Source organism: Neolamprologus multifasciatus, chromosome 15, assembly GCF_963576455.1.
Source record: "Neolamprologus multifasciatus chromosome 15, fNeoMul1.2, whole genome shotgun sequence".
Classification (NCBI taxonomy): domain Eukaryota; kingdom Metazoa; phylum Chordata; class Actinopteri; order Cichliformes; family Cichlidae; genus Neolamprologus; species Neolamprologus multifasciatus.
This window is the reverse complement of record NC_140453.1, coordinates 965,416-1,037,504: the sequence shown is the minus strand read 5'-3', so window position 1 is coordinate 1,037,504 and position 72,089 is coordinate 965,416. Positions and strand designations below refer to the sequence as shown.

The 72,089-nt window shown below is 43.6% G+C and overlaps 1 protein-coding gene and 1 pseudogene across 1 annotated transcript; one reads left to right on the top strand and one right to left on the bottom strand.

Moving 5' to 3' along the window:
* Positions 1-16,425: 16,425 nt before the first annotated feature.
* LOC146501245 (5S ribosomal RNA) lies at positions 16,426-16,543 on the top strand (annotated as a pseudogene).
* Positions 16,544-42,965: 26,422 nt separating this feature from the next.
* LOC146501244 (uncharacterized) lies at positions 42,966-45,714 on the bottom strand. The gene has a single exon (XM_085132256.1). It carries the CDS (start codon positions 44,106-44,108, stop codon positions 43,017-43,019), a length of 1,092 nt encoding a protein of 363 aa, XP_084988382.1. The 5' UTR covers positions 44,109-45,714; the 3' UTR covers positions 42,966-43,016.
* Between the last annotated feature and the right edge of the window lie 26,375 nt (positions 45,715-72,089).

Here is a 72,089-nt window from a genome sequence, read left to right as displayed (position 1 = left end):
AATCATGAAACAAATGTGGAATTTGGATTTCACAAAGTCCATCGTTGTTGCACTTTGACCCAGTTTTACTGGTTGTGGCGTGATCGGTGTTGGTCAAGTTACTTGAAAAAAGTAATCAGTAACTAATTACTGATTACTTCCCCAAAAAAGTAATCCTGTTACTTTAGTGATTACTTATTTTCAAAAGTAATTAATTACTTAGTTACTTTTTAAAAACACGATTTACAACCTGAATAGGTGATAAAGTGATAGATCTTTCAGCCCAATTCTACTTTTTCTGCATAATCCACAACATACATCCATCCATTCGCTTCCGCTTCTCCTTTTCAGGGTTGTGGGGGGCGCTGGAGCCTATCCCAGCTGTCATAGGGCGAGAGGCGGGGTACACCCTGGACAGGTCACCAGTCTGTCGCAGGGCCAACACACAGGGACAGACAACCATTCGCACTCACATTCATTCGCACATTCACACCTAGTGACAATTTGGATTTTCCAATTAACCTATCCCCACAAGCTGCATGTCTTTGGACGGTGGGAGGAAGCCGGAGTACCCGGAGGGAACCCACACAAACACGGGGAGAACATGCAAACTCCACACAGAAAGACCTGATGGTGGAATTGAACTCAGGACCTTCTTGCTGTGCGGCAACAGTGCTAACCACCGTGCTGCCCGGTGCATAATCCATCATACAAAATGTAATCAAATGGAAAAGTCTCTTTTTAAAACTTGTTTTATTAGTTTTAATCTTTTAACTTTATGCATCAAGCAAACATTTAATTATCTGCAACATTCTCTGACTGGAAGAAATTAGTTTAACATTTAAACCTATTTTCTGCACATTCCAGCACATAAAATAAAATATTTTGTGTGTTTACACTCAGTCTTTCAAATAGATGCAAGTAAAACACAGCAGAAAATAAATAAAGTCAAAGACTAGCGGTCCTGTTGCTCTATTTTCACCTGTAAAGCAGGAGTGGGGTAGGCGGAGGGTTACCCTGGTGCAGGTGTGCAGCGGTCAGTGGAAGAATCCGCGAGTTTCTCTGTGAGTTTCCCATTACGTCGTAGCTACTCGGTGCTTGTTTGGAAGTTTAGGGGTTTTTTCGCTGTAAAAAGAAGTTTTCTTCCCACGCACAACGGACACTAATGTTTTTGTCACTTTTTATGGAATCAAACTCAAAGTAAGGTCAGTACTTCCACGCTTTAAACGCTGCACGCTCATACTCTCTCTGCACTCGATATATGATCCATTGTTGATCTGCACACAGCTGTTGTCACGAACGTCGCACTCACTTACGTCACTGTCATGAGACATTCTCGCAAAAAATCACGGTTTTAGTAACGCAGTAACGCAGCGTTCCTACGGGAAAGTAACGGTAATCTGATTACCGTTTTTGCAATAGTAATCCCTTACTTTACTCGTTACTTGAAAAAAGTAATCGGATTACAGTAACGCATTACAAGTAACGCGTTACTGCCCATCTCTGCTCCTGGAGTACGTCATACGTGTGTGACCATCCCACTTACATGTGTTTTGTGGTGTTGGAGAAGTCCCAGCAGGGCGATCATAACGAGCCATCAGTTCATCGGCTGCATCTACATCCTTTGCACAAAGTCAAGCATCATCATCTTCAAAGGGGGTGTTGGACTTTTCCAAGGTCGTCCCTCGTCTCCAGTTCTCTTTATGATATCCATGCATAAGATATCAAAGCATAGCTGGACATCAAGAGCTGGATAATAAAGGGTTTGTGATGTGGGAACCTCAGAAGTGCATCCCTGCTTATTGCAGATATGTTGTTCTGTTGGCTTCTCTGAAACATGACCTGTGGCTGTGGTGCGAATCAGCACGTCCAAGGCTGAGGCCATGGTTTCCTGGATATGGTGGACCGCTCCCAGAAGGAGAATGATGGGAAAGCAGAGCAAGACTTTGGAGATTTTTTTTGCGTATATGCAGCTGGGAGGAATCCCTTTGTAAAACCCATTGAAGAGGTGAAGTGGAAAATGTCACTAGGGAAAATGACGAATCCCAATAAACCCATGTTTGATACTGTGGTTGTGCAGGGACACTGTGCACTGGGTACGTGAGGCCGTGCGTTTAATCAGAGCTCAAATGATATGATCAAATGCTTTAGTGGCTTGGTGGTTTAGTGCAAAGCCAAAATCAAGCATGTTAACCTGTAAACCCTGGAAGAGCAGTGGGAAAAACTTCCTTCCTGGTGCAGTTTGTGTTCACTGCTGCCAAAGAAGCCATCATTATGTCATTAAAAGCAGCTCTCCTCTCCGTCTACTGACGACACAAAATGCTGTGAAATTGCAGTTAGAGGCAGAAAGTTTCTGTCAGCAAAAAGAGCAAAAACCCCCAAATGATGGCAAATGTACGAAAACACACAAGTGTAAGAAACTCTAAACCTGACGGGACACGCATCAGTCGAAATGTCTGAGCCTCAGCTATTAAAATGGCATGGGAGCAGGATTTGGGGTGTGTGATTCAGGATGACTCTTGGGATAAAATTCTTTACCGGGTCCATGGCTCCTCATTATGTGCCAAACACGGGTTGGTTCAATGTAAGATTCCTCACCGCGTACACTGGACTAAAGCCAGACTAGCTCAAATATACCCCAACCTTAGCCCTGATTGTGACCGCTGTCATCAAACACCTGCCTCTCTAATACATATGTTTTGGTCATGTCCATCCCTCAAACAATACTGGATTAATATTTTTCTGACTTTATCAAAGATCATCCAGCTAACCCTCCAACCTGTGCCCTTAACTGCTTTGTTTGGGGTTCTTCCTGATACAGTTGTCTTGCCGACGCCCCAAGCGGATCTGGAAGCATTTCTCACCTTATTGGCAAGACGCAGATTATTGTTATGTTGGAAGTCCCCTTCTCCCCCATCCTGGGAAATCTGGATCAGAGACGCTTTGCATTTTAGCAAACTCGAAAAGATTAAATTCACCCTGCGTGGGTCTATGGCCAAATTTTTTAAGATCTGGCAACCCTTTTTTGACCTTGTTCAGACTTTGCAGTCCCGTAACGCTCCCAATTAGCCAGCTCAGACTTTATTCTATTTTATTTTATCTTATGTTTAAGTATATGGACTCTATTGTGCCTGCGCCTTATGATGGCATTTACTTACCTGCTTTCTACACATTTCTTTTCTCTTACAGATTTGACTCATCTCTACAACTAAGCTGACCACTCACTATGTTTGTGTTTGTGTTTTTTGGTTTGTTTGTTTTGTTTTTTCTGTGCCTGTGTGGGGGTGTGGGCTCTGAAACTCTCCACATCTCTCTTGTACACTCAGGAACTGTTATCTTGTACTCCAGGGTTTACTATTCGTATTATTAGATTGGACCCTTTCTTTTTTTCTTTTTGTACCCACTGGTACTCCTATAATTATGAGGTGGGAGTGTATGTTTCATATTGTTTTATGTTCTTCAGAAAGAAAACGGCATATTGTTCAATTTGTCTTTTGTAAAAATGGATGCAGAAAATTTTATAAAAATATCTGAGGAAAAAAAAGAAAATGTCTGAGTCTAAATGGGGCGACTGACTGCAAGTGTTTCATAATGTCTCCAGAAGATGACGGACACGCTGCTCGTTAACAGCAGAAGCTGACGACACTTCTCACTGACATCAGTCTGAGTTACAGAATAGTTGTTTTCAGTAACAGCAGCCTTATGCAGAGGTGCTGAGGTGAATGCACGAAAGAGACGCAGCGGCACATCTGATCTTCTGCATCTGTTGCTCTGTTTTGCTGTGTGCGGTCTCGATGCAGCGTTCTTCTTCGATACTTAATAAGGTGTATTTATCTCAGCTGGCAGTGAAACTGTTTATAGTGCATCGATCGAATTCTCATTCCACACAAAGCCCCTGATTCACTGCTTCACTGCACCGATCATTGATCTCCGGGGCGCTGTTGCACAGCAGCCATGACCGAACACCGCTGGACTCTGCTGCTCGATGAATGTACGGGACGCTGCAATGCTTCAGAGTAAACTGTCAGGTGATTGTTGGCAGAGACAGATGAGGCGGTACGGAGAGGTGGAAATGACTGATGGGAGAACAGGAACATCGCTGCTGTGTCACCGCGTCAGTCGAGGCGCTCTGATGATGCCAGTGAGATATTTTCATGGGCCTCCAAGGATAAATCTATGCAGACTGGAGGATTTGACATTTGTACTTCACGATTTATATCTGAAGTGTTATCACTGGCTTCTGCAGAAACCGATTTAGCCTTTTATTTGGGGGACAAACTCTTCTTCTCTTGGGCAAAGCCACTGGGAAATACTCCCCTGCTATACAGCCAGGCTATTTCATGATAGCCCCAAAGGGTCTGAGCTGCTCTAACTGGCAGCGTGTTGAGTCCAACTTAATGACAGGGCGCTCTGCTGCATCACGACGACTGTTTCAGAAAGTGTTGAGTGGTTTTGATCTTTTTTCTGCTGCTGCGTTTGTATCGTCCTCTTTTGATGTGTACAAAGTACAAACTGATCCCTCCTGTGGTTCAACATGAAGCTGAATCCAATGGGTTGGTACAGTTTAAGTACAGAACTGTAGGTGAATTAACTATTTTTGGGTCAACTAGGAGACAGTCTGGCATCTTACAGGATAAATAGTCTGGTTCTGCTGGAGGTTTCTTCCTGTTAAAAGGGAGTTTTTCCTTCCCACTGTCGCCAAAGTGCTGCTCATAGGGGGTCATATGATTGTTGGGTTTTTCTCTGTATCTATGAAGCGCCTTGAGGCGACTTTTGTTGTGATTTGGCGCTATATAAATAAAATTGAATTGAATTGAATTGAAATACCATCCTGACGTCTGTGATTATTAGAGGTGGGAATCACCAAACATCCCACGATACGATATTATTGCAATTTTTTAAAATATTTTGTGATATTCAGATTCTGTACATAAAGGTAAACTTTATCAATCATCATTTTCTCTAATATCAAAGTCTCACACTCAGTCTTTCTCTCATTTCAGTTTGATTGTTGACAAACTGAACGGTTTGTATTACAGTCTAGTCCAACTTAACTGAATCAACCATCTGGTACAATTATAGCTATTCTGAACTATGCAGTTTATGAAAACTATGCAGCCCCTTCAGCAACTGAAGAATTTGAAAGTAAATTAAAACAAAATATAATTTTACATTAAATAAAAAAGTTTTAAACTTAATTAAATAAAACATGTCTTAAATTAAAATAAGTAAACTGTCATGTTTATTGCTGCCAAAAACAAGTTAAACACATTTGGACAGTGAAGGAATGTCAGGATTCTTGCTCAGAAAAAGGATCAACATGCTCTGAAGTCAGAGCACAAAAACCTTTTTTGTAACAAAGTATCGATTTCTGCTGTCCCTGTATCCATACATTATTAGCAAACAAAATATCACCATGCTACACAGTATCCATTTTTTCCCACCCCTAGTGATTATGGAGCTGAAGAGAAATTAAGTAGCCGTGATGCTACCATGCTAACAACAATACTGTGGAAAGTCTCAAAAGCCCCTCACGTCTGATGTGCAAACAAGCACAGAAATACAACACATATAAGGGAAAAACACAGTTTGAATAACCACATATTACCAAACAAATGACTTCATGTAGTCTTTTTCAATCGAGGTACGACTTTACTGCACCGCTCGTGTGTTTGAGATCAGTGTCATGAAACATGAAGACGGCATCGCAGAGCGAATCAAATCTGATGGTGTGTTTCTGCTTTCATGTTTCCATCAGTTTTAAGATCTCCAACATTTAGCTGAGCTCCGACACGTCGGCCTTTTCTCCTCGTGGTCCTTTCCTGAGAATGGCTTCTTGACAGACACCTTCCACTAACAGCGTTTCTGATGAGGCTTCAGCAAAGTGTGGACGAATCAACTAAAAGCCAAATGCATCCCTCAAGTCCTCTGACGGGGGGGTGGGGGGTTGAGATGTGACACGGTTTTCAAGTTTACATTTTCGTCTAACGGCTTGTTGGTACAACAATGCTGTTTTTCACACTCATCTTTGGCTTTTTGTAGCTTTGACAGAAACAACAGGCTGCTGGTAACAAAGTGGTTAAAGATACAATTTAAAACAACACAATCGCTTCTTTGACAAGTTATCTGTTATTCGTTCTCCTTGAATGATTCATAACTCAGCGATAAGTCGCCTAACAAATAAAAAAACATTCCTTTGGAAATGTTTGGATACAAGGACTGACTGAAATGCTTGAAGAAGCAGCCAAGTCACAAGACGTATTCCTGAAGACCTCTTTAACAAAAGTCCAAGAAAATCTGGCTCCTTGGAAGCAGAAACAAAGAAAATCATGTTCATCCAGCCCAGTCTGCACAGCTATTCATTAAAACATCATTTTGTCCACTGGCCTTAAAAATATAATAAAGAGCTCTGCTTTATTTTTCACCCCCTCCCTCTCTTTGCCATCAACACAGCCTCCTGCAAAGTGCCCCATCATCACAGCTGCACTGCTGTGCGAAAAGGTTTTACCTCTGCTGGACTGTTTGTCAATACTGTGAGCCAGCATCGCACCTCTTCACTCAGCTGTCTCGCACATCTCTGTGGAGATGAGCCGATTGACCACAGAGAAAAACAGAAGATTGGCAAATCTGTCCGAAGCCTCACGAGGCAGGCAGCACCTCTCACAGTATGATATTGATGTTTTTGGAACGGATGTCTGTGTTGGCACAGAGGCTAATAAATAGCTTTGATCTGGTCAGAGAAACTGGAACGCCTCGGAAAATAACGCCATTAATGTTCCGAATGAAAAGATGGAGAGATTGGAGGAATTTCAAAGTATTATGGATTCGACAGACGGATCTTAAAAAGATACGAGGACATCATAGAGAGCCGGAGCAAGACACAAACAAAACAAGTCCTGGATCTTCTCAACATTCACAGTGAGAACAACAGGTTATAAAACAGTGCGTCACGCTTTAAGTCCAGGACGTGAAGTGAGCTTTAGACAGCTGAGGAGTTTGTTCAACTCTCCCTCCTATTCGGAGAGGGAACCACTGCTGCAATGCAGCAAAGCAAATCGCAAGAATCTATGAAGAGTTTGTTACTGTGAAACCCAGCCTTCTCCTCACACACACACACACACACACACACACACACAACCCTGAAAACTGCAACTGTCATCCAAATAAAGCGTATTTGCAACATTTCATACAGATTGCATCAGATAAGAACACAGATTATATAATATTGCATCAACTTTCTCACAGAGTTACAGTCATTCCACGTTTGGTGCCTTTGGTGATCTCATTTTTTGGGTGCGATTGTGGCTCAAGAGTTGGGAGTTCGCCTTGTAATCGGAAGGTTGCCGGTTCGAGCCCCGGCTTGGACAGTCTCGTCGTTGTGTCCTTGGGCGAGACACTTCACCCGTTGCCTACTGGTGGTGGTCAGAGGGGCCAGTGGCGGCAGCCTCGCCTCTGTCAGTGCGCCCCAGGGCAGCTGTGGCTACAATGTAGCTGCATCACCAGTGTGTGAATGGGTGGATGACTGGGTGTGTAAAGCGCTTTGGGGTCCTTAGGGACTAGTAAAGCGCTTTACAAACACAGGCCATTTACCATTTTGGTTTTCCATCGAAGGACGAGCGAAGGCTGCTGGGCCTCGAATACGGTGATACTAATGGAAATAAGCTCAATCAGCTGTTTGAATTTATAGAAGGAATATTGTTTGATGTGCATGGATATCAAATTTTATGCATATACATACATGTAATGCATGTTTGTTTGCTTGTTTTACTCAATTTGTGCTTTTTATTTGTTTTTGTTTCTAATGTCTCTAAAGCACTTTGAATAACCTTGTTGTTGAATTGTGCTATACAAATAAACTTGCCTTGTATTACACACTCACCGGCCACTTTCACCTCCCGATGCTGCAGAACTGCCTTAATTCTTCTGAGCATGGATTCATTGATTCGTGGATTCATGGATTCGTGGATTCATGAATTCATGGGTTCATTGATTCATGAATTCATTGATTCGTGGATTCATGGGTTCATGAATTCATGGGTTCATTGATTCATGAATTCATTGATTCATGGACTCATTGATTCGTGGATTCGTGGATTCATGGGTTCATGAATTCATTGATTCATGGACTCATTGATTCGTGGATTCGTGGATTCATGGGTTCATGAATTCATTGATTCATGGACTCATTGATTCGTGGACTCATTGATTCATGGATTCGTGGATTCATGGGTTCATGAATTCATGGATTCGTGGATTCATGGGTTCATGAATTCATGGGTTCATTGATTCGTGGATTCGTGGATTCATTGATTCATGGACTCATTGATTCGTGGATTCATGAATTCATGGGTTCATTGATTCATGAATTCATTGATTCATGGACTCATTGATTCGTGGATTCGTGGATTCATGGGTTCATGAATTCATGGGTTCATGAATTCATTGATTCATGGACTCATTGATTCGTGGATTCATGGGTTCATGAATTCATTGATTCATGGACTCATTGATTCGTGGATTCATGGGTTCATGAATTCATGGGTTCATGAATTCATTGATTCATGGACTCATTGATTCATGGATTTGTGGATTCATGAATTCATGGGTTCATTGATTCATGGATTCGTGGATTCATGGGTTCATGAATTCATTGATTCATGGACTCATTGATTCGTGGATTCATGGGTTCATGAATTCATGGGTTCATGAATTCATTGATTCGTGGACTCATTGATTCGTGGACTCATTGATTCATGGATTCGTGGATTCATGGGTTGATGAATTCATGGGTTCATTGATTCGTGGATTCGTGGATTCGTGGATTCATGGGTTCATGGGTATGATAGCATCAGCCAAATCTCCCACTCCACCAGATGCCAAAGCGGCTCTGTTGGACTGAAATCTGGTGACTGTGTCTGTAAAACACTGTAATGTTCAAGAATCCAGTTTGAGATGATTGGAGCTTTGCTGACATGGCTCATGGTGACTTCAGCAGGTCGTCTGTACCATGTCTGCAAGCTTTGAGTCGCTGCCATGTGATTGGCTGATTAGATGTGTGCATTAAGCAGCAGGTCCATCCGTGATTGAACAAAGTACTTTTCCTTCTCCGTCCTGCAGTTTTCACTTTCAGAGTTGCTGGAGCTGCTCTCCACTGTGGAACACAGATTTATGAAAAATCTAATTTTACTGGCAAGTTTGATCGTTTTTAAATTCTATGTATTTAAATACCAAAGGTTAGTTTCTATAACGTTTACAGTTTAATATGTCCAACCCCTTCTACTGTATATCTACATAATTATATTAGATTTTAGAAGCGTGCTGGTGTGGCAGTTAACATGTAAGCAGACATAGAGGCCTTTATTCAGTTATTGATTCTACGCTGATCAGCAGCAACATTAAAACAGGCGAAGGAAACAAACTGATCGTGTCAGCAAAGAGCGACCTTGGATCCTGGCGTTACTTTGACCAGCCCACTAGAAGGAAAGGTGATGACATTCAGCATCTCAGGACACAAACCACTGAATTCAATTCAATTTTATTCCTATAGCACCAAATCACAACAGAAGTCGTCTCAGGTGCTTCATGAATCTGATCTGCAGCTTTTGGAGGCAGAGAAATGAAAGAGTCTGCGAGGCTGAGTCGAGCTGAGCTTAGCGGCGGTGAAAGGACCCGTGAATTAAATGTTGGCTTTCAGGTCGCTTTTACGTTCTTGTTCTGTTCGTCCTCGTGAGTGTTAGTGTGCAGGCTGGTCTCCTCTGGTTGTTTTACTCTGTAGCTTCGTCTTCTGCCGTCTCCACGTCAGCTTTACTTCTTGTCCCTGATCCTCGATCGTCTTCCCCGTGTTCCTCTCCTTCCTGTTTCTCATCTGTAATCACTGCCTCAGCCTTCGTCCTTCCTGTGTTTGTTGGTTTCTCCTGTTCTTGTAAAAGCTTGTTTCATGTTAACTTTGCAGTCCCGTTTGTTATGTCTCCACTTAGACAGTTATGATCATTGTTTCCATCGCTGCCCTGAGTCTCGAGCAGGGCCAGTGGATGGCAAAGCATTAAAAGATGGAAACTGTTTCATTTTTGATGTTTATGTTTTCCAGACTTCAGTCATCGTCTGTAAAGGATATTTTTCCGAGGATGATTAAAAACAACAGCATGTATAAACGTCCCTGAGGGCGTTCTGAGTAAACGACTGTAACTCACTGTTTCAGGGAATATTTTCCCTCAAAACCGCACTAATCCACTAAAACCCAAATATATGTGCTGTAATATTCTTGCTTTTATAGCCTCACTCACCACTCAGTCACACAGTCGGTGACCCCATGGCAACCTCTGGTATCCAGGGAAAAAGGTGTTGCCTGAGCAGCTGGGAGGTGGTTGTTGGAGGCTGCTGGTCTCCAGCAGATTACCTTATGACCACACTGCTGTGGGGCTCGCTGCCAACTCGAAATGCTGAACGCCGAGCCGCCACAGCTAACAGCTGGATCTCACTCAACTCCCAGCTGCTTCCCAACTTCTCTCGGTGTTCCCGCGAGGACTGGGCTGCTTCCTGTCACAGCATCTGAGTCTCCTGCGTGGCTTCTCCACGACAGCCGCCTATTAAAATCCGTTACCATCCATTATCTCAGCATCTCTGCTGTTCCACATTAAACACCTTCAGCCCCCCAGCAGCATGTTCCTGCTCTGCTGTGGGCAGGATGCTCTTATTACCTCGACTAAGGCAGCATAAACTCAACATGCTGCTTATTTAACATTTTGCATGAAGACTTTCTAAAAAGGACGACTTCCAAAATTCCCAATTCTTCCTAATTCCTCCTGGATGGCAAATACACGCTTGTTATTTGTGACAGCTGGTTGTAGCTGAGGTCTTAGACTACAAGTCACATTTCAGCTCTTTCTCATCATCAGTGTTGGGGAGTAACGGAATACATGTACCGCCGTTACGTATTTAAAATACAAAATATGAGTAACTGTATTCCGTTACAGTTACCGTTTAAAAAGGTGGTATTTAGAATACAGTTACTTTGTTGAAATAAATGGATTACACGGCGGTACTTCCCTGTTTCATATTGTGGCGGGTCAGGACTGTTTGGGTTTTGTTTGACAGCTACGTTCTGTTGTTCCAGGCAGCGTTACGGTTGCCATGGTTACAGGGTGACGCTCTCTCTGCGTGTTTCCTGGGTGAGAGAGGCCTTTTTGTTGTTGTTGTGCTAAGCTAACAGGCAGAATGCTACAGGTATAGCTCTAAAGAATGTAGCATCATGGGCAGTGTAGTCCGTGCTGCAGGGAGAATGGACTGCCATACACGTTATGTGTCTGTGAGCGAGGGAGGGAGAAAAAGGAAAAGTACGAGCTGTCATCGAGCAGAAACGGGAGCTGGAAGCATGTAAATATAATAATAACCACTGCAGCCAAGAAGAGAGCCTGACGAGCCCAGTTGTAAGTAAGCTATTAAGACTCGACTGTACACCGTGTTCGTGTTTTCCTCTGAAACAATAAGTTCTGTTGGAGCAGCCTTTCAACGCCTCTCTCTGTCTCTGCTAGCAAAGTTGACCCAGACAACAAAGTAAAGCTAGTTTTCAGCTACGAGCCGACACGAACCCACCGTATTAGTCAGAGGTCCCTTTACTACGGTTCGGAGCCGCGGACCTTCAGTAACAGTAATAAATCACAGCAATAGTACATTCATGTAGTTGTAAACAGCATGATAATATATTAAGTAATCCAAAGTATTCAGAATACGTTACTCTCATTGAGTAACGTATTCTGAATACGTTACAGAATACATTTTGGGGCATGTAATCTGTAATCTGTAATGGAATACATTTTAGAAGTAACCTTCCCAACACTGCTCATCATTAACCACAACCGATTAGGAATTAACTGGACACACGTGCCTTTGCAGTTGGGGGGGAAGCCCGGCTACCTGGAGAGAAACCACAGGACCCACGGAGATCACGAATCTCCCCAGACTTTGTTATCCAGACCAGCTGATGTCATTGCCTCAGAGAACATTATTAGATTTCATGCTGCTGATCAATAGCTCTGTTAAAGCTAACGGTTGCCAGGAGGGTCAGTGTGATGTAACAAATCCATGACTGACCCATGACCCTTGGAATGTGAGGCCGAGCATCACAAACATCCTGAACTCATATGTGCTAAAAATAAAACCGGACGCTTGTTTAATCAAACTGCATCCCTGTCACCTCGTTCTCGTTGCTTCCATGTGGGGAAGCAGCAGCGTTTCAACAAGCAGCACTAGTTTTATTTTATAAATAGAAATTATTTCTCTCTATACGTGTTCACTGCTGCGCGTCCTGATGAACAGTTTCAGCACAGTGACAGAAGCTGACATGACTGAAGAGTACGAGGCTGTTTCCACAGCGTGTGCCTCGCTCTCCTCTGCACACCTGCGGTACTCTTTCATCTACTAAACATCAGCATCAATTTCTCACCGCCATAAATCACAGCCGTCCTCAGCGTGCGTGCGTGCGCGCGTGTCAGACACATCAAGGCGCGTTACGCAACGGACGTCGTGTCAGCACGTTCCACACAAAAACCTCTCCTCTCCAAACGGATCCTGCTTTGTGTCTCTGAGCATAAGTTCCAGCAGCATGAATATAAATGAGCGTTGTGACTAAGCGTTCTGCGACCGTCGGGGTAAACAGCAGATCTCTGCTGCAGAATAACTCCGCCTTCCCAAAGTGGCTGAGAGCATCGCAAAGTTTTTTAAATGAAAGGAGGAGAAACGAAAGAAATAAAAAAATCATTGATGTTCTGCAGGTTGACTTGAGACTCATCGCTATGGTAACAGGCCACGTGCCTCGCCTCCCACAGGAAGATGACACTGGCTCCTTCTGCGTGTCACCGCCACTGCCTGAGAAATCGCTCGTTTGGATGTTGAATAACCACGAGGTGACAGATCTCCACAAGATCCACCCACCGCCACATCACACCCTTTAAATAACGGCCTTCTATTTATCGCTCCTGTCCATCTCCCGCGGTATTACTCTCCTGCTCACCTGCTTTCAGTGAAAACAAACACAGAAGTTAGCTCGATGCTCATTCCCCTCCTAATAATCCAAACGATCTCGCTGCGGTTTGTTGCTCGTTTGTCTCTGAAGTCGAAACTTCCCGTGGGACCGTCTTTAATTTCAGATGAATGAATTTAATAGGCTGTGGTTCACAGAAACACTCCAGCTAATGAGGGCTCAGGATAATCACGTGTAATTATAATCATTTTCATATTTTGGTGACCAGAGTAAACAGGAGTTTATGGACTGAGCTTCTAATGAACTGTGGGACTCCAGGAAGCCCCGTTGGCCTTGTTGTGTCTTCTTCAGAGGTGCAGCTCGATGTATTCGACTACCATATCAATCATGTGATTAAACAACACGTTTCCTCCCTCAGAGCCTCCTGTTAAGGCTCAGCTTTGGTTTCTATTGGTCACTTCTGCTGCTGTTCGTCACATTATCGTCTCCCAATAACACTTCTGTTGTGTTTTTTGTGCTTTCTATTCATGTTTTCTTAAACTGTGGCACACTCGCCCCCTCAGGAGCGCCGTACACTGGAGCTGTTGGATGGAGCGCTTAATTTAAAGCGACATCCTTAGAATGAACAAATCAGCTTCCTAACGATGTCAGAACCTTTAAAATAGTCAAAAATAATGCAGCAGATTCCCGGATGTCTTGACTTGAAAGGAGAAACAGGCTTTTTGTTTGTCTGTGACAAATTAAATCAGCAATCAATACGATCAATAATGTTAATCTCCAAACGTGTAGGCAGAGCTAGCAGACGATTCTGACACATGATGAAGCTGATGTCATCTGTGACAGGACAGGAGTGTGCATGAGGGTGAAGCATGCTCCACCTGTATTCTGCACGGTCACAGGAGACACTCTGCGTTTTTCCAAAAAGAAATATTTGTGGATATTTACGGCATTTTAAAGCATTTATAGCAGAAAACCCCCGAGAACAATATTGGAGTTTTTGTGTCTGAGCTTTAAAAAGCCCTCGTGGGGTTTACGTGGCCTAAACATGAACCATGTGACGTGAATGAGATTGTCACGGTCTGGCTGGCAGACCGTGGGGATATGGGGGAATGAGGACCCAAAACGCATGGTTCTGCGATGCAAACAGTGCACTTTATTTACAGTGAAGGTAACGGATGCACAATAAATCCCCTTTGCTCCCTAGACTCCCATGTGTGTGTTCCCCTCCGACGTCCGTGCTCCCGGCAGTTGTGTTTCTGCACACCCTGTGCGTGCTGCCCTTTTGGTCCCTCGTTCCACCTGCAGGACAATAACAGAAGCAGCCGTTAAACACTGAACCCGCGCGCACACATGATCCGCACTTCCTAATACTACACACACTGACTTGGAGTCTTAGCTTAATGATCCCGCACCAGTGGGAGCTCCAACACTCTCCTAAGTAGCTCCCCCGACGAGCCCTGATCACCAACAGGTGTGTGGCAGGAACTTCAGGTGTGGCCAGTCCTCCTGCAGGGCCACACCCATCAGGCCTGCATGTGGCTGTTCTCCATCCTCCAGCCACACATGTACACACCCACACCCTGCATCTTTATATAATGAGTGGAACACAGAACAACACAGCATAGTGCAGAGAAACACACATCCCCAAATAACAACAATATTAATAATAATGATAATAACGGTCATCCTGCTCACGGACCCCCGAGTCCTCCAGAGCTGGGTCCGTGACAGAGATTCCCTTTAGTGTTAAGTAAAGGATTGAGCCAACGCTGACATGTGCATGTCTGTTTGTACTTCATCACTACATTTTTAACCTCTGAGTTACCATTAAGATAACTTTTACCAGAACCCTGTGGTCTCCAGTCAAGTGGCTTTATTGTCATTCCAGCCATGTGCAGAGGGACAGTACACAGTGAGACGAGACGACGGTCCTCCAGGACCACGGTGTGTCACGGCTGTGTGCAGGCAAGAGTAGGACCCAAACGCAAACTCGCAGAGACAAAAAGTAAACTCAAAAACAGCTTTATTGCTGGCGTGGGACATGAAAAACAATACAAAACTAAACTGGGAAACTAAAGCACAAGGAGCCACAGGGAAAAATCACACAGCTATGAGGGAGGACGCAACACTGACAAAGAGAAACACGGGGCTTAAATACACTGAGCGATAACGAGGAGAGCCACAGGAGGAGAGCACAGCTGGGAGTAATTAGGCAGGACGAGACAAGGGAAGCAAAACTAGGCTGTATCCCAATTCAGGGTCTGCAGCCTCAACGATCCTCGAGGGCCGCGTACTCAAAGACCGCTAAGGCCGGAAGTGCGAGGCTTGTGAAATGGGACGGTCTAACCTCCGTCGCGCTGCCCAGGTTGCCTAGCAACCATGATACTAACAGCTGGAAACATTTCATACGGCTTTGTTTGACAGAAATGAAGGAGAAAATCTTTTGTTCATTTGTTTGTTTCTACATGAGCTTTGATCATTCTCTGATTAAGCTCAGCTATTGAACGGCGTATATTTTAAAGTAAAGGCTTTAAAACCAAGTTAGTACAAACGTCACTAATGTCACATGACTTTGCTGACATGTGGCCAACAGTAATGTTTTAATGATCTTCGTTATTAAACATTTGCACATAAATAAGTGACATAATATTCAGTACTTACTTAAAGTTTACTCTTCGGGTGCCCCTCATCCGCCGTTTTTTTCCGGCAAAATTATCCACACCCACCGCCACGCTATGCATTCTGGGATATGTTGGGCCACGAAGTCTACACCGCCACGTCCTTAAAATTCAGGGAAATGAAGGACGCATTTGAGGGACGCATTTCGAGCAGACTTTGAATTGGGACAGCCTTCGTCGCGTCGCTGTGACGTAATCGGCCTTAAAATGCGGCCTTTAAGGCTGCAGACCCTGAATTGGGATACAGCCCTAGAAACATTAACATAGGACAGACTGTGAAAGTAAAACAGGAAACACATCTGTTAAGTTTACTCAAGACATGTAAACTTAACAGACTGGGGAGACAGAACATAGGGACCTGAAACATGGGACAGAAAGACACAGTAGACACAACATGAACATAACAACGCCACAGAGGAAGAGTAAAACAAAACGCAGGAACACAGGACCTTTCAAAATAAAATGGGAAACATAAGAAACACAGACATTAAGCACATGAAGGACAAGGGAGACTTAACAGGGGTTGGATACACAAGGGGAATCTAATAAACAAATAACTTAGATAACCTAATGAACAAAATAAACTCAAACTTAAAACGCTGGGTCAAAAGACCCGGGATCATGACACGGTGCTACAGGTAACAATCAACACAGGACTGCATGAAGTACAAAGTGTGTGAAAAACCAGTGCAACACCAGAAAGAACCGAACGATACGACACGAGACAACAGACGTGTTTTGATTGCTCAGGTCTGGCGTTAGGTCATCACCAAGAGTTCAGAGGGTTAAACTTACGGCCATACCACCCTGAGCACGCCTGACCTCGTCTGATCTCGGAAGCTAGTAGGGCTGGGCTTGGTTAGCACTTGGATGGGAGACTGCCTGGGAATACAAGGTGCTGTAGGTAAATGGTAAATGGCCTGTATTTGTATAGCGCTTTTACTAGTCCCTAAGAACCCCAAAGCGCGTTACACAATCAGTCATCCACCCATTCACGCACTGGTGATGGCAGCTACGTTGTAACCACAGCCACCCTGGGGCGCACTGACAGAGGCGAGGCTGCCGGACACTGGCGCCACCGGGCCCTCTGACCACCACCAGTAGGCAACGGGTGAAGTGTCTTGCCCAAGGACACAACGACCGAGACTGTCCAAGCCGGGGCTCGAACCGGCAACCTTCCGATTACAAGACAAACTCCCAACTCTTGAGCCACGATCGCCCCTGTAGGCCTTGGGGTGGCTGTAGCTCAGGAGGTAGAGCAGGTCACCTACTGATCAGAAGGTTGGAGGTTTGATCCCAGGCTCCTCCAGTCTGCATGCCAAGTATCCTTGGGCAAGATACTAACCCCAAGTTGCTCTCCAATGCATCCATCGGAGTGTGAATGTGTGTGAGTGTAGTTAGAAAGCACTTAGTATAGAGGTGGGTGAATGTGGCGTGTTGTATAGAGCGCTTTGACTCCGGGAGAGTAGAAAAGCGCTCTATAAGAATCAGTCCATTTACCATTTAAACGTTCAAAAATGGAAAAATTTATTGTTTTGCCAGTTTTTCAGAAATGTCTTTATTTTAGTTTGTGTTATAAATACCATATTTGAAAAAACAAAACAAATGAAAATGTGTTTTTTCATCAATAAATAAAGTAAAACTAGTTCGTTCCAGCAAACATGTCGGTTAAACTAATCAAACACATCTAATATTCTGCAGACAGGTGAAGTATATGCAGTGAGCTCCTGCACAGTCAGAAATAGAGCAGAGTCTCTTGATCCACGACTTACTGCAGCTTAAGAAGCACGAAGCAAGTCAAACAAAAACACTCAGCTGGGAAAAACACCGACACCTGGTTCAGAACTTCTGCAAACAATAAACATGATTTCATAAAACTGTTTGCTGAAATATGGCTGGGCTAGGATGCCCTTCTGCTTTGAGCCGAAAATCTGCCGCGAGCTGCTGTTGACTCGGGATATTCTGCAGCGGAAACAAAGGCAAACACAGACAGAGCAGCTTCATGAATCCTGTGATACAAACCCAACCACAAGCAAGTCCAATTGATTCCAGATTGCATTTACCGAAGGATCCTTTCAAGTCCATCGACAGATCGATCGAGTGCTGGGAAGCAAAAGAAGCTGCAGGTAGTCATGCACTCAGTGAAAGTCGCTGTAAATAGAAGCTTCAGATAAATGCAATAAGACAGAAATAAAGACAAAAAAGGGCTCAGCACATATGCTCTCTCAGCATGCAACGGCCTGCCTCATGCACTCGTTACAGAGTCTCCTGAGTCTCAGTGGCAGCTGAAAAACCAGGACAGACAGCTATAAGTGAGTCAGGGATTCTTCTGGCCCGTCCGCTCAACAACAGGCTTATCAGCAAATCTCGAGGGGCCCTCGTGTTATTTAACAAGCGCTCAGCCTGACCAGCGAAGAAGTGAGGAAGGAGGAAGCGAGGATCTGAGGGCGAGAAGAGAGTGGAACGCTTGTTCTTGAAGTCAGCGGTGGCACGCAGACGGGCAGCTTAGAGCTCCCGTCAAGCTTGCTCCAAGACACAATGAAACTTTAATGCAGTTATGCTGCTGCAGCACAGCGATGTGCAGGCTCAGCCGCCTCGGAGATAAGGATTGGCTGGAGCCCTGAGGTGCATGTTTCAGCTGTCACTCAGGTAAACGTGGAGAAACAGCAAAGCAGTGATCCCTGGTCATCAGTCGTCCACGTGAGGGTCTAGATTTCATTTTCTGTGGAGGTCAAAGATGAGCGAGTGTGTTGTGTCAGATTTCACCGATGAGCTTGTCGAGTGCTGGTTAAATTATTTAGCGATGGAGGGGGAGGACGGGCAGCGTGCTGTTAACCTCTGAAAAGCTCCTTGAGTGCTGAGCAGGAACCTTTTAAACAGAGTCACAGAGATGAGTGAGAGAGCTTAGGAGTCACAGAGAAAAGGAGAGAGAGGGTTATTCGTTTGCATCAACCACGAGGGGAAATGTGCCGTCCAAACGTCAGGAGATGTTTGCACATGAGACGAGCTCAAACGTGTCTTCGTTTCTCTTCTGTGAGGAAATATCAACATATTAAAGTGCTGACCTGGAGAAACTGCTGAGGTTGTGGCTCAGGGAGGGAAGCAGGTTGGAAGGTTGGGGGTTTGATCCCGGGCTCAATGCCAAAGCGTCCTTGGGCAACAACTTTGCTCCTGATGCATTCGTCAGAGCGAGCATGTTCGATAGAAACAGAGTATGAACATATATGTGTTATATAAAGCACAACGAGTGCTCAAGTGCTGCATAAGAACCAGCCCATTATGTCCAGCAGACAAACCCCCCCTTGTCTCACTTGTAGCTACAGGTTCTTGACGGGTTGCCAATCTGTTGTAGGGATACCACAAAGAGACACACAATCATGCGCACCTACGGCCAATTTATAAGGTGTTTTTCTAAAAGTATTCAGCCCCTTGAACTTTCCCACATTTTGTCCCATTACAGCCACAAACATGAATCAGTTTTATTGGACTTCCAGGTGAAAGACCAACACAAAGTGGTGAACACGTGAGAAGTGGAACGACAATCAGACATGATTCAAACATCTTTTACAAATAAATAACTGCAAAGTGGGGTGTTTGTAAGTATTCAGCCCCTTTGGTCTGAGTGCAGTCAGTTGCACATAGACGTTGCCTGATGAGTGCTAATGACTAAACAGAGAGCACCTGTGTGTAATCTAATGTCAGTACAAACACAGCTGCTCTGTGACGCCTCAGAGGTTGTCTAAGAGAATAATGGGAGCAACAACAGCATGAAGTCCAAAGAACACAGCAGACAGGTCAGGGATAAAGTTACTGAGAAATTTAAAGCAGGCTTAGGCTACACAAAGATTTCCCAAGCCTTGAACATCCCACGGAGCTCTGTTCACAACTGTAAACCTACCAAGACAAGGCCGTCCACCTAAACTCACAGCAGAACAAGGAGCTGATCAGAAATGCAGCCAAGAGGCCCATGGTGACTCTGGACGAGCTGCAGAGATCTACAGCTCAGGTGGGGGAATCTGTCCACAGGACAACTATTAGTCGTGCACTGCACAAAGTTGGCCTTTATGGAAGAGTGGCAAGAAGAAAGCCATTGTTAACAGAAACCATAAGAAGTCCCGTTTGCAGTTTGCCACAAGCCATGTGGGGACACAGCAAACATGTGGGGGACACGGCAAACATGTGGGGGACGCAGCAAACGTGTGGGGGACGCAGCAAACGTGGGGGACACAGCAAACATGTGGGGGACACGGCAAACATGTGGGGGACACGGCAAACATGTGGGGGACACGGCAAACATGTGGGGGACACAGCAAACATGTGGGGGACACGGCAAACATGTGGGGGACGCAGCAAACGTGTGGGGGACGCAGCAAACGTGGGGGACACGGCAAACATGTGGGGGACGCGGCAAACATGTGGGGGACGCGGCAAACATGTGGGGGACACGGCAAACATGTGGGGGACGCAGCAAACGTGGGGGACACGGCAAACATGTGGGGGACACAGCAAACATGTGGGGGACACGGCAAACATGTGGGGGACGCAGCAAACGTGGGGGACACGGCAAACATGTGGGGGACGCGGCAAACATGTGGGGGACGCAGCAAACATGTGGGGGACACGGCAAACATGTGGGGGACGCAGCAAACGTGGGGGACACGGCAAACATGTGGGGGACACAGCAAACATGTGGAAGAAGCTGCTCTGGTCAGATGAGACCAACATGCAAAACGCTGTGTGTGGAAAACTAACACTGCACATGACTCTGAACACACCATCCCCACTGTCAGATATGGTGGTGGCAGCATCATGCTCTGGGGGGGCTTCTCTTCAGCAGGGACAGGGAAGCTGGTCAGATTTGATGGGAAGATGGATGGAGCCAAATACAGGACAACCTTGGAAGAAAACCTCTTGGAGTCTGCAGAAGACTTGAGACTGGGGCGGAGGTTCAGCTTCCAGCAGGACAACGACCCTGAACATAAAGCCAGGACAACAATGGTTTAAAACCAAACATATCCATGTGTTAGAACGGCCCAGTCAAAGTCCAGATCTAAATCCAAGAGAATCTGTGGCAAGATCTGAAAACTGCTGTTCACAAACACTGTCCATCTAATCTGACTGAGCTGGAGCTGTTTCAAAGAAGAATGAGCAAAGATTTCAGTCTGTAGATGTGCAAAGCTGGTAGAGACAGACCCTAAAAGACTGGCAGCTGCAACTGCAGCAAAAGGTGGTTCTACAAGTATTGACTCAGGAGCTGAATAATTACACACACCCCACTTTGTAGTTATTTATTTGTAACAAATGTTTGGAATCATGAATGATTGTCGTTCCACTTCTCACGTGTTCACCACTTTGTGTTGGTCTTTCACCTGGAAGTCCAATAAAACTGATTCATGTTTGTGGCTGTAATGGGACAAAATGTGGGAAAGTTCAAGGGGGCTGAATACTTTTACAAACCACTGTAATGACTAATCAACCTGAGACGTAGGTCTTTGGATCATAGCTGGTTTGGGGATTGAAACCCAGGACAGTGACAGTGCGAACCCTCCTAAAAAATGTTGAAAATATTCTGTAATGGTTTAAATAAATATTGCTTCACTACCTTCATATCCCTGTCAGTCTTTGTTTCGATTATTTTGCATGTTTCTATGATATGAAAGGTTAGAGCACAGATTTTACACAGAGAACTTGCATATTAATCTAAATTGCTAAAAGATAACCTATAAACAGGTCCTGATCAAGTACTTTAAATTTCAACCTCATCACTTGTTAATCAAACAGGTGGAAAATTGGAAAACTTCCAGCCAATGAGATCTTTTGAAACGTGTAGGAGACGTACTGACTGTGCTGTGACGTCTTCTTCCATCACATTTAATGAAATCATTATAAAAGGAACTAGAACATAGAAGTGTTTCCCCTTTAGCCCACGGCACCTCTGCGGTGTCTGCAGGGCTTTGTCAGCCTTTTCCTCTCACTCCTGCTTCACTCTTGTTCTGCCCAGATAGTCGTCTTGTACTCAGAGGTCAGCCCTTGATCTTTTTGTCAGGGTCGACTAAGCATTGATCTGTCCCTCTGCTGCTTCCTCTCTCCTCCTCACTCTCTCCCATCATCCCCTTTGGACCTGAAAAGACTTGTCAGTCAGCTCAGAGCTAAAGAAACACAATCACCTGGAATCTTTAGGGTTTGACCTTCGGCCAGAAGTCGAGGCAAAAGAGTTTTTCTGTCCACACAGAAATGCACTTTAAGTCAGTAAAAACAAAACTCTGAGAAGTGTGACCCTTTCACCCGACTGTGCACCATGTGGTTGTTTGCAGGCTTCTGATTGGCTGACATCTCTATATGGTTATAATGTGGATGGAGACATTTTAGAAATGAAAGCTGAAGTTTTGTTTACACTGCACATATACAGAGCAAAGATCCAGCTTGACTGCAGTGACTACTTTAGTCTTTGGAGCAAAGACTGTCCTGATAACACGACAGGAACAGCCTTTACTTTCTGAATATGAGGTAACATGAAGTATAGCCGTGCATAAAGAGGTAAGAGTCCCTTTGTAACGGTCACAGTGTGGCTGAGGCTGACTGTGTGGAAACACGCAAAACAAAACTATGATTTAAAGGACGAGCTGTTTATTTAAACAGGAGAAAACTAAAAGGGTAAAGGCAAAACTAAAAAACTTCAACCCTGAACGTGTAGTCCTGACATGGATACATGTCAAACCTAGAAACATGACGTGAATGTAGCAGACAACCGGACAGCTGATTAGAATGAACATAACGATGAACATGGAACAGCAGACCTCTTCAAAATAAAACAGGAAGCATAATGAGACGCGAACATGACAATATGTGAAGGGTGAGGGAGACAAACACAGGGGTGAAGATACAAGGAGCATCTAAGAAACAATGAACTAGAACAGCAACCTAGAAATGAACTCAGGTAACCCAAAACATCAAAGTATATAAAAATGCTATAAGGCGTGGGGTCAAACGACCCAGGATGGAGACAGTAACACTGTAACCATCTTTGTATTTTTCCAGGAAAAGGAATAATGCTTTTCTTTGGAATAATTGTTTGGAGTTATATTCACACTCAACCATTTAAATCATGTGACCCGAGGTCGGGAACATGGCAGCCGTGTGGCAGCCGTGTGACTGGACAGAATGCATTTCATTTTGTTTAAGCTTGATTAGAACAAAACAGCAGAAAGACGGAGCCCAGATGAGTAACTCAAAACACAACAACGCTTTAAAAGGCGGTGGAGCGGTTGCCATGGATCCCACAGCCCATCTGGGCAACGCAGCCATTCATCTTGGCTGACAGTTAATTTATTCCTGAGGCTGTTGAGGATGCACCGTGCAGGCAGAAACATTTACAAATGTGCAGTTTGACTGTATTTATGATCTGTGTGGGCTTTTGTTCTGATCTGTGCTTTGTGAGGAACCACATGCTCAGTGGTTCTAGTCGAGGATCAATGAGTTGTGGATCAGTCTCAGGGCAACACTGTTGATCACAGGATGGACTTTCTCTTATTTAGTAACTGGGCAGCGAGCAGCTGCAGTGCAGAATGATGATGTTTGGAAAATCAGGGACTTTGAAGCATTGACATTTTTGTATTTTACATTTACTCACAGCCGACTGTATTAGGGGTGCAACGATACACAAAATTCACGGTTCAGTTCGGTTCGATACTTTGGTGTCACGGTTCGATATTTTTTCGATAGAAAAAAATGACCATGCTTTAATTTGTCATTTATTAAAATTATAAATATATATTTTAACTCAAACGTACAGTTTTTAATTTAATGTTGCTGAAACAACAAAGTAATAAAAAATAAATCTATCTGATGGAGAAATCACTCATCTTTGGAAAACAGAGTTTATTACAGAGAAATGTCTCTTTCCAAAATAAAAGCTATACTATACGCTTCTTCTGGGCTATATTCTCAGCAGCATATTAAACATATCAGGTTCCCATAAGGAGAATCATGTGCTAACGGCTGTCTAAATGACTCGGGTAAAGTTTGTAGCATGCGTGCTTGTTGTTTTTGTCTGCTTCCACTTGTCTTTGCACTAGGATGCTATCGGGTAAATGTGCAGTCATATTCGTTGTGTTCCCACTAGTGCTGTCAGCGTTAATCTGAAATGACGTTAACGCCACAACACGGCAAATCTCCGTTAACGAGCTACCGCGGATCGCCCCATGCGCGGGGCTGGACGTCAACGCGTTAACGAGCTAACTGCGCTAACGAGCTAACTGCGCTAACGCACTAGTTCCCACCCATGTAATTGAGCATTGCGTGGCACATCCAACATACTGTTTTACTTTAGTCCATGACGCGCTTACCTTCAGGGTCATACGTCACATGAAAACCAAAGTAGTTCCAAACGCCAGATCTGAATGAGGGTGGGGGAGGTTCAATTTGCCATGTTGCAACGAGCTTAACTTCTGTCTGCTAGCTTGTGCTGCGCTCAGTGGATCTGCGCTCGGCAGTGCAGCCTAGGCGGAGTAGTCGAACGCAGATCCACTGAGCGCTCAACACAGACAGCATCGTCAGAAGAAAAGTTGATAAAATAAATTAAAAGTTTTGTATTGTTCGATACATATGCGTACTGAACCGAAAGCACTGTATCGAACGGTTCAATATCGATACGAGTATCGTTGCACCCCTAGACTGTATCACATTTTGACACAGCAGCTGTTTTCCAATGAAACAACCAGTGGAAGCTGGTTTGTGACTGAACACGTCTCCACGACTCAGTCCTATGGAAAATCTATTGCGGAAACCAAGAAACCTAAAGGGTTTAGAGAGTTTCTGCTAAGAGGCGTGGCCAAAATCCCTCCTGAGATGTGTGCAAAGCTGGTGACCAACTACAGGAAACGTCTTACAGTTGTGCTTACAAAGGGTTTTGCCACCATTGGGAAAATGGAAGTGAGCGAACTTACAAATTCCCCTGTACCATGTGTCTGTGTACCGTCTGAGTTCCTACAAGCCGACCTTTTCATAGCGCCACACAAATAGGCATCAGTGCGAGGCCATAAATCCTGTGTTACTGCTGGCTTTTCTAAACTGGCTGTTTTTTTAAAAAACACACTTTCCAATATCCCATTTGTAGCTTTTCCCTCTATGACGCATGATGAATGTCGTGGCTTAGCGCCAGGGAAGTGGCATTTTAGTCTGTCAAACATTTCTCTGCTATCTGCGTCAGTTTGATGTTTTGATGAGTCACAGTGAACTGGACAAACCTGAGTGGGAGGAGAAGGGCAGTGATTTAGCCCGTGTAAATAATGACGCTCTGATCGTGAAGTGTGATGTTTGTTCTTCGGGCGTCTTCTGATCACTTTTCTCTCGAGAGAGGAAAAAAGTACGATTGAGAATCCACTCCACCTCCTGAACTGCAATCAGTCAGCAACGCTCCACCGAGTCTGCGTTTTATTGTTTCCTCTCTCAGCTGCATGTGTGCAAAGCTAATTGCCAGGCTCCCCTCCTCTGAGCCCTTCATAACTCTTGTTTACATTATTTTATTCAATTATAGAAGATGTAGCGATTATTCAGTTTTCACCTCGCAGCTTCGCTTGGAGGAAAAAATTAAAACTTAATACTGAATCAACATTTTTATGTCTGCAGGCAATGTGTGTGTGAGCGATGCCACAATGGTTAATAATAGAAAACTCTTTTAAATCAGTGACATTTACCTGTGTCTGTTTTGCGAGCGTGCAACTCCTTTAACCCTCGCGCGCCCGAGCCGATTGCAGAGGTCACTTGATGGGAGACGGCGTGTAACTGTGGCCTGATTAAGTGCAGACAGATTGCCAGCACATTGCAATCAATCAGTCATGCAAAGCAGTCTGTGCTGATGAGTGCAGCTGGTTGCATGAGAGGACTCGACACTACAGTCGTAACTTTCATCCTTGCATGCAGAGAAAGTGCGGCGTGAGTTACATACACTTACATGTACAGGCTGAACACACTGCCTGTGGAAATATCATCCAATCTGCAATGAACTGCAAAACTTTTTGACTTGTTAACAAATGAAAGTGAACATGCCTTACAGTCAGATATTCAGAGATGTTGTACCTCAGCGCCATAATTTAATAATCACGTATAAGCGTTGCAGCATTCAGCGGAGCAAACCTCATTTGAACGAACTGAAAGAGATAAATTAGAAAATAAACTCACACAGGGATACAAACAACTTCCAGGCAGCCATATGGTGTGAATGTATAGATTTCTTTGCACAGACAGGATGGCCCTAAAAGCAAATTATGAGTCAGCCAGTGTTCACACTGCAAGTGAAGATTTATGACAGCCGAGCAGGCTAACTTCTTCCCTCCTTCTGTTTTCCTCTCAAAGCATAAAATCCCTCTGGTGTGTGTTCACAGCTTCTGGCAGCAGGTGCATTTGCCCCGGCCAACGTTTCCTCAGATCTTTCAGTCAGTCATTGGGAGATGTGGGTGGCAGTTTGCTAGCCTACTGGTCCTAACATTGTTCTGCTATTACAGTGCAAAACATGCAGGAGGTGCACTCTGCCTTTCTGCATGGAAACATTTTCTGCATCAAATCAAACGATCAGCATGTCTGCATTTTAAAGACTTTTTAAGACTTGTCTCCTGAAACATTCATAGCAAGCAAATAATGTTCTAGGAAGTGTTACTGATCTGGTGAAGTGTAAGTGTCATCCAGGGGAAGACGGATGCTATTTTACTTTGCTGTGTTTTAATGTGAAGTGTGTTTATTTATTTTTTATATTGCATGTTTTGTATCTTGTGAAGTGTTTTTATTTATGTCGCATGTTTTGCTTGCATCAGTCAACTCGTCCTGGAGAGACTCCGCCCTTTTCCCCCTTTCCGTTAATTTGACACACCTGAGAGAATGGCAGTAGTAATTGACAGAGTGTGCAGGGATACATAAAGCTGGTGGAGCTTAGCGTCAAGAGGGAAGGAAGACACAGCGCCGGCAATCGAGAGACGCAGAGCGAGTGGCCGATTGCTACAGCAGCGCGAGACCGGAGTATGCGGCTGTGGAGAATTGGAGGCGACGAGACGAGACGGGCCGGTGCCGAGTGACAGCTATAAAGAAGCGGCGGGCGGAGTTGAGAGCTCTGCCCACCCGGGGTAAGTCTCTGGACTTTCCCTTGTTAACAATTGAAGCTGTCCGGAAGAATAGTAACTGCCGCTGCCTCCCTCCTTTAGCGCTCCGGGCCGCAGAACGTGGGAAGGAAGGCGAGGACGCCGCCGGGTTCCCCTCCTGCACCGCTCCGCTGGATTTTTTTTAACTTTTTAGTGACTTTATTATTGTGGCGGACGCCACCGGATTGTAATGTTGTGTCTTATTTATTTTCATTGTGTTGTTCCCTGGCCAGGGTTGTTTTAATTCATTTTATACTTTTAACTATTTAAATATAATAAATTATATTTTAATTATACAGTTTTAAAGTTGTGTGTTTTCCCCTGGCGGCTCCACTGCTCTATCCGTTTTGGAGGCAGGTTTCCCCCTCCTTTAAACGAACACTGGAAAAAAAGACATCACCCCCCCCCCCCCCCCCCCCCCGCTCCGTGTTACATAAGCACAGACTGCAAACAGCTCTAACCGTGTGTCACTCGTGCAAATCAAGGCTCAGAAACCTCTAAAAAAGTGCACTAATGCTAGCAAAGTAACAAAGGAGACATTCATGTAAAAATCGGTTAATCATTCAGGCCGTGCAGTAACGCGCCCTGTGCCGTTCACATTGATGCTAATGCATGCACGACAAACCTCATCAAGAACAGACTCGTCTGCCGTGCTCCTACGTTTCCTTTCAGACACGTGCTCACATCCTCACCTAATGTGCTTTTAAAGATCGATAAATGAGCAGAAGTTCAATTTAAAAACAGCTATTGTTTGGAAAACGTAACGTTGCAATCTAAGCTAGACTTCAACAAAGGCTGACGCTCACAGACTGAAGTTGGTGAAACATTTTTTCGGTATCTTCACAGTAGTCAAGTATTCCCGTCACGGCCTTTTATTGGCATCCTGTCATATTTATTAATGAGTTCTGCTTAATGCTCCTCGTAATCACCACGACATATGAAACCTAATCAGTTGTGCTGATGAGGCCTTTAACTGCACCAATTAGTACATCAGTTGTCGAGTACTTCTGTGTTAGTGTCCTGGTTGCTCTGGATAATCCACAGCTGAGAAAAACGATTTAATGTTCTCTGATGAGCTCGTGTCAGCATCATCGTGTTGCATCTGCACCAAACTGTAAACAAGACGTAACCAATGGTGGCACCATCTGACCTCAGACACAGATATTTGCTTTGTTTCCCCCAATTTGAATAATTAGTATGTTTCTGTTCTCCCGAGCCTGTCGAGCAGAACAACAACAAGACAGAGCAGGCATCAGTTAGGACTAATACACTGAGAAAGCCCTCTTCATCATGAGGAGGAGGAACCAGGGGTTACAAAGTGTCTTGCAGATGGTACACTTTATGAGATTTGTCAGGTGGATGCAAAACCATGAGCAAGTGTGACTTCTTGTCCTTAGTGGGCGACCAGCGGCGGTGGTCTGCAGCGCAACCAGTACGCTGCTGTAGGTGCCGCAGGTTCTCTTGCTTGACCAACGATTATCTTCCACGCTTTTCGATCTAAGGCGATGGTTCCTCCTGCTCGAGGTCAAGTCGAAGGGCCTTCAAATCATCCTGGATTTGTTTCATCCATGTCTTCTTTGGTGCATTTCAATGCATCGGTGGGGCGGGTCAACCAGAGTAGGCCATGGGGGTAGCGGCTCGGGTCCATTCGACAAATGTGGCCAAACCAACGGAGTCGGCGGCGCTGGATTAGGTCGCCGATCGTCGGTTGGCTGCCGCAGCTGGTGAGGATGGCGTCATTCGAATGACGGTCGTGAAGGGAAACGCAGAGAACGCATCTAAGGCAACACATTTGGAAAACTTCGAGCTTGCTCAGGTCGTGTTGGAGCATTGTCCACGTCTCTGCGCCGTAAAGTAGAATGGCAGGATCAGGGTTCGGTAAAGGCGGATCTTTGTCGCCAATGAGATGTTGTTCTTCTTCCAGACGCACCAGCGCCGGGAAGCGAATGCTGCCGCCGCCTGCCCAATTCTGGAGCGTATCTCCACTGATGATGCCACTTTCTTCTCCTCGACGAGGGACCCCAGATATTTAAATTGTTGGACTTGTTTGATCTGCACACCGTCGAGGTGGACGATCGTTGGTGAGCTGTCGGTGGTCAGTACTTTGGTCTTCTCTGCGTTAACCTTGAGGCCGTACAGTTTGGAGTGCCGGCCAATGTCATATAGTGTGACTTAATGACCCGTCAGAGCTATTGTTCTTGATTTGAACCATTACTGAGGTGCTTTGCATGGTTGCCATTAAAAAAAGTTTGTTTTTTGCACATTTGAAACACTTAAATATCTCAGATCAGTGAACAAATTGTAATATTAGAAAAAAAACAACTAAATGCAGAATGGAGTTTTTAAATGATGATATCATTTATTAAGGGAACGTTATCCAAACCTAGTGCGCGCTGGAAAAGTAACTGCCCCCTTATTAATGAATTAATTGTGATTAACCACATTTTTCTTTTCACCAACCACATCCTACCAGACCTGCTGAATCGAGAGGTCACTTAAACCTGTCATGATCCTGGGTCTTTTGTCCCAGCGTTTTAAGTTTGAGTTTATTTTGTTCATTAGGTTATCTAAGTTCATTTGTTTATTAGATTTCCCTCGTGTATCCAACCCCTGTTAAGTCTCCCTTGTCCTTCATGTGCTTCATGTCTGTGTTTCTTATGTTTCCCATTTTATTTTGAAAGGTCCTGTGTTCCTGCATTTTGTTTTACTTTCCCCTGTGGCGTTGTTATGTTCATGTTGTGTCTACTGTGTCTTTCTGTCCCATGTTTCAGGTCCCTATGTTCTGTCTCCCCAGTCTGTTAAGTTTACATGTCTTGAGCTCCGTCAGTGTGTTTCCTGTTTTACTTTCTGTCCTATGTTAATGTTTCTAGTTTTGCTTCCCTTGTCTCGTCCTGCCTAATTACTCCCAGCTGTGCTCTTCCCCCTCGTTATCGCTCAGTGTATTTAAGCCCCGTGTTTCTCTTTGTCAGTGTTGCGTCCTCCCTCATAGCTGTGTGATTTTTCCCTATGGCTCTTTGTGCTTTAGTTTCCCAGTTTAGTTTTGTATTGTTCTTCGTGTCCCACACCAGCAATAAAGCTGTTTTTGAGTTTACTTTTTGTCTCTGCGAGTTTGCGTTTGGGTCCTACTCTTGCCTGCACACAGCCGTATTGTGACAAAACCTGTCTGACAAAGTGAAGTGGGCTAAAATATCTTGCAAAGCAAAACATGATGTTATGATATATCACGCCAAAAAAAAAAAACAGCTGAGAAACAAAGTCGTTGACATCTATCAACCTGGATTGGATGACAAAGCCATTCGTAAGGTTTTGGGACCCACAGTGGGAGCCGTTATCCACAAATGGAGAACACTTGAAAGATTGGTGACACTTCCCAGGAGTGACTGACCTACTAAAATTAGTCCAAGAGCACATCAGCCAATCATCTAGGCAGTCGCAAAAGAGCCTAGAACCGGAGGAACCGGAGGCTTCACACGTCTCAGTTGAGGTCAGAGTTCATGATTCAACAATAACAAAAAGATGCAAAAGTGGAGAAAACCACTGCTGCCCAAAAAGAACACAAATGTTCACCAAAAAACCATCTTGATGACAAATGAAGACAAATGTAACTGAGCTCTGAACCTTCTGAGAGACGATGTAAAGCAAGAACACGACCACGTCTTCCTCACAGTATCTCCACCAACACCATCAGAAGTCAAACAGTCTCAAAGGTCTGTCTGCATCACGTTTGTCACGACCGCACTAGGTAATAGTGCTGAGTTTAGTGCAGCCTATTTTCATGGCTCTTCTCAAGGGTGCTGAACAGGCTTAGCATAATAACTTTACATGGATTCAACAGTCATTTATTTCTGAGCCACTTCGCTGAATATTACCGTATAAAAGTCATCTGGGGCCTTTTCTTCTTCAGGAAAATCACGTTAGAGTCCAATAACAATTGAAAACGAAAAAGATTTGTGGCCTATTTTCACGATAAATTTTAGATTTGTCTCCCTGACAGGAAACACACACACACGCCAATGGGAGAACGCACAGGCAGCAATAAATGGACAGTAGATGGAAACAATGTATCTCAATTAAAAGGAGTTTTAAAGCCAGTGGCTCTCATAATTGAATAAATTGGGTTCTAGAAGTGTTTCTCATTACATTTAATTCATCAAAGTGTTCACCTTAGACTAAGAGCATCAATGCAAACAGCAGGTTTTACATAATAAATATTGGTGAAGGATTAGATAACGGATATCCTCCAGTAGCTGAACGACTCTGCAGAACTTCACAAAGAGGCAACTTGTGGTTGGATATGTTATGATATGGGAGCTCACACACACACACACACACACACACACACACACACACACACACACACACACACACACACAGACTCCTTCTTGTCTGATAAGGCAGGAAAGCTGCATGCGAGGCACTGGATTGCTGAACTAAGCAGACACGACTCTGAAGTGAAGACAGTCTCAGGCAGCTGCAGAGAAGCAGAGCCGGACACTGTGCAGTGAAAGAACAGCAACAAATGCTGCTGCCCCTCCACTTCTCTGCGACGCATTCATTGTTTCAAAAGAAGTTGTGAGCACGCCATGACTTAAAGTGCCATCGGATCAAATGAGCTGCAGCTAAAGCTAAACCAGCCTGCAGCCCCAGCATGCACCTACACCCAGCCGGTGCCTGTTCATGTGCTCCATGTAAATTCATCATATTTCTTTTTAAAAGCCACTCCAGCCTGTGCTGTTTTGCATAAGATGTGTTATGTTCTTGATGAATATTAATGATCTTGTGGAGATCTCAGTACGATTGTTGCTGTTATGAAAGGTAATTTCCATTTCTAAAAACACTGCTGACCCCCCCCCCCCCCCCCCAAACTTCCCATCCCCCTGTTACAGCTGAGCAAGTAATAAGAATCAAAGCACCGTGGCAATTACATACAAGGGCATCTCGAGACAACAGAGGGGCAATGCATAAACAGCGAGTGTTTCACCGCTCATACGGTACAATGGATCAAAAACGCTTCTTGTTATATTGTGCTTTGGAGCTAAATGATCAGATTTTAAATTGCACTATTGTATTGATCTGAAAAATAAAGCCTGTTAGCCAGAACTGCAGAAGCATTTATCTTTCTGAAGGAACAGGCTTGGACACGGAGCAAGTCCATCGTTCTGACAGCTGTGATGTATCATAATAATATGTTAGGGAAGAACAGGCCACGCAGCCTGCTGCGGTGCGACGGGCACCTCTGCAAATCTTTCAGGTTTTTATTAAGATACATTTTCTCGGCCATTGATTAAGACAAACCTACAAGTTTTAGCTCAGTAACTCTGTCTAAATGTGAGAGTCAGAAGCTTCCATATATGTTTGATCACTGTTTAATTCCTTTGTACACTTTGGCTTCCTTTCTAAGTGGCCCTCTGTCACAAGAAGAACAAATTCATGACGTCTGTATATAAAAATAAGATTTAACAAACCAACACCATCTAAAATGAAGCTGCTGTGGCAGGAGTTAGCCAAGAGCACAACTCCCAAATAAAGTTCAGAGTTCATGACACGATGACCTGTCACAAAGCTCTCAAACTGAACATGAGAACAACTTTATTCAAATAACACGTCTCAATCTGACAGAGCAGCTCCGGATGATTCGATGTGTCTGTGATATCACAGATGTGCAGCTGGTGCAAAGTGGCTGGTGAGCGTGTATAAGCTGGTAAACACTACAGAATGAGCCTTTCTGGAGAAAGAAGTTAGAAAAAAGTTTAGTCTTTAGTTATTATTACTTTGTGTTCTGGTTTCTGGTGGTTTAGTTATACTAGCTCTATCGTCTATGTTACACAACTTCCTGTTTTATGCTGATAGCCATTTGTCTCGTGTTAGATTGACTTCCCCATGTCCTGTTACCAGATTTAGTTCAGCTGTGTCTAGTTTCCCACACGTGTCCACTCATCTTTCTGCATATATCCAACCAGATAAGTTCCTGAAATCAGAGGAGTTCCCCCCCACCGCCCATCACGCTGATCGTACTGATTTAGCCCGTGGTTGCATGTTGTCGGGCCATCGGTTTCCTCTCCATAGTTTAAAAAGTATGATGCGCTCTGTCTCTATGACTGCCCGTCTTTACCCAAAACCTTTACAGCTGTTATTACCACGTGACGTGTGGGCTTATTCAGATGATGCAAATGCACGCACTGTCACGGTCGACCGTGGGGGTGAGAGGAAGGACGACCCAAATGCAGGTTTATTTACAGTGAATGGAAAAAACAACAATAAATCCCCGTGCTCTCCTCTGACTCCCGTGTGTCTGCACTCCCCGTGCTCGCTGCTCTCTGGCTTTGCACGCACATCCTGCAGGAAACAATAAACGCAGCAGTCAGGACACTCAGCTGTTGCAGGCATGCACTCGCTGACTTAAGCTAAACTGGAAGACCAACATGGAGTCTCACACAACAATCCCACATCAGTGGGAGCTCCAAGATTCTCCTAAATCAGCCAAAAACGCTGCAACACCTGCTGATCAGCAGCAGGTGTTGCAGGGGTGTGGCCCTGCTAGGGGATTGGCCACACCCACCAGGCCTGAAGGCGCCTGTAAACAAGTGTTCGCAGACACACCTGCATGCTGTTAACGAGTCAGCCGGCCCTAACTATTCGGACTAATTTGAAGACTGAGATCAGATTAAAACATAGACACAATCAATAAGATTAGAAGCTTCATATTAGAGCAAGATAACAAGTCATTAATGACTTACGCTGTGTGGAGACCTACAGTATGTTTGATATTAATGTCAAGTTATTTTTCAGTTTAGATTTTAAAACATCTGAAATCCAATTTCACAATAAGAGCAGAGATTTCTTCACGTTAAAACAAAGTGCATCACCTGCTCCACGAAACAGGAAAAAACCCTGTTAGAGCCAATCTATAGAGAAATATTTTTGATACTGTTTCAGTTATTATGTTACATGTTTGATTTTGTATAATACGTTGTTAGAGAATAAATGCTGCGCGTTTAATTTGTGTCGGGTAAGAAAACATTACAGCGAATGTGTGGTAGCAGGTTAGAGTGAGCCAGGACGGCAATGGAAATGTGCGCTGTAGCAGCAAATAGTTTTTTGACCGTGACATCTTTTGTTTGTATGTACGAGTCAGAAATAAATCTGAACAGCTCACATTAAGAAGTGGAAGAATTATTTTTTCGAGGCTTGGGACAGAAATTCGCCACTACAACCCCACTGTCACTAATTATGAACGTTTGTGTTTGGAATAACAAATGTTTCAATGACATCAAGATACCGTAGAGTGGATCATGATTGTGGAACAACAGCCAAAAACAAAGCATGAATATCTTATTTATTTGTTTGGTTTTTACAGCGTTTTTGGCGTTTTCTGTTCTCGTTAAGTCACAGTTTGAGAGAGAAAGTACGAGATGGAAACATTTATTGTTGCTGTTTGTAGTAATTCAATTAAATTAAATTCAATTCAATTTTATTTATATAGCGCCAAATCACAACAAATGTCGCCTCAAGGCGCTTCATAGATACAGAGAAAATCCAGAGAGTAGTACTCCAGAGATCCAAGAGTAATGAGGTGTGGTGTCTCTCCTTCATCCTCAGAGCCTTTTGACAGACATGTTAGTGCTGTGGAGGGATACAAAGAGAAGGCAGACTGGCAGGAAAGTTGGAGGTGGACGTCTGCACATCTGCTCCTGGCTGTTTCCACACAGCGTAGCTGCAACACGAGAGCACAGAGACATGATGCTTTCTTAGTCTGAGCTGCTGACAACCTCACAGTTTCTCTGCTAATCACAGTAACGAATGTCCTCTTAGGTATTATTTTTGCATCATATCCTCTATGTGAATTTGACTAACACGCAAAACGTGTATTACAGTAATTCATAAGCAGTAGGGCCACATTTCTAAGCTAAATACTGTAACAGCAAAGGATGCACATATCACCAAGTGCTGTTTCTCGAGTGAGTCATCATTCTATGGATTTTTCTTTTAAATGTCAATCCCAGTATTTCTCCTTGGGTGCTGCAGCTACGGGTCTAAAAACAAACTGCAAACCACCGCTGACAGCTGCTCACCACTGACTCATCTGTTTAAGGAACTTAAATCAACAATAAAAGTGTCGCCCACTGTCGAGCTCTTCAGTGGTGCCGGCTTCCTGGATGTCTGCCTCCATAGACCTTTTAGAATAAACAGTATCACTAAAAGGGTCAAATCAATGGGAGCTATTTCAAATGTGTCTGCAGGGTGGCCTTCACACTGAGGCTGGGTGTAATTCCTGGGTATTTCTAGCAGGAAAGCTAAAGGAAAGATTTTAAGGCTTAAAATAGTTTGGATGCTTGTGGCTCATACTGTAGTCTCAAGGCTGTCGAAGATGTTGTTAGAAATGCTTTTTAATCTCTGTGACAAGAATGTCCATAAACAGCTTTTTGAACCGTACTCTGACAGTGGCTCGCCAAAGCAAAGTTTTAAAGCCCGCTTCAATCATTGTGCGATTTTGGACCAGTTTAGGCCGTAAACTGGCACATTTTAGGCCAACTATCCGGTCGTTAAGTGATGACGTGACGAATCCTACTTCCGGGCCTAAAGTAGTCTGCGTTTAATATGGCTTTTGTGTTGTTAACATGTTTAATGTTTTGTATTTTCTTCTATTTAATCTCAAAAAGCTCCTAAAATAGTCAGTGATCACTGTTGACCTCCCTCGGCTTTTATTACCGCTAATCATTTATTTAAGCTCAGTTTAAGCTAACTACAGTCCAGCCCATACAGCAGTATATGAATGACTAACCTCGTATTGTGGATGGATTATCTCAGTTGTTCTCCTGGCTGAAGTTTGGTCCTTTTACAGCATCCTGCCATGCGATTACATTTGTTCCTGACCACCGAGAACACTCACGTTAACTTTTATCGAGTGGAAAAAAGTTAGCTTGTTTATATTATGCTAACATAGCTGTGTCGCTAGCGGTCACGTAGCACATCATTATATACCAGCTAGCCAAACGTCAGTAACCCTACAAATGTCACTGCTGTTTAGTTTTCTGTCTTCATTTATGTTGGAAGTGATAACAGAGCTGTACGTTTGAATTTGTTTCCAAAACCCCGCAGTCAGGATATGTTATATTGTATTTAGATAGAAGCTAGCGAGCTAACTTCCTGCTAACTTCTAACTCCGTTAAATGTCATAAATTCCGTTTTCATGGATGCCTGGATGTTAAACTCAATTGTTACACCTGGTAGAGCAGAACGCTGATCATTTTATTAAAGATGAAAGACTTTAGACAGTTTTTCAACTCTCAGTAATGCCATAGTGATCGTTTGATATATGGACCTGCAGCGGAGTTTAGGCCCAGACACGGCTAGTGACGTCAGACTTAACGACCGGATGGACTCTGTGTGGTTCCTTAAGATCCAGATGTGGTTAAGTTTCATAACCAACCACTCAGTGCCAGGCAAAATGTGTCCTCTCAGCCTTGTTGGAGTGGTTGCTGGAGTTCGCTGGTAGTCACTATGAAATCAACTGTCAAACCTCAACTGAAGGCCTAGAAACAGGTCAGTGAGAACCCTGCATAACAAATGCATGTTTCCAAACCAGCTAGCAAGTGGTTAGCAAAAACCTTGTTGTGATTGCTTTGTTTGCTAGCAGCAATGCAACAAAAACCAGGAACATAGAATATGTACTTTGAAATTAAAAGCTGAACCTTCTGAAACAATTCGGTGTTGGTCGTAAGGCACAGCTTTTATGTTCTGTGTTTGTAGTTTTTATTGCTATTTTCCAAGTTTCACTACTGCTAGGTTGTTTGTTAGCAAGGAGTGCTTGCATGCTAATCAGCGTCGTCCAGGATGTAGTCTTTGCTTGATTTCTTTACGTAACATTGTCAAAACGATGCACCAGCAGACCAGTTTTATGTTTGGATCACGACTGTAAATGCTTTATACAAATATAAGCCACCATTTAAAAAGATGAACCTTTAATTTTGAATTTTACCTTTACTTCATGCACTAGTGATGCACAGTGCACACGTCGTCATTTTTGGCTTTTGTTTGAAAAGTTTGGTTTGAAAGTCTTTGTTTGGATTAAGGCTGTACTCTGGGTTATTTATGTAATTGATCCATTTAATATGGCTCTCAGATTCTTTCTCAGCATGTAGCATTATTTTTCGGTTGATATTCTGTTTGCAGAAATCTTCAGTCTACTATGACAAGTATGACAGAATGACAAGTATCTTCTAGTATGACAAGAAGATTTTCATTATAACAGTCGTGTCAGCACGGGCAGTTTAGGGACAGAACAGGCTGTTGATGCTGAGCTTTCATGACTGGTAAAGTAAAAAAGGACGTGGCACAGTGGCACAGTGGTTAGCATGGTTGCCTCACAGCAAGAAAGTCCTGGATTTAAACTCACTGGCAGACTGGCGCCCTTCGATGTGGAGTTCACATGTTTTGTCACTGCTTGCAGAGGATCTCGCTGTTTTCCTCCCACAGTACAAAGTCGTGCATGTTAGGTTAACTGTTGAGTCTAAACAGGCCGTGGATCTGAATGTGAATAGTTGTCTGTCTCTTCGTGTCAGCTCTGCGACAGCCCGGCAACCGGTCCAGGGTTTACCTCACCTTTTACCCCGTGACAGGAAGCTCCAGCTCCCTGTAACCTTGAACTGGTTTAGTCGAGGAAATTGGAAAGTTAACAGAAGTTACGTCTGTTACCATTAGAGATTCATTTGTTGGTAATAGTAGCAAATAAAAAATTGAACAAGACCCACTCTGACTTATCATGAGTAACAGAAAAACATATTTAAATGAGCTACTAACCGAAACCAAAAATACAGTAACTATGACATAATAATGTAGACTCAATGAGCATGGACAGTTTCTAATAATGGACCAAAACCTCCGGCTCTGAAAACTCGTTTTCAGCCAGATTTTTCTGCTCTTGGCTCTCTATGACATCATAAAAAGTTTGAATGAGCCCATTTTTGCTCATTTGTCCTAAACTAAGGCTATAAGGTAGGCAGTCACAACAGTGAGGCAGCTGATGTCATAAGTAATATGGTTAGCTCAAATTTTGTCAAACCTGCAGCAAACCAGAGGAAATGGTCTGAACAGGACATCATGTATGAGCCTGAACATATAAAGCTTTTGAAGAAATGCTGCACTGATATTACGTCCACTCACTCGTTTAAATGCCAGTCTGGGTTAAGCAATCAGCACATTTTCCTCTCGTGGTTTTCACGTATACAAAAAGCACTTTTCCCAAACACTAAATCAGTGTGGCTGCCAACTCTCCCAAGAAACTCATCCTGCCCTGATTGGCCAGCGTTGTTTTCCCTCAAGTGCAGGATGAGGGAAATTAAACTAGAAAGCATCTGCAGTCCGCGTGTTTTCATATGATATTTGCACCAAGCAGACATGGATAAAATAAATTGGATTTCATTAGCAATTTAATATAAATACAGGTATATTCACATCGCCGTGCATGCTGGGAACGCCACGCACCTCACATTTCCAGATCTGATCAGACAGCAGTCCAATCTGACGAGGAAATTGAAGGAGGGCTCTCGTGAGAGTTGGTCCACCTGGGAAGCTGCTGCTGCAGAGATCTGTAATTACAGTCAGCGAAAGTGAAAAGAGAGAGAGGACAGAGCTTGCTGGTGACGCACACACATCGTGAGGGGAAGGCAGCCCGTAAGCAAGCTTTTAACGTGAAACAGTTTCTCGGTCCTTCAATGCAGAATGAAAGTTTTTGTTATCTGAGTAGATCAATTTTTAATGTTGCAGCCAGATATATCACCTCATTGTGAGAAGAGAAGGTGAGCCAGCAACCATCAGGTTTGTTGAGTAATATGAGCTACTTATTGCTCAAAGATATATACATCTGCAGACATCGTTTCAGCTCTGGAGACTTTGACTGGATGTGCAGCACAACTCGTACAAATGAAGGAGCAGAAAAGTCTTTTATACAATCCAACGGCCAAACACAGGGAGGCTGTTGGGATGCAGCATTTTAAGGAATATATTGGCACATTTTGAACTTGATGCAGTTTTTTTTAAGTCAGACCAGGATATGTCCTTCAATGCACATATTAAACAAATACCGTATTTTTCTGGACTATAGGGCGCACTTAAAATCCTTTAATTTTCTCAAAAATCAACAGTGCTCCCTATAATCCAGAAAATATGGTATATAAGACTGCTGAACATCTCTAAAATTAGAAATATCCTGTCTCACAGTGACGCTGAAAAACTAGTTCATGCATTTATTACTTCTAGGTTTCTATAGTACCATATCACCCTATTAGAGCACTTCGCTCTCGCTCTGCAGGCCTACTTGTTGTTCCTAGAGTATTTAAAAGTAGAATGGGAGGCAGAGCCTTCAGTTTTCAGGCCCCTCTTCTGTGGAACCAGCTTCCAGTTTGGATTCGGGAGACAGACACTATCTCTACTTTTAAGATTAGGCTTCAAACTTTCCTTTTTGCTAAAGCATATAGTTAGGGCTGGACCAGGTGACCCTGAATCCTCCCTTAGTTATGCTGCAATAGATGTAGGCTGCCGGGGGATTCCCATGATGCATTGGGTTTTTCCTTTCCAGTCACCTTTCTCGCTCACTATGTATTAACAGACCTCTCTGTGTTGAATCATATCTGTTATTAACCTCTGTCTCTCTTCCACAGCATGTCTTTATCCCGTCTTCCTTCTCTCACCCCAACCAATCACAGCAGATGGCCCCGCCCCTCCCTGAGCCTGGTTCTGCTGGAGGTTTCTTCCTGTTAAAAGGGAGTTTTTCCTTCCCACTGTCGCCAAAGTGCTGCTCATAGGGGGTCATATGATTGTTGGGTTTTTCTCTGTATCTATTATTGCAGGGTCGACCTTACAGTATAAAGCACCTTGAGGCGACTGTTGTTGTGATTTGGTGCTGTGTAAATAAAACTCAATTGAATTCATGTAACATGTAAATAATTAGTTACCTCAAGTCAAACAGGTTTTTGCATTTACATGTGACGCTGCATTCTAACTCTTTTGAAATTGAGGCTGTATTTTATTTGAGTTTTCCAGAAAGAACTCAAACCCTGAGAGCCAGTGCAGCATTTACTTTCACTGCATCCTCTGTGTGCTTTACGCAGCACCGTGTGCACGTGCAATAACTGTGAAACAAGAGGAACCCAAGTTTTCCAAGCTGCAGAACAGCTGGATTGCTTTGACCTCCATAGCTTCAGCCAAGCTACCAACCATGGCCTCTCACCGTTACAGAACAACAAACACAGATGCAAATACAGCCGCTCCTTCAGTCAGACAGCAGGGCAGCATTAATACTGTATGTCTCCCTGAAAGCAGCATGACAGTGAATGAGTCCTTTGCATCTTTCGTTCTCTTTGTTGCTCATATGAAAATCAGGCGCGCGCCTCACAGCGTGATGGTTTATTTTCAGCACAGGAGCAGAAGGGCAAAGACATCAATGAAGAAAGGAAAAAACGGTTTGTTCCAGCACTCGGCAGCTTGTTGAGTGCACGAAGTCAAAGTGAAATGCCAGAAAGGAAAGCTTTGTCACTCCAGTCTCAGCCAAACGTCTCACCTTCTAAAATAAAGGTTTTATGGTGGGATAAAACATGCCGGGCCTTTTCCAAACGAAACAATACAAAACATGGATGTAACAGGTGACGACAACACGCATTTATATGCTCTGTTTAAAGAAGGTGCTTCACCTTTACAGACATTACTGGGAGAAATCACACCTACCGTGGCTGGACACTGTTTCTGGTCTGTGAGGCTCATTTCACGTCAGCTCTGCCGTCGGCTGTGAGTGTAGGTGTAGGAAACAGAACATGAGCTTTTTCACTGAGAGAAAAAGTCATGACTCTCGAACAAAAAGCCAACTGTGCTGTGGCTCCCTTGCATTCGTATCAGTTTCTGTCAGTAGAAAGACAGTTATTTACCAAAACTCTTCACTTCAGAGGGGCTGACATTAGATATCACACTTATTGTTCAGCTGGTGGAAGATGTAATCGAATCTCGATGAACTCAAAGACTTCGCTGAGCTTCTTCTTCAGCAACACAACAAAAATGATGCAGCGGGTTGGTCCATTTTGTTTGCATGCGTGTTTGCATGCATGCCACTGCATGCTACTATATGCATGCCTGACAGCATCTGGGTAGCTCCTAATGAGACGACGAATGGAGTCCTGGGAGATCTCCCCCAGACCAGTGACTGAGCCCGAGGTGCAACCTGGGACTGAAACAAGACGTCCCAGAGGGGTTCTGTTGAATTTCCTACTCTCGCAACATGATGCCGGGCATTGACATGCTGAATGATGCTACAGGCAGCTTAACGTTGTCTTCTGACCCTGCTTTCAGACCTGCTCTCATCTGTGAAGGTGGTGGACCTGCCAGTCCTGCTACTCTGTGGTAAACGCCAGTGGAAGTGCCGGGCAGTGAGCACAGGGCCCAGTCGAGGACGGTGGGCCCTCAGGCCACCCTCATGAAGTCTGTTTCTGATTGTTTGATCAGAGACTTTCTCAACAGGCTGCTGGAGGTTGTTTTGTAGCTCAGGCCATGCTCATCCTGCTCCTCCTTGCACAAAGGGGCACATACTGGTCCTGCTGATGGGTTGGGGCCTCCTGCAGTCCTGTCCAGCTCTCCTAGACTGACTCCTTGTCTCCTGGGACTGTGCTGGGACACACGGCAAACCTTCTAGTAATAAAATCAAGATTTCGAGAGTTTCCTGGAGATGATATATTGATATTTTGGTACTTGTATTGTAGGGCTGCTCGATTATGGCAACAATGATAATCACGATTATTTCCACTGAGATCTCGATTATTTGACGATATTTATTTAACAATAACAATGTGTTGAATAATGACTTTAAAGATTGTCAAAAAATAATATAAAATAGTGCAAATACTGATAACAGTGCAAATGTTTGCAATATAAGAAAGAAATGAAAAATGTAAACATCTATGTTTAGTGAAGTTTGCAGTGTTGCTCTGTGGTGCAGCTACGACACTGTAGCAAAGTTTACACACTGTGTCTACTTGATCCACGTCTGACTCATGAACCCATAATGTTTCCACACCACTCAAGTTTTTTACCTCTTTTCAACCAACAGCAGTCACTCTCCTCTCCAAATAACTTCTGCTGAGCTTTCCGAGCTTCCCTCGGGTCCTCTTAATCAGCGGTCCCCAACCCCCGGGCCTCGGACCGGTACCGGTCCGTGAGAGTCATTCCACGAGAATAGCTAAAATTGGACTTGGATATTTTCACATTTTTTACCAAAATGTATTATTTATATGTATATCCCACATCATTAAGGATATATTTAACTATCAGAAAAATGTATTTTCCCATCTCAGGCATTAGTTTTCTTTTATTATTGATCAAATTTTTAAGATATAGTGACTGTAATTCTTCAACCCTGTTATGGACATTTTGGAGGCTCTCTGAATATTATCATAAAATGTATTTCTAAAGAAATCAATATGTTTACATTAGTTAGATGTCCCCCATACTAATTCAATAATTTTACATAGAAAAATGACATAAAATCACACATTTTTACCCTTTTAAATCCTGAAATGTAACTAATGAGTGAAAGCAATCTTTTCATTTTTCATCAAAAATTTAGTTTAACTAAGAATTGTAATCTAAATCAATGATCAGATGATAGCGCTCAATATTTTAGACAGAAATCAGCAAACATTAAATTATTTTTTCAACATTTTAAGAAAATTATATATGAAAATGTAGGTATGACGGGGTTGAGACTAGCATAACAGGGTTGAAGATGGTAACAGGGTTGAAGAGACAAATACAGCTTTACATATAAATAGTTGTTTACTCTTAAATTCAATGTACAGGGCTTTCCATTAGCATTATATCTCACTTTGTAACCATAGGAAGGACACCAGATACAAATTACCGTAGAATCAAGTTTTATTAATCTAAAACAACCACAACAGCACATTAACAACTAGCAAACATTGTAAAGTGAATTGCTCAAATGTAACATAATGCGTGTGTGTGTGTGTGTGTGTGTGTCTAGGCATAAGAGAGCCTCATGAGGTGTGCTAAAAGTCACCTCATCCTTGCTCCGATAACATACAATTAAACTTGATGAACTGGTTGAACTAATAACAATAATAATCAGTTAACGATTTCAATGTGTCTGTCTGTATCAGTGCCTGTGTCCATGTCAGAGTGTTTTTGCATGTGTGTGCCTGCATCAGTGTGTCTGTATATAATCATGAATGTGCCGGTTGTTTTATGAATTCATCTTGTGAGTCGGTTCCACACCTCTTTCAAGACTTCCACATGGCGCCTTGTCACAGCCTGTGGGGGTGGAATGAGTTCAAGGACATCATCAAACAGGTACCAGAGGATATCATCCTTATGCGGCCAGAAGAATCGGTTTAACCCAACACGATGCATGCATTTGACCTGGACTTGTGTTGTTTGTATGTTTAGAATGATGCCTGGATATAAATCATCATCATATCTGAGAATACACCATTTACCAATCAGCTCTGGACTTTCCCACTGGATTTCTTTTTCTGGACCCCCCCACTGCCTGTCTGTGATACAGCCGTTTCTATCTTCTGGCCAAAAGCACTTGCAGTTAAACTGCTTCCGTGTTGTGCACATGCAGCTTACATCACGAACCATCAGCTCTCCCGGAGCTACAGTAACGACCTGGTGAATTCTCATGGTTCCAGGAACAGCTGGTATCTGCTTCGGCATTTTCTCCATAGCTTCCTCAACATCTTCACTTTTCACAAAGAACAGTTTGACACTTGTGTTTGTTTCAGACAAGGCCCTGAATAACTCTTCTGCATCTGGGATGTCATGCCCCTTTGCTACCATCATGTCAGCTGCTCTTTTTAAGGCTCCCCCAACACCATCTGGTGCTCCTTTTCCATGACTAGCCTCAAAAAAATTCCAAGAACCAGCCTTGAATCCTCTTCTGTCCAGTTCTGTAGTGAAAAGGTAGAAGTTTCCTCGTTGTTTGTATTGCATACAGGGTCCGTCGCTTAAAAAGTGCAGCACAGACACTTGTGGATGTTGGCCTTGAAGGTAATCTAGCCCAGGATTTAGGTGCTGCCATATTGCTGGAGGGCCTTTATGTCTACTGGGAGAGATGGTGCTAAAGCTCACAGGCTCTGAGAGTCCACCAACATACAACACACCAGTATGAAGGGTGGCCTGCTGATGTGAAGCCCCAAACTGGACCGCCTGAACTTGAGAACTGTATTTACAGCTGTAGTTTTCTGAGAAGTCAACATGTATCAAAGCCTCGTCCCCTGACATGTTGTTCTTCAGCTCACAGCAGAAGGCATACTGCTGCTTGATATTAAAGTGATGCATTTTAAATTTCTTTACAAAGCTCTGGAAGAGCTCAATGAGGTCCTCTTGTGTGTCCTCCACAGATTTCTTGACTGTCACCTTGACAGTTGCCTTTTCTCTCCTTTTCCTCTATCACCCACTGGGTAAATGATGTGGTTGCGGTGCTGTTGTATGCACTTGTGATGTGGACAGTTTTGTCCTTGCAATGGGCACACTCTCCATACATACAACTCTTGCTGGATGAGTTGCAGCAAACCTTCTCTATCAACTCTTCAATGTTGGCAGTCTCAATGAGTTTCAACTGACGGAGCTTCACTGCCAGAAAGCTGAGATTTTCATGCAACTTACACATGCATGTGTCACGTTCAGAGAGTGTTGGATTCACAACCCAAAAGGGGCGAAGATGACAGAAAATGGAATAGGATATCATCTGGTCTGGGTTTTCTGCCAAAAACCTTCTGTGGATATTTTCTATCGTGTCCATCAGGAACCTCTTCTGCATTTTTAATTTGTCCTTTGTGAGTGTTTGTTTGGTTCCTGTGGTCATTCTACTCACGTCATCCCTGAGATAGAACGCCTTGATTCTTTTTTTGAAGGCTTCAGTGAACCTGCTGGTCATCTTTCTTTCAAAATGAAGACTGTCATGACGTCTAAAATTCTTGTTTGAAAATCCGAGGGAGTCACTTGCAAACTTTTGCAACCTGTATTTTTTTATAATTCTCCCTGTCGCAACTTTGGCAATCAGTTGCCTTTCTCTGTCCTTGGTGGCTTTTTTGTATTTATTCCTAATATCTTCAATGAGTGATTCATGGAAAAGTAAGTTTTTTTATTTGGGGGTTAACGAAGCAATTTGAAGTGAGTCGTGTTATTTTCGACTGTGGGGAATCCGAAAATTTCTTTGAACGTTGGCACCTTTTTTTGTATTTTTCTTTGCTTTTTCTTTCTTTTTCAAGTTTTTCCTGGAGTTCCGCTATTTGCCTCTTGAGTTTATTTTTTTCTGTTCTGTACTTTTTCCGAGCCACCAGACGTTGCCTATAAAATAAAGCAATAAAAGTTGATTTGGGTGTGGAAAATTATGCCGTTTCCTCCTGCCCTCCCTGTTTCTAAAATGACACTGTGAAAGTGACATAAAATGACATTTTCACTATAACACTGTTAACTACCCATTGCCCTAACCTTGAAGATCTTGGCTGTGAAGGCTGCTCTGGGTGATCTCCCTGATCAGGACTCTGTGGAGGAGTGCTAATGTTCTTGAGCACTTCTTTCCTCTCCTTGCTCCTATGGTAAGCTGCTCTCCACATTTTTCTTTTCTTACGCTGTTCTCTTTTACTCAGTTCATTAATTGCTTTCTTCTTCCCTGCCTCTACATTCTTTCTCCATCTCTCACGCTCACTCCGCAGGTATCTCTCCCTTCTTTCAGGATCAGCTTTAAGGCGTTCCCGATACTTCCTTTGCCTTTCTGCTGCTGTTGTTGGTGCCATCTTACTTGCATCCTTAACATGTTACATAAATCACATTCAGCATGCATGCAGTATAAGAATGGTGATTGAATATAATAATAATTAATTTAAATAATTGGATAACTTAACAACCAAAGTATTAAAATCTCAACCCCATCACAATCTCACAACCCTGTTACAATCAAAAACATAACAGGGTTGAGTGTGACGGGGTTGAGATTTTTGCACAAACTGGCCGCTGCTCAATATAGTGAATACCAGACAGAGAGCACATGGCATGCATGAAATTCAAAATCACCAAATATTCATGAACTAACAAAAAACGTTTTCATAAGTAATAGTTTTCTATCTTTTTTTCATGTTACGGTGTTGAGTCATTGAGGTTGACGACCACAATATCACAAGATAAATGACTAAAATAAAGGAAAAGATGGGAGCAACTTGCCTGTCTCTGATGTCCTGTTGTCCAGAAGACTTCAGTGACTTCCTGATGTATATGGAATTCTGGAACACACCATTGTATTTATGGGGGTGGGATCATTTGTGTAACGGGGTTGAGGGGTTACTCAGGTACAGAAATAATTGTGATTTTAATGAATAATTAACAATTAAATTTGAAAAAAACAAATATTAACAACAAAAGAGCACAAATAGATGTTTAGGTTGATATCAAAATTTATTGACTTTTTAAAAAGTTTTATTTGGTATTTTCAAAGTAAACTTTCATCAAGGCCATGAGGGACATGACAAAATAGGTGGTGTCAAATGAAAAAACTGTATTATTTCCCATAAAAAGATAAAAAATTAGTTCATTTTTTTACACTGTATTAAAGGGTACATTTTAATATATATGTAAAGCTGTTTAAATTGAAAGTTTGGCGACCAAATAGATGAAATACACCATAAGAGGTGAGAGGGACTCAAATTGTGCCATTTTCATGGAATGACTCGTGAGTCGTTTGGTACTGGGCCGCGAGAGTTGAGGCTCAGGTGTGAAATGTTTGGTTTTCAGGGTTTTTATCAGTTTTCAGCGTTATTTTGTTATCGTTTTTATCGTTTACTCGGTTTTCCTGGGTCTTTTCACGTGTGTTATGAATAAATCTTCTTTTTTTCGGTACCGGTACTAGTTTTATTTTGTTGTATTTATCCGCAACACCTTAAAGGCCGGTCCGTGAAAATATTGTCGGGCATAAACCGGTCCGTGGTGCAAAAAAGGTTGGAGACCTCTGCTCTTAATTGTTGTGACACGTGTTCGAAATGCAGAGAGGTGCGCTCGATTTGCCACACGGAGCAGCGCGAGAGTAACGAGGGAGGGGCTAATAATCGGCTCAGTCATTTTTAATGATCCTTGAAAGACAGATCGTAATCGAGATTAAAATTCGATTAATTGAGCAGCCCTAATGTATTGTTGATATAAGGACTTACCAAAAGTTGTGTTTGAGTTAAACTGGATATTAAAGTACGGTGATGTTTAAAACAACTTATTCTCTAACTGCTTAATGGTTAATTCTCTGCTTCTGCTGAGCCTCAGACTCCTGTGTTGTATTGTTCCCGTTTATCTAGAAGTGGCAACAAAGACGTAGTTAACAGGAGAATTATTGTCTGCAGTTTATGTAATGCTGGCATCAGTTTCCATGAAGTGCCCGTGGCAGGTTTTCCTGAAAGGAGCACGTGCTGTCAGCAGGAGTCTGTTACTGATTAAACAATAATTACTTCTGTTTAACAGGAACGTTTCTGTTTAGATTATCGTGACTATATTTATTAAAGAAACTCACACAGACACTAACACATGCGCTCCAGCGCTCCAGCCGATGTAAGCTGGTTACATAAGGACAGACTGGAGGCTGGCAGAGTGCAGCAGTCAAAGCGCTGCATCGATGCAGGACGTGAGTGGATGGATGTGCTCGGTACAGTTTACATGTTTTATCACTATCAGCTTTGTGCTGATTCGTGCACTTGGCACCAAACATGGAGTCTGTTTTTCATATTTAAACATGGAATTACAGCTATGCTAATAATCTCATCTGATCTACAGTTAGCATGAGGCATTCCAGGTTGCTGAGTTTATTCTGTATGCATTATCGCTGAGATGCGATCATAAGCCTGATTGCATTCTGTTCACAGTGCATTCAATGTTTTAGTGCATCTTTTAAATTTCTTTGTGTAATGTTCAAGAGCAATCTGAAGAGAGACCTGAGCTAAAGTAACAGCCACACAGAGGGAGGTGCTGAAATGATCATGTAAATATTAATGCTAATGCAGTAGGAGGCAGGAGGAAGTCTTCAGTCGTGAATAACAATAATTTCAGACAACATGTGGATATAAACTAACTCTGTGCCTGCAGCAACAAAGACCGACTCCAAAAGCACACATTTATAGTCACGTACGTCACACTGCTCCAACAGAAGCACGTTTCTTGGTAAATGGCCTGTATTTGTAAAGCGCTTTACTCGTCCAGTCATCCACACATTCACACACTGGTGATGGCAGCTACCAGTGTTGGGGAGTAACGGAATACATGTACCGCCGTTACGTATTTAAAATACAAAATATGAGTAACTGTATTCCGTTACAGTTACCGTTTAAAAAGGTGGTATTTAGAATACAGTTACTTTGTTGAAATAAATGGATTACACGGCGGTACTTCCCTGTTTCATATTGTGGCGGGTCAGGACTGTTTGGGTTTTGTTTGACAGCTACGTTCTGTTGTTCCAGGCAGCGTTACGGTTGCCATGGTTACAGGGTGACGCTCTCTCTCTGCGTGTTTCCTGGGTGAGAGAGCGCCTATTGTTGTTGTTGTGCTAAGCTAACAGGCAGAATGCTACAGGTATAGCTCTAAAGAATGTAGCATCATGGGCAGTGTAGTCCGTGCTGCAGGGAGAATGGACTGCCATACACGTTATGTGTCTGTGAGCGAGGGAGGGAGAAAAAGGAAAAGTACGAGCTGTCATCGAGCAGAAACGGGAGCTGGAAGCATGTAAATATAATAATAACCACTGCAGCCAAGAAGAGAGCCTGACGAGCCCAGTTGTAAGTAAGCTATTAAGACTCGACTGTACACCGTGTTCGTGTTTTCCTCTGAAACAATAAGTTCTGTTGGAGCAGCCTTTCAACGCCTCTCTCTGTCTCTGCTAGCAAAGTTGACCCAGACAACAAAGTAAAGCTAGTTTTCAGCTACGAGCCGACACAGAACCCACCGTATTAGCCAGAGGTCCCTTTACTACGGTTCGGAGCCGCGGACCTTCAGTAACAGTAATAAATCACAGCAATAGTACATTCATGTAGTTGTAAACAGCATGATAATATATTAAGTAATCCAAAGTATTCAGAATACGTTACAGAATACATTTTGGGGCATGTAATCTGTATTCTGTAATGGAATACATTTTAAAAGTAACCTTCCCAACACTGGCAGCTACATTGTAGCCACAGCCACCCTGGAGCGCACTGACAGAGGCGAGGCTGCCGGACACTGGCGCCACCGGGTCCTCTGACCACCACCAGTAGGCAACAGGTGAAGTGTCTCGCCCAAGGACATAATGACTGAGACTGTCCCAGCCGGGGCTCGAACCGGCAACCTTCCAATTACAAGCTCAAACTCTTGAGCCACGATCGCCCCTTATACTTCTAACAAACTGACTCTTTGTTGTATCGGCAACCTTCCGATTACAAGACGAACTCCCAACTCTTGAGATCGCCCGATTTCTTTATCACAGACAGTTAATATTTGCAACAGTGCACACGACCTTTTTTCTACTGCTGATTAGCATAGATGCAGATGAGATGGTTCACTGCACAAGTCCCTCTCCCTCTCCATCCTCCCTCTTCTGTCATCCACCCATCCAGCATCAGTCCATTCCTCATCCATCACTCCTTTCAGCCCTCCCTCTGCAACAGCAGCATTTATGTAAGAGATACAGCCCAAACACATAAGCCAAATGGAGTGAAGTGGACCTACTTTAAGAGCTGTGTTATGAGAGGAGTTAAAATGCCAATGCTGCTCACTTGGAATTAATTTTCAGTTGAAAGAGTGTCGTTTCCAGCAGCCTCTCGTTTTCATCTTCATGCATCGGGCCAAAGTTACTGGAATAAAACGCTGTGAAAATATCAATCAAATGAAAATGTCCTCTCACTGATTGACACTCATGAGGTTTCCTGCTTAGAGTCCCTTCAGTTTTCACATTTATAGGCTGATCCATGATCAGAAATCTATCAGATCAAACTGTTTCATGTTTTTTCACAGCTAGTCAGACAGAAAAAGTTATGCTTATATAATCAAACATGCTGTCACAGCCCAGTATGCATGTTAGCACACGTTAGGCTTAAGAAAACAACGACTCTAAGTGCTGTTTTGTTCCCACTGTGTGACCCATGCAAGTGTTTCTAAAACATACTGTAAGCATCTGAGACCGTAGCCTATATTTAAAAGATGGATGTTCCCACTGTTCCCTCACCCAAGTTACCAGCGAGGTCATTAGTTACTTTGGCTACTTCAGCTAGCGTAATGTGTACAGACGCACAAACAGCAGCGAATTATTGCAAAGTAACAGACTAATAATAAAAACACAAGAACATCACAAACAGCGGACGAGCTGTTCCACACAGAGCAAAGTTACTTGTCAGATAATAGTGGAGATGATTTCTCCTTTTAAACTCATCTGTCTGTGTTCAATATCAACAAGAAAAAAACACATTTCATCTCCTCGTTGTTTTTTCCTTCCTCCCCCTGCCTGTTCACGGTCGCTCCTCCTTTAGTAGCTTTTTCTCCTCAGATGAATCCCAACAATCCACAAAAACTATTTTTTGCACTAATAACTTTAGTCACAAGATGAAAAATAAGATAAAGTTTCAGCCCATACAGGTGTCTGAGTTATGCCCCCATGTCGACGGCGTTCTCAGACTTTACATTTCCTTTGATTATTTCTATATTTCGCCAAGTGTTAGTTTAGTGTTAGCATAACCTCACTTTCCTAACAATTTTCCAACTTTTTAGATTTTGTATTTGTTTGTATTTTCATTAATTATCTTAAATTATTCATAGAATGTTTATCCATTTTTTATCATTACATAAATAATATACGTATTATATTATTCATATATTTTTCAGGTCAACAGACTCTAACTGCAATCAGCAGATCACACATTAGGCTGTAATAAACATGTACAGTAATTATGAGAACCAGCTGCAGGTTAAAGCATTAATTAATGGATACGTATCATTAAATTGGGAGTGTTCACTACATTGATTCCCAAAGGATTTTGACTCATTAAAGTATAATTTGACCTTATCAGTGGCAGACCTCATTGATTTAGCACCACGGGTAGAAGTCTGAAAACGCCAAAACTCACTGATTAATGGAGTCGCATCCTAATGATCCTTTTATACTGAAATTATAACATGAATCACTCACTGAAACACGTCTTTTTAAACCTTTAAACGAACAAATATATGGATTGTAAATCATATGAAAAATATCCAATAACCACGACCTTGGAGCAGACGCCGTCACAGGAAGCCTTTGCTGTGGGATCTTCTCAGTACATGAAGCACCCAGAGGATTTTGGCACCGTGCAAATAAAATTGAATTGAACGTCACATACATTTAATGTTTGCTGCTGTATATTAAACTTGTAATTGCTCCACTGATTTTCTTTTCATCAGTTTTGAGTATTTTGCAGAAATCTTCACTGCAAACATTCATCAAACATTCATCTGTTTTCACACTTTGTTGCCTATTTAATAAAAAGTGCATGAATAAAGCTGACTTATATTTGAGCATTTTTGTCAGAAGGACATGCAGAAATGCTTTTGTGCTGCTGACCATATTTTCAAATTTATGGAGAGAGAAAAAACTGGGGACACCATCTGTCTGTGAAAATCCTTTGACTCCAATATGTCAACAAAAGGAAGGAATAACTGTGAACAGTCTAATCCTCAGATTTAATGATATGTTTGCATGTCCAAACATAACATTTCAGTTTGTTATGTTATGTTAGTCATTTAAACTCGAGACGTTGTCCCAAAGTTTTTTGGTAAATTTCTCAGAAATGTGACTAAAGTGAACCAGATGGCTTCCTGTATATTCCTGGTCTGCATCGTCCATCTCAGTGCACACATCATTTAAATGAGGAGAAATGACGCGAGAGTCAATAACATTATTTTTAGGGTTCGAGAATTTTCGCAGTTGGACTCTGATGAACCAACAAAGACATAATACTGGACGGGACCCCTGCAGCCTGTGGAGCAGATGGTGGATGGAAACCTTGGATGAGTCTCTGAGCATCCGGGGCAGGAAAGACGGGAAGAAGGCAGGCTGAGCAAACGACAGTCGTACCAGAGAAAAGAGAGACTGACAGGCTCAGAAAATCAAAGGATGCCAACAAAACGAAGGACGAGGAGAATCTGAACGAGTGGCAAAGAGAAACAGACTTTTTGTCTCCTCTCTTATTTCTCCACGTTGCTTTTTAGTCGGCGTGTGAGGATCACGCCCGGCGCTGTGCAAAGGAGCTCACGCTTTATGTTGTTCCTGCTGCGGCGCTAATTGTCTGCTCTGGGACACAGTAGCCATTTTTCCTCTCAGACAGCTATGCCAGACTTTGAGGCTAATTTGCAATTATCTGTTTTGTTTTATATTCCCTCAACTGATAAATCAAAATTTCATTATGCAAATTAAATTAAGTCCAGTGTGTTATTATCCTCATCTCTCACAGCAGAATGCAGCAGCGGTGCAGGGGAACTAAGAATAATGCCGTTCTTTAAGCGCTGGTAGAAATTGTTCCAGGACAAACGAGTAACACTGAACATTCAGAAACTTTGCTGCCTTTATCGGAGTGTATGTGTGTAAAAACAGGCATTTACACACTAACGTGAAACCACACACAGCAGGCACTGGTGAGTTTGAAGCTCTATGTGTGTCAGCGGTGCTGGCTCAGAGCCGCCATCCACACGCACTCCAACCCCACGGACGGGGGTGCATATGCCTGCTCCGCCCCGACGTAGATCAAACACAACGCACATTAATAAATGTGCCCACAAAAATACCAGCAGCAGTTAGTCAGTTAGTAATCTATGGACGTGTCACAGGGTCTCAGGATCAACGGCCTTGTTGCTTGTTCAGTTTATGACAACTTCCTTTTGGCAGGAGATGGCGTGTTCCTATTTTACTAAACGTTACAGCAGAAAAAGCTGCTGCTGCTGCAGAGTCCTCGTCTGCTGACTCAGACTATTAGCTATTAGCTTTTACTGTTAATCAGCTACTTCGACTTCTAAATCTAAACATCCTCTGACTTTGGAAAATTGATTAATGGAGCCTGATAACGTAGAAACGACGATGCTTACAAGTGTGCTTTGTATTGTTAACATACTGCACAGAAACTAACGTTAAAGATGTCAAATATCACCTGACATTCAACCTCTGACCTCTCTTTCAAGGTCAATAGACTAATCTGAAGGTCAAAGTGATAATGCAATAACACAGCTGTGGACATGTTGGACAGCCAGCGGTCCTTCGCCTGGGCGCCTGCGTGGTTCAGGCATTGGAATACAAATTCCCTGCAGACGAGTCCAGTCACAAAAACCAGGCTGCACGCAGAGATGTGCGAGCATCCTCACACTCAGACTCACAAACATGCACAGTGTGCGGTCACAGTGTGACTGACATACACGCACGGTTCTTTCTGCTTCCCTCCAACTGGTGCAGGTTGGTTTTGTCCCGCAGACAGAAGCATGTATCAGCTTGTTAAACACTCCCAGTTACAAACAAACAGTTCTGCTGATGAAAGAAGAAATCATGTCTGTTTATATCATCACACAATCATTGCCATAAACGTTTGTGGACACACAGCAAAGAAACGTCAGATATTTCACTGGGAAACTCCCATCATGTCCCAGCTTGACACAGTCCAACAGTTGTCCTCTGAAGAAAGCAACATTTCTTTACATACTTTATAGTTTTGCTACATTTGAACTGATTTCAGTTTGCTTCATTTAACATTCTCTTGTAAATTTGGATCGTTCGTGCACAGTGTTGGGAAGGTTACTTTTAAAATGTATTCCATTACAGATTACAGATTACATGCCCCAAAATGTATTCTGTAACGTATTCTGAATACTTTGGATTACTTAATATATTATCATGCTGTTTACAACTACATGAATGTACTATTGCTGTGATTTATTACTGTTACTGAAGGTCCGCGGCTCCGAACCGTAGTAAAGGGACCTCTGGCTAATACGGTGGGTTCTGTGTCGGCTCGTAGCTGAAAACTAGCTTTACTTTGTTGTCTGGGTCAACTTTGCTAGCAGAGACAGAGAGAGGCGTTGAAAGGCTGCTCCAACAGAACTTATTGTTTCAGAGGAAAACACGAACACGGTGTACAGTCGAGTCTTAATAGCTTACTTACAGCTGGGCTCGTCAGGCTCTCTTCTTGGCTGCAGTGGTTATTATTATATTTACATGCTTCCAGCTCCCGTTTCTGCTCGATGACAGCTCGTACTTTTCCTTTTTCTCCCTCCCTCGCTCACAGACACATAACGTGTATGGCAGTCCATTCTCCCTGCAGCACGGACTACACTGCCTATGATGCTACATTCTTTAGAGCTATGCCTGTAGCATTCTGCCTGTTAGCTTAGCACAACAACAACAACAGGCGCTCTCTCACCCAGGAAACACGCAGAGAGAGAGCGGCACCCTGTAACCATGACAACCGTAACGCTGCCTGGAACAACAGATCGTAGCTGTCAAACAAAACCCAAACAGTCCTGACCCGCCACAATATGAAACAGGGAAGTACCGCCGTGTAATCCATTTATTTCAACAAAGTAACTGTATTCTAAATACCACCTTTTTAAACGGTAACTGTAACGGAATACAGTTACTCATATTTTGTATTTTAAATACGTAACGGCGGCACATGTATTCCGTTACTCCCCAACACTGTTCGTGCATCATTAACAGATTAAAGTTGCTCTGCTGGCCCTTCAGCCTGATGCTGCAGGCAGCAGGTTGACAGGAGCCAAAGAGGGAAACAGTATTGATTTCACTGTTGGATCTTATTGCACATCCTGTTTACCTCTGCTAATATGTTTGTTTGCTACGCAACGCTTTGCTCGTGTGAGTGCAGCCCAGATAAACAAATATCAAGTGTGTGTGTGTAAAAGTTTCATTCAAGAAGACCTAAACTTTTGATTTCGTTATCTTTTAGATTCCTGACGCACAGACCGGCTCCATCATTATCCACCATCATCTAATTGCTCTTATGTTCCTGCTGCGCTCTGTGCTGGGCTCAAGTGAAATGAAGATGCTTCACTTCTTAATTAGGTTTTTCGAGGTTTGAGTGCAGGAACTGTAGTCATTTAATAGCCGTGGTGAGAAAACTTTATCTTGTGATGCCGCAATCAATAACAACACAGGATTTCTTTCATCTCAGCTTGTTAGAACCACAGAAGCCTTGAAGTCGAACTGTGAACAGTGTGCAGCGGCGTTGCTAATGCGCCGTGGATCGAGTACGGCGGCAGAGAGGAGCGAGCGACTGAATTATGCAAAAAGTGAGGAAGTTGTGTATTTAGCTGTGAAGTTGGTGTGTTTGGTCGAATAATAAGTGAATGAGCGACGCTGCGATCGACTCTGCAACGCAAAGAATGATGCAATTCTCATAAATGAGCAAGTGAGTGATACAATTGTTTGGTCGGGGGGGGGGGGGGGGGAAGTTTGGAGTCATTATATGAGTGAGTGAATAATGCAGTTAGTGCATGAATGATGAAAGAAAGTAGTGCGTGGGCGAGTGGTGCACTTAGTTTATGATGGAGAGAGTGTTAAGTGAGAACAACCGGGGAGAAGAGAGTGAAGCAGTGAGCCAGCGTGCACTGGAGAGGAAAGTACCTGCAATTATATCATTTCAGCAAAGAGGAAATATAACAAGATTACAGTAAACAGTGTGGAAATACCTGCTTAATATCAGCCTGTGCATCATACAGTCCATCCATCCTGTCGTGGGTGTCTTAATGCGAGAGGCAGGCTCCACCCTGGACAGCCAGTCTAACACATGCATGCACACAAACCCACACAAACACGAGGAGAACATGCAAACTGCACACAGAAAGACCTGATGGTGGAATCAAACCCAGGACCTTCTTGCTGTGAGGCAACAAAAAAATGTGCAGTTTTTCTGTATCAGTAGGCACCGCAGATATTGATTGTCTTTTAGTGTTTTACCCTTCCCATTGGAAACCTGCACTCAGCTGAGACTGAAGACGCCACCTGATGATGATGAAACATTTCTCCCACTGAAAACATCCAGATGAACAGAATCAACTTTTGGAGATTTGATGCATTTGTGCAGCGCAGTGCTGGACAGCATTTGCCAATTTGACTAAAACAGTGTCGATGATATCTGTTCATGAAGTATCACATTAACTTCCATAATCGTATTCAACTGAATATTCCCAGCTGTCCCTCAGTTTCCAAGCATGAAAGACCTGCTAATAACAGAAATGAAAAATATGGTTTCTAATCAAGTGTTTGGTCACGTTTGTCCGTTTGGGTAGAACATTGCAGCATAACATCGTGGAGGCACCAGGATGTTATCTAAAATGAGGCTGCACAGACAGGCTGGTCATCATCTACAAAATAATCTGTTAGTAAAATAAAGGTTTCAAACAAATAGTATATTTATATATGTTTACTTACTGAATAATGTAGAGGTGCCTAACATTACTACTGGTCATATCCAGTTTTCACCCGGTGGTGAAAAAGCATAAATTTGTTTGTAAACGGATTATCCATTGTTTAAATGTCCCCGCCAGTCGAAAAGGAGGCAGAGCTGCTGAGAAATGCTAAGAGCTAACTGGGCGCTAACCGTATTGTCGCTACCCGATCCGTACCGGAAACCCGATCGGTACCCCGCATGCGCAAATCTTACGTCACTTCCTCTCTTTGCCAACATTGCGACACTCAATATATTTGAATGATACGGTTAGCGCCCAGTTAGCTCGTAGCATTTCTCAACAGCTCTGCCTCCTTTTCGACTGCCCGGGACATTTAAACAATGGATAATCCGTATACAAACAAATTCATGCTTTTCTCCTCAACAGAGAGCGTTCCCCGATTGAACAACAGCGCCGTAAAATAAGAAGAATGGCGCCTAATTACAGACTTAATAATATTGATTTAGCAATGTGTCACGTGAAGATTCAGCAGCCAGATTAAGTGTTTACTGACAACTGACAGTGATAGCGGACATCATCATCACTATTCCAATCAATCCTCTCCACACAGACAAGCATGAACACACTCGACTGTCACTAAATCAAATTTAACACACGTTTGTAATGACGCCAATTCAGTTTACAATAGGGTTCATTCGCTCGGTCAGCAGGTGGCAGTATCCTCGTACACTGGGGAGTAAACTGCCATTAAACGAACAGAAGAAGAAGAAAACATCTGCACATGCGCGGTACGGATCGGGTAGACCCGATTTGTACGGTCGGACTTTGCACATGCGCAGTAAGGATCGGGGAGTCCTGATCCGTAACTATCTTTTTATTTTTCGTTTTTGTCTACATTGTACTGAAATGCTTCATTATTGCAAACATTTTAAGATAGACTTATTATTCTTAACATTTTAACAGATACTCTGACCCATAACTATCGTAAAACGCTACAACCGGAAGTAGACACCATTCGCGCATGCGGGGTACCGATCGGGTAGTGACACGCATCATTCAAATATATTGAATGTCGCAATGTTGGTATAGAGAGGAAGTGACGTAAGATTTGCGCATGCGGGGTACCGATCGGGTTTCCGGTACAGATCGGGTAGCGACAACGAGGTAGCTTCAGAGTAAGAGAAGCTAAACAGAACAGGGCGCACACTGACAGGAGACTACCAAAGTAAAACAGGAAGTAACGGGAACACACGCACAGAGACACAACTGGGGAAACGTGGATGACATGACAGGCGGGGGGAACACGAGGAGGGAAAGACAACAGAATAAACTCAAGATGAACAAAATGGACGTAAACATCACAAATCATGATACAAAAAACACAAGAAAACTCAAAACGCCGCGTCAGATGACCCGGGACCATGACACGTGTTAAGACCTTCAAAAAGCCCAGAGGAGTATTGCTCAAGGTCACTTTAAAAATAATATCTCCATGGAAGCAAAATAAGAAGAAACCAGGAGTGCCGGGATACTTTAATGTAATATTAATAATGATAAATGAGAGCCAGCAGATTATTATGTAAATGAGAAATTTGGAGGAGGGGGGGCAAAGGTGACGTGACTCCATGATGTAACGTCACCTGAATTTGTTAGGAACAGGAAAACAAGCCACGAAACATCAAACCTGACACATCGTCGTTTTGAAGTGCGAACGATGCGATTAGAGACGAGATGCATGGAAGAAGTGTTCAGGCGAGCAAACGAGTTACTAAGTGAATGACTTAACAAGTGAGCGAGCGAGGCAACTAAGCGATTGGGAAAGGAAGCAAGTGGGCGGGTGAGTGGGAAAGTGAACAAGTAGCCAAGTGAGCAAAGCAGCAAGTGAATCATGGAGCACCAACGAGCCATGCAAGCTGATTTTCTATGCTGACCTGCAGAAGAATGAGCCCGCTGCCAGTGATTGCCTACAGAGTTTACAGTGTAGCCATCAAGCTGTGTCATCCAGGTGTAAGGACGCTTTGTAGGAGCTTGAAACAGACAGGATTAGATCACAGCATGAAGTATTGTTTGAGAAACACACACCAGTGCAATCACAGCGAATCTGATTGAGGTGGTTAATGAGAATAAAAGAAGAGGTAAAAAGAAAACAAGGAGAGAGGAGGAGAGACTGTTTGATGGTTCTGAGGCGGACAGCCGGCGTGGCTGCACAGCAGACAATAATAATACAGCATCAGTTACATAAGACGGTGCCACGGAGCTTTCCACTCTTCCATTCAGGCCTCAGGAAAAAAGCACATTCATGTTTCTGCCGCCACTGAATGAGAGACATCCTGCGTCTGTGAAGAGTTTCATTTGAAATTGTTGTAAATGGTTTAAAACAGTTTGGCGCCGAAGCTCGGCTCTGGGGCAAACAGGCTGTAACAACCTGATTGGGTAAAAGCAGTTTACTGAGGATTTACAGATGTTGCTTTTCTTCCCTCGCTGGACTTAAAGCTTTGCAAAACTGAAGGATTTCGCTGTCTTCTGATTGGACAACGAGCCACCTGCGATCAGCTTGCTCGGCGAAGCTGGAGTTTTCAGGTGCGCCAGCTTTGCGAGCAGCCGACACACGGGAGGTCTGTCGTCCTGCACACATGCTGCAGCGCTCCATGAGACTCACAGCAGCTTCAAAGCAGACACGACACACAGTCATGTTGAATCCCATCTGTGCGCTGAGGTGGGCGTTGTGTTTAACATGCTTGGCATTGTGTTGAGAAAAATAGCAGTTTGGGTGTTTCGAACACTAAACACGGACGTGGACGCGACGAGTTAAATAAAAGAAACGAACAAAAATGCAGAAATCTGTAAGAATTCAAATATGACTCACTGCTTTTAAAAAACTCCTTTTATACAAATAACTGGACTTTAAATGACAACGTACCAGTGTTATGATTGAAACAGGCTTTTACTCTGAGTGATGACTCAGTCGTTTGACACATCGAGGATCTCGGTACAGTTGATTTATATTAGCAACGAGCACAGATGCTAACAAACTGTGTGAAGCCTTTGCTATTCTAACATGATGCTAAAATGTAAATGTACTTTAGCAAAGAGCACATATCTGTCAAATAACAAACGTGTCTTATGCAAAAACTATATTTTATATTTGACATTTAATTCTATGTAAAAACTTCAGACTCCATCAGAATCAGCACAAAAACTAACACTTACATTTATTGAGGCTGTGCAAAATCAAAGGAAACATCACTGTTATCCACACTGACAAACACCAAAAGTACAGCTGACGTCATGTGGAAAGTACCAAGAAGGTATTTGGTGTATTCTCCGGACAGAGAGAAGAAGAAACGGAGACTTGGTGGTAGAACGAGGAAGTACAAGAAAGTCTTCAAAGGAAGAAGTTAACAACAACAAAGTGGGATTCTGTGAGCCGATACGGCAGAGAGCGAGTTAGGAGAAGCAAAGAAAAAGGATCACAGTGAGTTGTATGTAAAGCTGGATACTCAAGAAAGAGAAAAGACTCGTTAGGCAGAAAGAAAAAGCTGGAAAGGATGTGCAGCAGGTTAGGATGCAGGTGGAAGTGTATTCATTTGGGTGGAGGAGGTAGTGTGAAGAAATGAGAGAGGAGGATGGATGGAGAGAGGATAATGCAGAGGATTATTAAGGCTGGAGGGAGGGAAGCTCTGATAAAAAGTGGAAATACGACGATGACGCCTGTAACAGATGCATGTCTGTTAAGCTGTTTTTTTCATAATTTTTATGGACAGGATTTCTAGGCGCAGCCAAGTGGCGGAGGGCTTTCGCTTTGGTGGCCTCAGAATCTCATCTCTGCTTTTCGCGGATGATGTGGTTCTGTTGGCTTCATCGGGTGAGGGCCTCCAGCTCACACTGGAGTGGTTCGCAGCCGAGTGTGAAGCAGCGGGAATGAGGATCAGCACCTCCAAATCTGAGGCCATGGTTCTCAGCCGGAAAAGGGTGGAGCTGCGGCTGCAGTGATGTGGACGCTGCACCGGTCCGTCGTGGTGAAGAGGGAGCTGAGTGTAAAAGCGAAGCTCTCAATTTACCGGTCGATCTACGCCCCGACCCTCACCTATGGCCACGAGCTGTGGGTAGTGACCGAAAGAACGAGATCGCAGATACAAGCGGCGGAAATGAGCTTCCTCCGAAGGGTGGCTGGCCTCTCCCTTAGAGATAGGGGGAGAAGTTCGGCCATCCGGGAGGGGCTCAGAGTAGAGCCGCTGCTGCTCCACATCGAAAGGAGGCAGCTGAGGTGGTTCGGGCATCTGACAAGGATGCCTCCTTGGCGCCTCCTGGGTGAGGTGTTCCAGGCATGTCCCACCGGGAGGAGGCCCCGGGGCAGACCCAGGACATGCTGGAGAGATTATATCTCTCGGCTGGCCTGGGAACGCCTTGGTGTTCCCCCGGATAAGCTGGAGGAGGTGGCTGGGGAGAGGGAGGTCTGGGCCTCTCTGCTTAGGCTGCTGCCCCCACGACCCGGCCTCGGATAAAGCGGATGAAGATGGATGGATCTAAAAGCAGGAAGAATTTCATTTGCACCGCATGTGACACTGGACCAAATGATCGATTACAACGTAATGTTCTTCCACTATGTCCACAGTGCACCGTCAGGAAGATTAAAGTATTTTTGATTAAGCAGTAAAGGAAGCAGTGAGTCAGTGGGTGAATCAGCCCGGCATTAAAAAAGCCATAAAACACAAAGTGCCTTCTATTCGCCCGAGCTTTGTCTGGGGGGTGTTCCCAAGTGACTCCAGGCTCTGTCTGCTGGCGCTCCTCTCTCTGATACCATCAGGGGCCGCAGCAACAATCCCGGTCGCTGTGGAGACGACGCTGCTGCAGCACACGCACGCAGGGAGGAACACACCCGCAACAGAACACACACGCAGAGAGCGACGCAGTGCACCGGCAGGAGTGCAGCTCGAACATGGGCGTGGGGGCCCTGAGCCATCTGTTTCCATATAGCCTGTTTGAAAAGGAGCTTGCATTCACACACATTAATTAGACGAGGCTACATGTGTGCAAATTCACGCGTAGAGGCCGTGACTGCCCCTTTTACTTCATGTGTACAATTACCAAAGGGTACACACATGGATGAAAACACAAGGAGGTTTATTATATGGCACAGAGCTCCATCAGGCTCTGACAGAAGGAGTCTGGAAAGTGAATTACCCCCCCCCCCCCCCCCCCAAAAAAAAAACTAACACGAACGACTAAAATAAGAATGAGAAAAAAAATGATTACATAACAGGAGATGGAGGGAGCCGCTGCAGCATGCTGTGTTGGCATGATCCCATCAGGAGATAAATATATTTGAATTATAACCTGGTTTCTCAATTAACTGCTCATAGAAGCAATCTGATGTGCATTTACATTCAAACCATTCTCAAAAAGCTCTCAGCAGCTGCCCTCAGTCACCAACATGCGCCTATTCCTACCTGCGTGTACACATTAGTGAATCAAAGTTTTCACCAATAAGCATATGAAAACTTGAAGCTATGAAAACTGTGAAGTTACAGGAGACACGTTGTTTATTGTAAGGTAAAGACTCCAGAGAAATGTCAGTAATCATACAGGCCCCTATGGGCAAGCACCTGGTGACAGTGGGAAGGAAAAATGTCCTTTTAACAGGAAGAATCCTCCTGCAAAGCCTTAGGGAGGGGCGGCCACCTGCCATGAGTGGCTGGGAGACTTTAACAGACAGAGAGCACACTGGGGAAACAGGAGCACCACACAGCAACACAAAGACAACGGCTACAAACACACAGAATAAACTGCGGTGTGGTGTGGGAACAGCTGGGAAACAACAAAAAACAGTTAGGGGAAGTTAAAGCAAATACAGGCGAGAGACTACCAAAATAAAACAGGAAATAACATAAAAAGGAAAAAACCTTTACACAGAGACAGACTTAACAAGATGCAGGAAGACACTAGGAAAGCTGGACTCGGAGCTGCAGGCCTGACAAGGTCCACAACGTCAAGGAAGATTTTTTGAACTGGCGGAAACAAATAGGTTAAGGTTAGGGATAGAACAATACCAATTTTTTCAAACCGATACGATACTTGGATCTGAGTACTTGCCGATACAGAGTACAAAAAAACGATACTTCCACCACACACACACACACACACACACACACACAAATACAATGAATTGGAAGACAGGTTTTATTTTATTCTCTGCCGATAAAAAATAAAATCTTAATAAAAATGACCACAAAAAAATTTCAAGTGAAAAATAAGCACTTCTGTTAAATTAGTCTCCACATTGTAATTTAACAAAATATCACTGAACTATTGGCACTGTCTCGAGCTTTCAGAATAATAAATAAACACTTCTGTTTGGAATAAAATAAACTTTTAAATTATTGCAGAGTGTCCATATTGTAAACAAACAAACAAAATAATTATTATTAAATAAATAATAAAATATAAAAAATTATAAAATAAATAATAAATAAAATAATAATTGCCCCCCTAGTGGCCAATCTAAAAAACTACAACAGAAATGACAAGCCACCCTCTGATTAATGAAATAAGTTAGTATCGGTTCATGGTATCGGTTAACTTTTACGAGTATGAGTACACACACATTTTATCGTATCATAGTATCGGCCCCCCAGTGCATCCCTAGTTAAGGTCATTTCACAGATGTAGCATTGAGGACTGAGCTGCTACTGTTTTGTGTGGGTGCAGGAGAAGCGGTTATACTTCCATCCTGTCGTCAAACAAATTATTACCCCGCCAAATGACAAAGCCCACAGGCCTCGTTAGGATGTCAAACGTCCTTGCATTGTTTCTCTTCACTGGACTCAAGGCTGTCGTAATTGCGTCTAATTAAATCAACTGAAATCTGCTCTGTGGCAGCGCTGGAAGGTCGGCACATTCAGAAAGGACTCCCTATCCAAACCTGTCCTGATTAGATGCGGTGATACGAATGTAAGAAAGAAAGAGAAATAGCAGCTCTCTGATTGCCCACTTGGCTGTTTGATTGTAGGTCAAGTGCCGGGCGTTTGGCTGAGCTTGATTAAGGTTTTATTATTCAAACGCAGACCTTTTCATGACGAGATTTCAGACTCGAGGGTAAACCGAGTACAGGAAATAGGACTTCCAAGCTGCGGGACAATTTGGCCGTTTCTCGTTATGCTTTCGTTCTCATCTCAGTTGTTGTTGGAAATATTCTGAAGCTCACAGATCCCCGAACTCCCCGCAGAGTTTGATAGGATGAAAAACTGGTCAGAGGCACGCGAATCTTGAAATTATGTCCTCGGCTGGGCGTCTTTGATAGCCCAGCGTGGGGGCAGACGAATTACCCAGCGACTGACGCAGACCACAACAAAGTGTTTCTGCTTCGCTGTCACACGCTTCACAAAACACCACAGTGGAACACACAAGACAAACATGCATGTGCGGCACAGCGACGCACCCACACACAGAGCTGCAGATAAGAACAGGAGGAGGGTGCTTTGAATTATTGAGCCAAGATGATAAAAATAGGCTTTCAAAAGCAGCTCCATTAAATATTCACAGGCGTATCTTAAGGAACGATGCTGCAGAGTCGTTGCTGTGCATTACTCCTCTGTTTCAGAGAAACTCCCCTCGGGGCGGGCGGGGGGGTTACATTACAAATGAAGGGTCTTAATGTTTCCCTGTTAAACTCCACCGACCAACACATTTTCAGTTGGTTGTGTAAAAAATGTAAATGAACAAACAAAACGTTTCTTCTGCTCTGACGTCAAACTTGATCACGCGCTCTTTACATGAATATACGTTTGAAAATTATTGTTTGGAGAGAAATCGTCGACTCAAAACTGTGCAAGGTGTGTTTGAGTGTGTCAGTATTTTATCGTATATTTCATACGATATCAATGCAGTACTTGAGCACACTGCATTTCTTTATATTTTGCTAAAATATAAATATAAATGGGACATGGTGTTAGGATGCCTGGGTGGTTGACCCAGAGTTTTTGAGTTTATTATATTATTTATAATTTCTAGTCTTTGGTTTCTTTGTTAGAGTTCTGTCTTTTGGTTTATGTCTCTGTGTAATCCTTAGTTGTTGTCTCCCCTGTCTGCTATATCCCCGTGTCCAGTCAGTGTCTGTCTGCCCTGGTCCCACGTCTCTGTTCCCTCTGTAGTGCCTGTGTCTGTAAGTTCAGTCTGTGTTATTGTTCCTGTTTTACTTTGAAAGTCTGTGTCTCATGTAAATGCGTCTGGTTTTGCTTCCTTTGTCTCGTTAGGCCTGATTTGCCCCAGCTGTGTTTCCCTCCTGTTACCCATTCCCTGATTGCTCCCTCTGTGTATTTAAGCCCTGTGTTTCTCTGTGTCCGTGTAGTGATCGACCCTCATCTTGCTGTGCGGTCGGTCGGTCGGTCGGTCGGTCGGTCGGTCGGTCGGTCGGTCGGTCGGTCGGTCGGTCGGTCGGTCGGTCGGTCGGTCGGTCGGTCGGTCGGTCGGTCGGTCGGTCGGTCGGTCGGTCGGTCGGTCGGTCGGTCGGTCGGTCGGTCGAATTAAAGCTGTTTTGAGTTACTTCCTGTCTCTGGAGTTTGCACTTTGGGTCCACCATTCCTGCCTGCACACAGCGCAACCTGACACATGGTTGTACAACTCTAATGAGATTGAAAGTCAACATTTGGTGTGATGAACTTCTTTCTTCAGCACAGCCTAAACTCCCGTATAAAAGCTTTTATTGTGATTTAGAGGATCCTGAAAAACTGTCTGGCCACAAAATGCCATCACCCAAAAAACTGGTGTAAAAATATTATGTAGTAATATTTTTTCTACTTTAAATTAATCAGTATTTAAAACTACTTCAGCCTGAAATATAGGGATCAATTATTAATCACTTTTAATAATATTTTTTGGATTTTAACCCTTCAAAGGTCAGTATGTTTACATGGTCCCACTGTTTTTTATTGAAAAAACAACAACAACACACTAAAGTCATTTCCATGACCTACATTTTAGAAGTATATGAATATTATTTGTATTAGGGCACTGAGATGGTCAATGATTGGCAGAAACATAGATTTGGATGCTTTTTTAACTCATCCAGGAAAATAAAATAAATTAATGCCCCCTGCCCTCAAACGTCTGAGTGTTATACATGAATACTTTTCCCACTTTGAATGCCACAGCGTTTTAAAACTACTTCAGCCTGAAATATAAATATCCAATAATAGTTTGAGTTCATGGAGGTGGTGCAGAGGCTGGAAGTGGACAGTCTCTGGTCTTTGTGGAAGGATGTTTTTGAAGGCTCCAGAGAGGTCGGGTTTCATTAGACTAAATTTGGGCTGCTGGGTCTCAGAGGGCTGACAGTGCTGTGCAGAGCTAACAAGCACCGACAGTACATATGTCACATTATAAGCCTCTGTTCTACAACAACAACCACGTCACTGTTTGTGGAGGAGCTCCTCTTTCAAATCTACACGGTTGTGGCCGTGTGCAGCGTGAACTCGTGAGTGTAGTTTTCCAGATTTTGATCCAAATGTGTGAGGAGTTGGGTTCTGGTTATGTGGTGTTTTGTCTGTATGCGTTTTTTGGTGCCTCCCTCTTTGTATAGGTAGGCGGGGCAGTGAGTCACTGAACCTGGCACACCTGTGACTCATCAGAAGTGTCTTTAGGAGCTACCTGACAGAGGACTAGTGTCAGAGTATTGACGTTTTTTTGGAGCGTCTGTAATTCTGCCCCTGCCTGCTGGAGCCCTTGGATTATTTTGGTGACTGTAAGGAGTTTTGTTTCCTCCCCAGGATTTTTCCCTCGACTGGTTTGTTTTCCGTCTGGAGGTTTTGGCATCAAACAGTACCAAGTAAGCTCTCCAACTCTCGGTAAAGTTTACTTTAAGCTTTTCTCGGTTATCGGGCAAGACCCTCCTAATTCTCGTCCCTCTCCTTTTTTAGATCGAGTGCACCACCTGTGTGTGTTTCCGTCACCTGCACGTCCTGGCTCCGCGTCCCCATTTATACACTGTATATATTTTTTGTCCTTGTAAATACCTCCCCCTCACTGTAAATAAACTGTCTTCACCGCAACTCTGCCTCCGAGCGTTCTGCTTCCTGGGTCCATCTGCATTTGCCACAACAAAATGTTTCTGTAGCTTCACTGCTGACGACCAAAAAAGAATCTAAAAGAACAGCGACGTGGCCACTGCAGGTGCACAGCTAACAATTATGCTGAGCTTGAGAAATGAAATAGTGGTGCATGCTCAGAGTAAATATACACGCTCGTCTACTCAAACACAGGCTGAGGGAAGTTCACACGCCTGAAGTGTTCAGGTCCTGACCTGATTATGTAGCTACAGCTTAGGTCTGCTGATAGTGTGAGTTCTCATATGCACACTGCTCAAAATCCATAATAATAATAATAATATTTCATTTGAGGACGCCTTTCTAAAACCCAAGGTCACCTTACAGAGAGAAAAAGACATCAATAACACAGTCGATTAAAATAGATTCTAATAAATTAAAATACAGAAACCAGCAAAATACAACCACAAATGATAAATTAAAAACACAAACAAAAAAAACATGATTTGACAGCAAGTAAAATCTGTTTTAAAGCGAGTAAGCCAGTTTAGACACGTAGGTTTGGAGTTGTGACTTAAATAAGGAAATCTGAGTGAGTTCCTGAGCCGAGGAGCAGAGCGACTGAAAGCTCTGAGCCCCACAGTGGACGGCGAGCAGGAGGAAGAAGATGAGCGGCAGATGAAGATCTGAGAGAGCAGGAAACTGTGGTGATATGAAGCAGATCACGTGTGCACTTCCCACCAGGAAGAAGTGGAATAAAGCAAATTCACAGTTTAGAGATTTGATTTTTTTTAACCTTCAAACTAATCACTGAGAAGCTTACCAAAAAAAGTCATTTGCATGACAGAACAAACCAAATGACGAACATCTGCGTGTCTCCTCTGAATGTCAATTATATGCATGTCCCTGCTGGTTCCTTTAGAAATGTCACAGCGTGACCGCTGGCGTTGACAGCGCTGACCCTCAGGAAAAACACGATGGTGACGCCTGCGATAATCTCAGATTGGTATCCATACGATCTGAGTTGCCCTTCGAGGTGGACAAGCTTCTGAAATAAGTCATGGGACACATTGTGTCCAGAGATGGACTCCTCAGCACTGACACGGTGAGCATGTAAAAGCTTCCTAAGAGTGTAAAAACATTTGAAACGTGTACAGCAGAGACACGAGTTTGGGTGGAAACTAGACGAGCGAAATGTAGAGCACACAGTTCATTGATCTGCCTTTTATCGATTACGCATTAACCTGAGCGCAATCAATCAAATTCATAATGGCTTTATTTTATGAGCAAAATCAAACGGCTCATTATGGCTTCTTTGCAGAGCGAGTGCCGTTCTCTCTGCGCTGTTACTCAGAAACCCTCCTGGTCTCTGTTGTGCACCTGAAGAGTGTAATCAGTGAAATAAAACAAGGCTCTGGCCTCGGGCCAGAAGCAGCTTCCAGATGCTGTTTGAAGAAGCAACAGCAAGGCTTCAACGACCTGTCAGCAGCAGCACATTTATCCACCTACACACTCCGTCCAGCCACAGTATCGAAACATTTTTGAGTCCTGTTATTCACGCCGATGCTACTTTGATACGCACCTCATGGCAGACTAATCCCATCCCCAGTGGAATTGTTCTGTACCATCACAGCTCAAGGCGTTGGCCTCGCTTCCTCTGCAGCACTTCGGCATTAGCGAGATACAAACTTGATCTTTGGAATCACACAGCTGGAAAAATGTCCTGCTAACACCTGGTGCTGACAGTCTCAGTTAATTTAGTCCAGCGTTCAGACCCTGATGGTGCAAAGCTGTATGCACAATTAATAAGAGTCACATGATAACATATAGGGGTTAATACGAGTCTGTATTCTCTTCAAACACAGAATCCAAATTTGCTTCGTGTACTGATGCCAGACCTGTCAGAAGTTTGGGCTGAAAAATGAAACAGCTGCTGAAAGATGCGTGAGGCAGGATCCAACTTTGACCTGCCATCCACAACAGGTAAAAACACCAGCCCAGGGGGCAGCGCATTTGCTCCATGATGGGATGGTTGGGGGTTCAAATCCAGCGAACAGCGACCCTGAGGTTCCCCTGAGCAACGTACCGTCCCTACATGCCGCTCCCTGGGTGCTGGATTGGTGGTTGCCCACTGAGTAATTTCCCTACAGGGGATTAATAAAGTATGCAAACAAATGTCTTACATTTTTTTCTCTGGAACATTCTTCCATGTGAGGAGGAATGCACTTCAGACAGAAAGACAAAGATGACTGTGAAGAAGAACAGGGCTGCTACGATGAGGTGATTGCAGGAGAGGTTTTAGGGGGACATGCTGATATGTAGGGAGGAAAAACCATCTGCAGGGCAAAAAGGAGGCAGACAGGAAGGTCGCAGGGAGCATGATGTAATAAGGGATGGAATGAGCATTAGAGGGAGCTGAGGACGGATAAAGACAGAGAGGAACAGCAGGGAGAAACCAGAGAAATCCAACGAATGAGTGACAGACAGAGGAGGGAGCAGAGTGGCTGAGGGAGAAACACCGTTTGAGTGTTGCAGAGCAAAGAGACAGCAGCGGAGAGCGCAGGGGGGGGAAGCCCGGCACATCTCCTCTGGAGGGGAAATTGCATTGCTAAGGATTTATTGCTTCAAGTGTAATTGGGTTCAACCAGCGCCAGGAGAGGAAATCCATTGAAGTCTTCTCTGCGGTGCAGTAGAGAGCAGATAGTTGAGCCGCCGTCTCTCCCACCTCCCTGCTGCAGAGCGAGACATTACCACACCAACGAGGCGGCTCAATCATCCACCCCAACGCGAGCACCTAAATAGTGTAGGGACGGGGGAGGTGGGGGGGGCACTAATAAGAAATCCTCATAATTTTAGCTGCTTAACAGCTCAGCTCAACATCTTTCTCAAGTGACTCTGAGCTGCTGATAGTCTGACTCCACTCAGCTGTTGTTACAATAAAACGTCCTGATTGGTTCAGGGCTTCTGTTTCCAGCTGCAGACGAGCAGCTAGGGCCCCCTCCAGACTGTTTTTACAATAAACTTTCGTTTCTTTAGTCTTGCAGGTGAGTGTTCGGCTCCTGCACACAAGTGCCAAGTCTGTTGGGACTCCACTGACCATACCGACGCCCAACCAACCCACCGAGCACCCACACCCACCAGTGCTCATTACAGATGAACACACTGGTGGGTGTGGGTTCATGTGACCTGCGTGTAATGGTGCACTGCTTTAGTGTCTCCCCTCACTAGCAGCAGCCTCTCCTGCAGAGTGTGCAGAGAGACAACCTGTACGAGACGATTTGTTCATGACATCGTGTATTTTGAATAAGACAAAAGAACATCTACCACAAAACTATAGTCATCGACAGCCACAGGCCGTATTTCTGTTTGAGCAAACAGAAGCAAATACAAGTTTAGATTTAAATAACATGAGAGGCATGACTTAGCTCAAAAAGGGCTTTCCTGGTGCAGCACAGGATGTATCTGCAAGTGTGTGAGCCGTGCTCACTCCACCCGCCACTGCAGTGCGATCCCCCTCTCTCTGACATGCAGCAGCACTCACAAACTCACACTGCAGAACGAGCAGGCCTGGCTCTGCATACCAATCAAAGGAGAGAGAGAGAGAGAGGCAGTAACACAGGGAGGCAACGAGCAAGAGATGAAAGGGAAGAAGCACCACTCTCCTCCTCCTCCTCCACCTCTCCTCATTTTCACCTCTGCAGTCAGCTTGTCATCCCGCCCAGCCGAGTGTCTTCCAGCTCTGCAGTTCATACAAAGGGATTCTCCTTCCCAGGCTTCCCCTCCTAAGGGAGGAGGAGGTAGCTCAGACGCCTGGCAGTCAGGTGGCGCAGCAGCAGCTTTGTCTTGATAACTATTGACTGCTTCTAAAAAAGGAAGTCAGGGACTGTGTCTAATGTGGAGGGATTGGGACACAAGTGGAAGAATCATTTGCTTAATTCACTTTGTTTGGCTATTTGAGAACAATGTAGTTATTGGAGAGCTGAGGGAAGAATCAAAACAAGAGTTTATGAGCATAAGGAGATGGATGTTGACGTTTGATAGCTAGCAGACATTCATGCTTGGAAAGCCCAGAACAATAATCAGTGAAGGGTGAACTGCAGTCTGCACTGCAGCAGATAGTATTTCTGCTCCTATGAAAACAGGGAAGCTGGATACCCATCCATCATGCTCAGCTGAAGGACTGTTTTGACCACTGCTGTCAAAATCTTTACCCTCACAGGATGAAGGGTTACAAAAAGTGTTTTTTTTATTGAATTAACAGCTTTAGAGTTCATGCAACTTCTCTTTGCAAGCCTTGGTTGCTCTTTATTAAAACGCAGTATCCTCTCACCTCTGTGTTGATTATTTATACCACGAGCACTTATCAAACATAAGAAAAGAACTGCCAGAGTTTGTCAGCACCAATTAAATGCAGGCTGATTGTCATTCTTGGCATCTAGTTCCACTTGAAACATGTAGCTCTGTAAGTATTAGCGAGGTACTGCTAATCATTTGACTAACACAACGTGTGAGCACCTCTATAAAAGCAGCAGTTTTGGCAGTTTGCGGAGCATCGAGGTGCTGGTTGACACAATCTTCCCAGGAGTGGACGATCCTGCAAATTCAATGTGCGATCATGCAATGCTCAGAGCAAATAAAAAAAACCCAAAGCGTTACATGTCAGAGTCTACAGGCTTCAGTCAGCATGCTAAATGTTAACATTCATGACAGAAAAAGACTGAACAAGTTTGGCTTGTTGGAAGAGGTGCCACTCTGGAAACCACATGACCTCCGTTGTTCTCAGATGGAACAATCACCAATTCATAGTTTTCACATGAATTGGGACACACCCACCTGGAGGGTAAAACAGTGCTGTGCTTCTTTGCCTTCCAGCCATTCTTTAAATGTCTTCGATGGTAGCTTAGCTAAAATGCCAAACTGGAGCTCGTGGAGAAACATCCAGGGATTTAAATAAAGCTGCCAGGGCAGAATATGAATTACAAGTCCCCAGAAATCATAGTTTCTCTTCATATCTATGGATAGGTTGTGCAGGTAGTCTTGGCTTGAGCCAGATGAAAAAATCCTCCACCAGAGTGCCTAAAATGTCAGGATGGTGGGAAAGTTTCTATTTGCACCAAGACAACAACCTGCCAAGAGCACACAGGAATATTTTCACCAAGTCAGAGTGAGAAGCTGAACCTAACAGCGCCTCTGACACAGACCTGAAAATGGCCGTGCACCAATATTCTCCATCTAACTTGATGCAGTTCTGCCAAGAAGACATCCTAAGTTTGCAGGTTCAATTCCAAGAATACCAACGGCTGCCATTTCTCCTTTAACCACGTTCTTCTTGAAACACCTGAAGACAAACAATCAAAATGAAAAGTTTAAATCTTTTCTTTGATCTTTTAAAATATTTTGTTACAGTTGAAGTTTGTGTGTTGGGTGATAGAAGGAAAGGATTTCATTTATTTCCGTTTTATTTGAAAGTGTATGAAAACTGTATTCCTACCACAGAATAACATGATTCACATTGAGAGTCATCTTTATTCATGGCTTGGTGCTGCCATGCCCAGCACAGCTAACCTTTAGATTTAACCTTGAGAACAAGTGCAGATACACGAGAGCTTTCCCAGTGAAAGTTCGTATCAGGCACCGAGCTGTCTCATAAAGCATGAAGAGGATTGTGTTACTGTTGTCACAGTTCTGGGTCTTTGTGACCCAACATTTTGAGTTCTTGTGTTTTTTATGTTTATTTTATTTTATGGTTTATGTTCTGCGTCCTTTGTGCTGTTGTGATTATTGTTCTTGTTATCCTGGGCTTTGGTTACGGCTGTTTCAGTGTTGTTAGATGTGTCCA

Bases quoted from the DNA above. Each gene is read 5' to 3' on its own strand.
- LOC146501244 (XM_085132256.1), bottom strand. From the start codon at position 44,108: ATGCATCACTTTAATATCAAGCAGCAGTATGCCTTCTGCTGTGAGCTG.